Source organism: Simochromis diagramma, unplaced genomic scaffold (assembly GCF_900408965.1).
Source record: "Simochromis diagramma unplaced genomic scaffold, fSimDia1.1 OVJJ01000123.1, whole genome shotgun sequence".
Taxonomy (NCBI): Eukaryota; Metazoa; Chordata; class Actinopteri; order Cichliformes; family Cichlidae; genus Simochromis; species Simochromis diagramma.
The window spans coordinates 2,427,441-2,498,753 of NW_024386778.1; the positions used below are offsets into that span (position 1 = coordinate 2,427,441).

General features: G+C 40.3%; 4 protein-coding genes across 7 annotated transcripts in view; 1 reads left to right on the top strand and 3 right to left on the bottom strand.

Moving 5' to 3' along the window:
- acer3 (alkaline ceramidase 3) overlaps positions 1-4,966 on the bottom strand; it is a 7,266-nt gene extending 2,300 nt beyond the window's left edge. The window contains exons 1-6 of the mRNA XM_040011640.1: positions 4,830-4,966; positions 2,762-2,872; positions 2,550-2,602; positions 2,365-2,417; positions 2,038-2,119; positions 1,904-1,939 (exon numbers count right to left, since the gene is read on the bottom strand). Coding sequence (XP_039867574.1) covers positions 1,904-1,939; positions 2,038-2,119; positions 2,365-2,417; positions 2,550-2,602; positions 2,762-2,872; positions 4,830-4,932 — 438 coding nt within the window. The 5' untranslated portion in view covers positions 4,933-4,966. The remainder of the gene's footprint in view (positions 1-1,903; positions 1,940-2,037; positions 2,120-2,364; positions 2,418-2,549; positions 2,603-2,761; positions 2,873-4,829) is intronic.
- Positions 4,967-6,047: 1,081 nt separating this feature from the next.
- Positions 6,048-9,949, bottom strand: serpinh1a (serpin peptidase inhibitor, clade H (heat shock protein 47), member 1a). The gene is made up of 5 exons (XM_040011628.1): positions 9,757-9,949; positions 8,290-8,913; positions 8,104-8,202; positions 6,989-7,221; positions 6,048-6,908 (listed from the first exon to the last, which is right to left on the bottom strand). Exons 2-5 carry the CDS (start codon positions 8,885-8,887, stop codon positions 6,606-6,608), a joined length of 1,233 nt encoding a protein of 410 aa, XP_039867562.1. The 5' UTR covers positions 8,888-8,913; positions 9,757-9,949; the 3' UTR covers positions 6,048-6,605.
- Positions 9,950-13,376: 3,427 nt separating this feature from the next.
- Positions 13,377-44,981, top strand: gdpd5a (glycerophosphodiester phosphodiesterase domain containing 5a). Of its 4 annotated transcripts, XM_040011675.1 has the most exons (18): positions 13,377-13,686; positions 20,013-20,115; positions 20,191-20,364; positions 31,118-31,221; positions 31,585-31,678; positions 31,758-31,817; positions 31,908-32,006; positions 32,841-32,934; positions 33,208-33,353; positions 37,844-37,926; positions 38,181-38,331; positions 38,613-38,843; positions 39,142-39,287; positions 40,164-40,311; positions 40,664-40,746; positions 42,150-42,164; positions 43,600-43,712; positions 44,447-44,981. In XM_040011675.1, exons 3-18 carry the CDS (start codon positions 20,248-20,250, stop codon positions 44,536-44,538), a joined length of 1,776 nt encoding a protein of 591 aa, XP_039867609.1. In that variant the 5' UTR covers positions 13,377-13,686; positions 20,013-20,115; positions 20,191-20,247; the 3' UTR covers positions 44,539-44,981. The 4 variants fall into 4 exon arrangements, with proteins under 4 accessions (XP_039867609.1, XP_039867600.1, XP_039867617.1 ...); XM_040011666.1 differs by lacking the exon at positions 20,013-20,115; XM_040011683.1 differs by lacking the exon at positions 20,013-20,115 and having other exon boundaries at positions 38,613-38,834.
- A 1,859-nt stretch (positions 44,982-46,840) lies between these two features.
- samsn1b (SAM domain, SH3 domain and nuclear localisation signals 1b) lies at positions 46,841-58,787 on the bottom strand. The gene is made up of 14 exons (XM_040011653.1): positions 56,394-58,787; positions 56,188-56,231; positions 56,058-56,098; positions 55,861-55,941; positions 55,459-55,532; positions 53,259-53,376; positions 52,790-53,175; positions 50,387-50,464; positions 50,139-50,264; positions 48,600-48,732; positions 48,202-48,353; positions 47,714-47,902; positions 47,456-47,606; positions 46,841-47,135 (listed from the first exon to the last, which is right to left on the bottom strand). The coding sequence occupies exons 1-14, from the start codon at positions 56,508-56,510 to the stop codon at positions 46,945-46,947; spliced, it is 1,881 nt and encodes a 626-aa protein (XP_039867587.1). The 5' UTR covers positions 56,511-58,787; the 3' UTR covers positions 46,841-46,944.
- Positions 58,788-71,313: the final 12,526 nt, after the last annotated feature.

A 71,313-nucleotide genomic window follows, 5' to 3' on the forward strand; every position in this document is an offset into this window, starting at 1 on the left:
ATAATCGAAAAAGAACATGCAGCCAGAAAGATTTCTAATACTAAATCTAGCCAAGCCCAATAATCATATTCAAGTTCTGTTTCATGTTGGCTTTAGCTGAGCTGTGAAAAGCATGGACACATTTATTAAAAGGTTTAACGCTGCACTAGCTTTGTGCAGGGATCGACCCTCCGCTCTAACTCTGAGCAACAGCTGCTCACCAGAAGGCAGAAAAAGCCAGTCGGAAACAGAAGTCTGTAAATGTGTCACACACCCAATCATAAAAAGGTAATTTTAGCATTTTTCATTAATTTAACTGAAAAACAAATGGGAACAACTTCTGTGTTTCCAACAGTCTGCTAGTAACACAGTGCCTAAAGATACAATTTAAAACAGGTTCTTTAGGTGTCAGGTGTCTTTTTATACTTGAATGATCATAGGTCATTTTTTGTTAAGCTGATAAAGAAACATTTCCCTGAAAATGGTCAGGGACAACAAGTCGGTGACAAAGTTAAACTTTGAAAGACCTTCACAAAGCCTGGAGAACTATTACTGAAGAACAGTTCAAAAAGTTATACGTCTGGTTCCTTGAAAGCAAAATATAAAGAAATTAAGGGTGGCTCAAGACTTTTAGACAGAACTGTAACTAACAGGTAATTGAGGCCCATAATTCAGGACTCACTAATCCCTGTTAGACTGTGTTGTGTTTGACCTGTAGAATTATTGACTTGGCTCTTTTTTAACAACAGATAAAAAGAAACAATATTGTAGCAAATTAGAATATAACTAAAGAAAGGAACCAGTATATACAGCTAGGTCCATAAGTATTTGGACAATTCTAATTCTATTTTTTCTAGTTGGAGGTTATACAGAGCTCTGTATACCCTCCACAGTGGAATTTAAAAGCAAAACAGCCTAATGTGATTCAAGTGCAAACATTTAACTTTAACTCTAAGGCTCAAAAATATATTGACAACTGGCTAGCAAGCTGTATCAGGTAAAGATATAAGAATTTAGTTGATTTAAAGTGTTCAAGTGTTTTCACTGGAATGGTTAATATGAGGTCAAAAGAAATGCTGATGCAAGTGAAAGAGGCCAGCATCAGGCTGGAAATACTAAATAAACCAGACAGATAGGAAAAGCTTATGGTCCACAGCATACTACATCATCTGTTACATTTGGTGGAGGCTGTGTATGGCTGCCAGTGGAACTGGGCCAGTAGCAGGCCTGGGTTAATTACCATTTATTATTATTACTATTACTAGCAATAGCGGTAGTTGTAGCAATAGTATATCACTGTCAAATTTTTGAGTAAGATTTAAAAATAAAGCAAACATTCTTCAGCTGAGCAGCACACAACTGTTAACTAAACTGACATCATGTTTCTGTGCATGTTTATGGATGTGTTGGCTCACCATGCTAGAACAGAGGGAGTGTTATCACAACCACTACAGACCAGTGTGATTAGTAAACAAATACAGCTCCAAGGACTAAACAAAGGCCACTTTGTCACATTTTCCTTATTGCTGTAACACAGCACATTACCTGAGACTATAATAGGTACAGACAAACACTAACAGCAGCCCTACATAATTGGCTATGCTTATCTTTAATGGTTTTTAGGGTTAGGCGTATTAGATTTATCTCCTTCCTGGCAACAAGTGTTTGACGTGTTTAATGCCACAGTTAAAGGTTTGGTTCTGTTTCAGGGCTCTGGATCATTTTTCTTAATGGTACACTTGAAATTCCTCTGCTTTGGTGTGAAATGCTGCCATACATTTAACACCCACAATGCACCAAGCTGAGTTTGCATGCCGCATTGGCAAGCTCAGTGTTTACACAGGCCAAAGTAGACCTAAGGCACCCTAATTGCAAACAATGAGCAACATGAGTCAGGTGAACATAATGCAAAACACTCCCTTACCTGGTGAAACACTGGCTCCTTCCACTGCAAATATACCTACACAAGTAACAGTCAACAGGGACAGGACGATCGTTAATGCTTTCTTCCTGAGTTCAGTTTCAGAGTAAACTGGTAATGAAAACATGTATACTCACCACAGTGACTGAGACACTGAAGATAAATAATATTGCAATAGGAAATAAACTGACACCCTTCTCCTGCTTGAAACACTCATATCTGAAAAACAAATTAATATTTATCTTTTATATTGAGCTTGATAAGAAGAGAACCAAAGGGCAAAGGGCAAATATAAGCTGAGCTAAAATGAAAGTGAAATCTAGAAACAAATCTTCAAAAACAGGCTGGTTTTTTTAAGGCATCAAGTTATCAGTAAAGGATTCACTGGTTCATTTTACAGTGATACTGGATTTGTTCTCAGGTGAGCGCTGCAACAATTGATCCGAAAAGATGAAGACACTTACATACAGTAGACAAAAACGCAGGTACTGTAAATCATAGGCAACTCATCCAGTAACTGCAAATGACGAGACAGAAAAGAAACACACATTACTACATCACTGTACAAGCAAGCATTTGGTCAAGTAGCAAATGCTCATGAGTTCAGTTTATGCCCGCTTTTGCTGACATGTTCAGATTTGCAGCCCACCTGCATCTCATACAGCAGCGTCATGTGGAAGCACCAGGAACCAACACCAACAGCTTGGGTGTGGGGGAAGAGTACACACAAGACACAAAAATTCAAAGTTAGGACATTCGGCCGGAGGCGTTTGCTGTAAATACTGAGCCACTGCTCTCAATAACTGTCACAAGCATGTTCTCGCAACAATCACAGTATTAATGCAGAGCCAGTGCACCAACCTGCCAGTCCGAGAAAAGAGCAGATGTAGCGGGACTCGAGGCCGTCACGAAATGTCTGGATGGCCCCGTAAATGGGAGGGAGAATCATGATCAGGTTGCTGACAGTGTTCCCTGTCAGCAAAGACAGCACAGATAAATGAAAGTCGGGTGACATGACCTTTAAGATAACTGCACATCTCTGAAAAGCTCAGAGAAAAGGTGACATGGCCGCAACGAGTATTATGCATGGTATCGCATTACCACGGTTGCAGCATAAAATCCAAAGGGTGCACAGCTATAAAATCTCTATTATACGATATAGAAGCAATAGCACTAGGATTCGTTTATTTAAACTGTACAAATATGCAAATAGTTTGAATTTAGACTGATCTGGGTTTTTGCTTCTTAGCTAGTCAAAACTGAAACTACCCGACCCCTTTACTGACAAATTAATATGACACCTATACACTCAATCCTGAAATCACATTTTTCACATAGCATGTTACAATCTTGTGTTTTAGATCCTAATTTTATAGGCTGTGTTTTCCCCACTATGTTTTACAGTGTGGCACAGACAGATGAGGGCGACCTGTAGTAGGGTTGTAGTGGTCAGTTCTGATTCAAATGATTCAACCAATTACGCCGAGCAAAACTACGCTTGATATACAAATGTGTCCTCTGACTGAACCGGTGTCACTGTTCAGGCAGAGAACCTCCCTCCCCCCATAGGTCATTAACGTGTGCATGGAGCACTGCTTGCACATCATCTAGTCCACAGCGAACCTCACAAAACAGAGCTCAACTCTGAACACAACCTTGCACTTTCTGGGTGTGGCTATGTATGCACTGAGGCGTGGAAAACAATCAGACTTACCAGGACATTGCATTGTTTGAAAACTAACTTACTAGGATCTCCAGAAACCAGCATGCCTTTATCTGCAGATTTCTGATTAAAGCCACCAAAATATGCAGATTTTGGTTACTGATAAAAATTACCCATACCAGAAGTGCAGTCTACTATAAAGGACACACAAAACTATAGCAGAAAACCTGCAGCTAGGCAGATGTGTGTCAGACAGAGGAAGACAGATGACAAAGGAGTCCAAACTGCAACGCTTAAGTTCACTTTGAGCCAACTTTGGATCAACTGTTGCACCATACAGTAACTCTGAACACCGCTGACAACAGCAAGTGAACCTTTTCCCTTCAAAGGAAAAGTACTGTAACAGTTACAATGTATTACAATGAACTTGCTGGACACATGGATTTTGCACTGTGTCACACATGACGACAGTCATTTGTATCACTTTATGTTACAAACTGTCGCCATGAACTATTAATAGGCTGGGTAAACATTTTTGTTTGCTGCACAGGAATGGGTCATTCTTCTGTTCGCTTGTTTGGCTAGAGTAAATTATTTCGAAGAGTTTTACTGTCTCCTTAATGAAGGTTCAAGCCTTTGTCCTGTCATTTCTGCTGATACAACAGCTTTTTGATAAGACTGATGGAAACAGCGGTTTAATCTAAGATTACGGTTCCAGAGGAACAGGTTTTTTATCGGTGGACAAGGCAGAGAGGCGCCCTGATAATGTGAAGGGAATGTTTTATCAAGTTTCCAGTGGTGTCCCTGACTGACTAACGTACTGTCTTACAGGAAGAACACGTTCAACAGCGGACTTGTAACACAAATGGCTGGCAACGTGAAATAATATGAAGTGAGCCGTTTGTGCTGAGCTGCTTTGCATACAGGTTTAAAGGTTGTTCGATACGTGTAGCGAGTGCTGGCTAGCGTTACGATGCACAGAACAGGTTGACAATATATCCGCTGTAAACAGCGTATCTTTTTCCTCATTTACTTAGAGCTCCGGTAGCCGTACAGATTAACGTTTACACTACACGGAGAAAATCGTGTTATTAGCCGAGATAACACAATAATAGATATGCACTAAATTACAGTTACACCAGTTCTTCCTATGTTTACCTTAGAGGGGCGAAGTACTACGACTCTCCCAGTCTAAAGCCTCATTAAACGAACCCCGAAATTCACCGTTTTTAGAGTAAATGATGGTACGGGCAGATTTTTACTTACAGAATTCCGCGATGTAAAAGGACACGACATAATTTTCCTCACACCAGTCCAGTGTTGAGGTCGGCCGCCCCCAGTATCCTTGCCTGTCTATCGAGGGAGCCATGATGAAAGAGGAGGAGGCTGTAGGCGCTAACGGATTTGTAGTCCCATCATAGTGCACGAGCGCTCCGCGAGCCCTCCTCCACGCGCGATGGAGAGGGCGATAGCGAGAGCCAGTTGAGCTGCTGCTAAAAAAAACACACGAAAATACACACTACAAATACACAAAAGTGAAAGCACACCCTGAAGGTATTAAAAACGAAGGTTTCATGTAACGTATAAGTGCACATTTCGTGTATATTTTATATATTTTCTTTGTAAATATGTAAACATCATAGTACTTTTTAGACTTGTAACCTAAAAAATATTGCAATGGCAAAATGCTATTGCTGGTTCACTCCATAAATATACACAATCCCACCATTCTACTACCAAAACAAGGTTAGGGTTGGCATGGTGGGCTGTTCTCTTCCCGTACACATTAAAGTGTGGACTATGTTAAGTCATAGCAACAATAAACAGTATCAAGACGTTATTACTACGTCAGCAACAATTAGACAGAAATGTGTCACACAGCTCAAGCAAAGAGGAACCACTGAACGATACAGTCTGAACAAATCAGTAACACAATGTAAACAGTGTGTACAGTGACGATAAAACAATAGGCGGGGCGGGGACTGATACTTCCACTGTTATATAAATCTCTAGCTGTGTGTTTCTATATGAAAGGCAGAGCAATTAACCACCCGTTCACCATTGACTTTAAGTAAGCTACAGTGCAATTCATGCTAAAGAACTGTGTTCACTATATTAAAAATGGCATGCACACACTGCAACAGAAAGGAAACACATGTCTTTTGTCTAATTGTTATTTTTCCTTGTGCATGTGTCATAAATACAGATGGCCTTTAGGTGGTGTGTTGAGCTGTGCTGTGCTGTTGACAATGACAGTGTTTATCTTTAGTATTGATTCTTGCATGCTTTCTTAGGTCCTACTTACTTACCTAACCGATTTTCTAGCCAATCAAATGATGGATCATCCATTAATTTTATGTTTTGGAGCAGTTGTTATTAGGAAATTGCTGATGTGACGATAACCATGTCCTGGAGCAGCAGCCACATGTTTAGGTCACAAAGTAAAGGGCAGCATCCTAAAATAAGGATAAAACCTGCTAGTTCTTTTTTTATATACTTTTATTGCAAAAACCGGACATTTAAAACAGCTCAATCATATTTTGCATTGCTAAACCATGTGCGCACAAATCGAACTGCATTCAGGGTGACTCCAAACAAAGACAAGTGGACACAAAAAGGTAAGGAAGCTTGTAGGATGTGCACATTTTACATAATTTTTTAAGACTTAATGACACCAGAAACCTTTTTCGTGCACAAATTCTGATGTTACTGCTACTTTATTAAAACAAAGTGTGCTTTAACAAAAACTTTAATATGTCATACTTAATGTAAGTATTCAGTCCATAATGTGACATGCCAACATACAAACAAACACACACACACACTGAAATATTAACAACTGTCCCAAATTCAAAGATGTGCACATCGCCTCATACAGTAATTACAAGACAAATGTTTAAGTTGTGTATTATGGAATGTTGTTGCCATGTGACATAAAAGAGTGCTCTTACATAGTATCAGATGTACTCTTCATTTCTCAACATGCTGCAGTATAAAATCTACACTCATGATAACAGCCAAACATCTAACTTACACACATGGTTACAGTTCATCTCTCATCTTTTCACCCTTTGGTCGGACCATCCTGCCAATGAACAAGATGGAGCTTGTTTTCTGGTCCTTTACTAGGAAAATAAAGGGGTGGTCAGCGTAGAACAGTTTAGGGTTTTTCAGCTTGTCTGTGCCAAAGATACTGGTATCAATTTCATTTCCATCAGTGTCCCATTCCAAAGCAGAGGCGTGGAACACACTTGACAAGTAGAGGTCCTTCTTCCCAGAGATGTTGGAAAAGTCAGCTTTAGATTTGTCCACAGCCTCGGTCAGGCCCAGCTCCTGGAGGTGTTTCTGAGGAGTAACATGAAATGTTTATAGTGACAATGTAAAAGAGTGTTCTGTGGTAAGGCACAAACTCTTAAATTGTTTACCTGCAGATCATGACTGACTTCCATGCTGACTTTGGGCAGAGACACAGCTATAGCTGTCTCCTGTAGCAAACCAATCCATTTATCCACCTGCTTCTTGGTCAGCATCTTTTCCAGTCTATCCAAAGGTTCCACATGGTAGGGCATGAAGAATACCACAGTGGACTTCTTATGAGATAGAGGCATGCTCAGGATAGATAACTTATTGTCTTTGTCATCATAGAAGCCAAAGAGACCTGATGAAACAAATTAATTACAAATATCATCAATCTGTCCATGCACTTTAGAGAGTCTCTTATAATTTCTGCTGGTTACAGTTTTCAAAAAAAGAAAGTGTTACATTTATTACTCATATTTAGTTTTGCATAATGTTGGATATTGAACTGGTAAATGCACAGCTGTTAACCACAGTTTTTACAAACTCCCTAGATAATATATACTGGAAATTGTTTCTGTATAAATGGGAAGAAATAATCATACTGTGCCCGGCATTTGTAACTACTCAAACCATTTACTAGTGAGTTGAAAATTCAGCGAGTTATGATCTTTTTTTTTTTATTGTGAATCAAGTTCCTACCTACAGATACAGTATGATAATAATATCTCCCGAGACATTATTACAGTTATTTGGACTTATCTCTCTAGTAAACAATAGTGAGAAATATCATTTTACTCATAAATATCTATGTTTAATTAACATGTGTTGTGATCTTAAGGTGGTTGTAGTATCAGTAATAGTAGCACCTATAAATACTTTCACATTTTTCGAAAAAGACTGATTTTATAGGTCACTGCACTTATGTTTTAGCTGAATTTGGCATAAAGACTAAACAGAAAGCTAGCTTAGCTATGCTAGCTAAAAATCCTTCTACCGGAAGTTTTGTGGCAGAGACTTGATGTCTCTATTCAAGGCAATGAGTCCCTAGTCACTCCCTCATTCACTAGTGAAACATGCACATGTAAAGAGTGGAGTTATATTGTTTGTGGGTTTGCGGGTGCTACTTTTTCAAGCCCTGTGATCCTCTGGAGCAGTAACTTTTCAATTTTCCCAAAATGTTCTACCATTCCTAGTCTCAAACTGTGTTTCTGAACAAGCTGATAGGAATGTCTTCAGCTACCGGTGCGATGCATCATCTGTACTGAAACAGTGTAGCTATGTGACACCATGAATCCACGGTTATCCACCATCTTATGATGGAACTGCTCATCCCAGTGACCTGAGAGAAAAAACATTCAGTTAATTTTAGGTGTCTTTTAGGGAACAGTATAGAATACTACATGTATACACAGCCTTATCCACTCACATTTGAAAAACATGGCACTGATGATCATCGCCCCATCAGTCTTTTCTACATTCTTGGTCACCTCAGGCAGTTTGCCATCAGTAGACTTGGCTGCCCATTCGTTGATGGAGTTCACAGCATTCTTCTTGTCTCGGAAATTGATCTTTGAGTGCTCACAATTATAGTGCTTTTTGCTGCTTTTGACAAAGTCTTCCACAAAAGTGACAGAGCTGGGTCCATACAGGCGGTTGCTAATCTTCCAGGTGATATTGCGAGTCTTTGGGTCGCTCAACTCTATGAGCAGCTCAGCCAAACTGGGGTGGAGATGCTCATCTTTAACTTTAGCTACATTCAGGATGGTTTTTACCTGAGAAGCAGTGGAGGCCTTTCCCCCAAGAGCCACAAGACCCAGAGAGGAGGCCACGACAACAGGGGAAATGATAATGTTCTCTACATTTTTGTCTTTTACCATGCTCTGGTAGACACTGAAAGCCAAATTGGCAGTGCTGTCAGCCAGGATGGTGGCATGGTTACTCAACACTTTGTCTTTTGATGTGGAGGTTGCTGCCGAGGCTGCAGTTGTCAGAAGGACGAGAGATACGAGGTTTGTTGCCCACATGGTGTAATGTTACTAAAAGACAAAACCTAAGAGAAGACATGAAGACAAACAGTACATACTTAGGGTTTACTCTTGAGATTTAGAAGATGCAAGCTGTGGTAGGCTAGTAGTGTGGTTTAGCCCATGCCATTTAAAGCAGCTCTCTCTGTGCAAACCTCAAGCAATGACTTGTATAACAGCCACGTAGGCAGCTTCAGGGTGCACTGTGTCTAAGCCAAAACATTGGTCAGCAAGATCTGAGTTGTTCATGACTTGGGAGTGGGAAAAAACTTAACATACATAACATTCTCTAATGGAGGACTAAGTCTGGTTGATGCTCATTGGTTACTTGTGGTGAGGGAAAAGTGGCCACTCACTGACGCATGACACACCCCTACAGCTAAAGATGCGTTTTTTAGAGCAGTTCATGTACATAGAGCGAACGTGTACTTTAGGGAGGACAGGCTTTATGCATATCACCACTTAGAGATGTAGTTCAGAGATGTTTACATCAGTCTAATTGAGCAGGTCACAAGCAGTTCATTTTTCTGGACATGTGACTTAGTATGAATGACACTGGCATTTAAAACATGTAGATAAAAGAAGGAGAAGCGTCCCTTGTTACAAATTAAATCAGGTCAAAAGGTGTAGCCAACCCCCTGAAAGTCTGGACTGTCATGCAGTTCTAGTTATGTGCAGCAAACAGTTGCTTTGCTTTTGCACTACTTGGAGGAACTACATGGCTGTAAAGGGATCTTTAACCATGTTAAAGATAGACAGACTTTTTGGCCTCTTTTCACATGCCTGGACATTTCCCACCAGTTGATGGACGCCCTCTACTCTCTCCCTCCCTCTCCATGCTTCCTGTGCTCCGAGCACATTCATCTTACCTTATTGGGTCCTTTGAATAACTCGGCAGGTTTATCGTCAAGCTGCTTACAAAAAGATCCCCCCAGCACTGACCTGACCGGTATTAAGTGAAAGTATCTGATGGCAAAGACAGAAGTGTATGAGACGATTTCCCAGGCCCCAGAGCATGAAAATCTCTGCCCTGGAATCAGATTTCCAGGCCAGTCCCGCCCATGTGGATGAGTGGGTGAAGAATCCTCACCCTCCCAGGTCCTAAAGCCTAAAACTTTATTTCACGGAGAGTAATCAAACAGTTAACACTTAAATACTCAACTTACCATCTCATGACCTTTACTAAAGTTACTCCCCATGACTAACTGTATAAGACCTCCCAATCATTAACAAAATCTGCATAATGTATGTTGTACTTTCAGTAACAGAGAGGCGTCTGGCTGAAGAAACCAGTATGCATAAATATAGTCCTGTTTATGTGGTAGCTTCATTACTGTTCTTCTTCACGATAAAACGACATGCCTGCCAGCGCAGGTGTTTTTGCCATAGTGGCAATTAACTGTCTTTATAATTATCTGAGTATTTGCCCCCCCCTCAACTTTTTTTCTCTCTCTTCCTCATCCTGTTGTTTCCTCCTCTGTTGCATGATTTGAAAGCCGCACAGACCACTGGGCAGCGGAATGTGGAGAACACCACTGAATACAACAGGAAGTTCTGTGAAGCAGTACAACTGCAACTAAAATCAACATTAACTAGATATAACTGCAGGGTACATATTACACAATAAGAAGACTGACTGTCCAGAAAGTAGTTTGGCAGGCGTTTGCACTTTAGTATTGCTGTAAGTGGTGAACTCTGTACACAATACCGTCAGATTAAATCTGCAGAGATGGTCTGATTTTCAGAACAAGCTTCACTAAATACCATATCTGATTCTTTCTGATAGCCGTGTCAGTACTCAAAACAGTATTTAGGCCCCATACTGTCTGAGTAGCTTTTTCCCCCATGAATCCTTCCTTCTTCCTCGTGTCATGTGTACTCTCACACTCCCACTTCTGTGTTTAGAAGTGGATCAGACAGCAGGAAGTTACAGAAGCAGTGGAAGCACGTCCGGTATAACACTCTCCTTGTGCTTTTACAGCACTCTGTTCTTTCTTGTTCTTTCAATATGAATGGTTTGCAGAGAGACGCGGTCATATCAATAGGTAGATCACTCTCATTAAAACATTGCTATTTTAAATACATAAGCTGAGAAAGTCCTTGCAACTATCATTTTTATTACCATTCAAATAAGACAGGATAACAGTAACTGTATCTTTCTCGTGTTTGAGAGACTCTCTTGTTACAGCTGTTGAAATAATAATGTAATAATAATAATAATAACGACAAAACTCTGAGTTGGCAGAGTTGTACACCAGATGCTGTTACTGATGCAAACCTAAAGGGGATTTGTGTCTCTGACTTGAATCAAACCAGTGACCTTCCGCTTGTGGATTGAATGTGTTACGACTAATGGCGGCAGAAAGATTTCAAATTGACAGTCCTTGTACTTTCCATGGCCGATAGAGGCCAACAAAGAGCTAGTTATAGATAGGAGATGAAAATAAATCCTCTTATTAAGTGTTCCTGCTGTCACTGCCACTACAACCACTTACTCAGCACAGTTTTGTTAATTCATTTCTATACACAAAAACGTGTAGTAGGTTTTCTTTTGTGTGTGTTCGTGTGTGTGTGTGTGTTTTAAGCATCACAAATATCAGGCTTTACAAAATCCCTCTCATGGCATTTGTTCACATTCCAATAAAGTTCTTGTCGTCCTCAACATTTGGTTAAAAACGCTGCACCTGAGCGTGCATTTCATGTGCAAAGAAGTTCTAGCTGAGGTACCTTCATTGCCACTGCTAAATTGCCAAGGATTAAAGGGATCTTATGTAATTGTCCAAAGCCAAGGGTTAATCTCTGACTGCTGGGCCTGGAATAGCCAGATCTCTTACAAGACTTTACTCATCTCCTCTCCCGCTTTGCCAGGTGTTGAGGTAAGGCACTGCTGCCATAGTCCTCTGTGGCCGTGTACATAATTATGTTCATATTACAACAATCGTTTCAATTGTTTGAACAGTCTGAAAGGAGAATGGAGAGAGGAGCCGAGCACTGGTGTGTTTCATTCCATGCTTCTCTTTATGCTGAGAGCCTTTTCTGAACACTTAAACTTACAAAAGGCTTTAAAAGGAACTGAATGATGTGAGAAATGTAATGCAGATGAAAATGTTGTGTTACTTTCTAGTTTTTGCTGATAACTCATTTTATCAGTTAGTTTTACAGTCAGTCTTAGCAGGAATTTTACAAATGGTAAAACAGCAGGGATGGGGAAAAATGGTACAATTACAAGAATGATTATGACTCCCTACTTCTGCACCTGCATGTCATCCTTTGAGCCTGAGATCTGGCGGCCGCCCGACCCTGACCCTGCTGTCTGGTAAATTCCAGGAAACGTGGACATTTCCATGAGCCTGATGTCACGCTTCCCTCCTTGGCAACCTCAGCACCCTCCCCTGCAGAGGTTTAATTAAGTCATTTCTCTTACTATGAGCTCTTATCTTGAGCCTCCTTTCCTGAGATCTCCACCCACACTTTAAATGTGCAAATGTCCCTCAACTCCCTGAGAAATGTGGGATGATTCCTCTTTGTCCGATGATCTCTCCCAGTAACCAAATGTGTGCATCTTGGTTGATTCAAGATACCTTGTCGTCCCCTTCTGCATCTCCCTCTGCCCTCAGCAAATTCTAATGTGTTACATTTTGCTTTGTTTTTGTGTGCAGAGAAGAAGTAAAGATGCACATTTGTAGCCACACATTTTGAACAATAATCCTAAAGCTTGTAGTCTTAAAGTCCTCTGAAATTATTGAAGAGAATATTTTTACATAGTTTGATTTTTGCATCATTACAAAGTATTTCTTGTCATATTTATGGAAAGTCTGCATTAAAAGAAAACTCAATCTGAAGCCTTCTCAGCTTGGAACGAAGGACTATTTGGATAGTTTTCAGTTTAAATTTTGAGAGAAATAAAAAATTAAATTCATTACTGTGGGTTTAAAAATCTCAGATTTATTTCATTTGTAAAATGTAAATTCCAAAGGTGTTTTATATATAAGACATACACTATATATTTATATTACGTATAAGGTATTATTTCAGTAAACCCTCTTGAATTAAAACCGAAAACCTGAACTTTATTCGCATCTTGATTGTTTCATTTAAAATCCACAGCAGTGATGCACAGAGGGAAAACTACAGACACTGTAAAACTTTGTCCAACAGATTATGGATCTAATTGTTGTTCAGATAAGAGGATTTTTATATCCAGCACATTTGGCTTTTAGCATTAGCATTTTGGGCTATCAGTTGCCCAAAAATGTGCAGCAAATTTCTCACTGGGATCCACTGACCGGGATCTCCAGACCCACTCAGAGTGAAAGTGCTGCTCAGGTCCACTTACCCGACAGAGAGAGAGAAGTTACCCCACTGCAAGAAATATCCCACATTTCAACAGGTGCTGCCGTGCATTGGTCAGGTGTAAAAACTGCGGAGACAGGATGTTTCTTGCAGTGTGGGCCACAGTTCCGCCCACGAGTGTCACAGGGATTACAGTTAGTATTCACTCTGCTATGAACGCTAATGTAGGTGCATCTGTATCCAAGCAGAGGCAAGCCTTCCATTTATTACAAGGGTTGTTTTTTCCCCTCTCCTTTCCCCATTAGCTCTCTTGTCCGGATATAAAACACACTGATGCCGCTGCGTCTCTCACACTGCCACTCAAAGTAACCTGAAAGTCTTGTGTGGATCCATAAACCGCGAAGAGACGGCGTTATGTCAGCATCCATGGAAATACTGACTAACTAACAGAGGGACTGAGACTTTTCCAGCAGTGCCAGTGAAAAACAGCCTGTAGTGAAGACGAGGTGAGTGTTTGTGCGCTTTATGGGATTATTGTCGTGTAAGCCAAGTGACTGCTCCTCAGAACTGTCACTTGCATCGCTTTGTTTCTGTTGTGTGATCAGTTGGTGACACTAAATTGAGTGATCTGTCCCGTTTGTCCCCCACAAATAATCTATTTTTCCAATACATGCTTATGTTAATTTCGTATAATTTCGACATAGGCACAGATTAATGGCAGATGAGGCAGCTAAAGATGAACATACAGTCTGTGCGTGATATTAATCGAGTAAACTGTAATGAATTGACAGGCCAGAGCCAAAAGTCCACAGGTGAATACTTTCAAACTATTTGGATAACTGAATAATTACTTTCTTTTTTTGAATGCTGATCCCAGCGTCCCAGTTATGGCACATTACTTTAATAGAACTGGAAGTATTATAGCCTTTTAAAGACTTTCATGGACAAAATGATTAAATGATCTGAACGTCAGATTAATAAACAGTGAAAATAATAGATTCATGTCTAACTGACATTGAATTAGGTATGAAACATTGAATTGTGTTGTTGTGCTGTCTTTACCTTCCAATATAAGGCGACTTTAGAATGTGAGGCGACTGTTGTTGTGATTTGGGGCTACATACATACAACTGAATTGAATTGAATTCTTGAAAGCCATTGGACCAGGTTTAGTAAATGTTGTGAGACTGTAAATTACAAAACTGTTATGCTAATTTTTCCCAAGTGAAGCTTTAAACTTACAACATCATCATCTATCGAACTTCATAAACTTTAATTGCACCTGTTTCTTTCTCTTTGTGCTTCCAAATGTGAGTGGAAGACATATCTGACCATCAGTTTTTATCTGTCGGTGTATCCTGGCCATCCTGCAGCATTACCTCCGTTATTTGTCACATTTAAATCACATTTAACAAATTAAAGACTGCCTCGTGAGACTAGCAGGTGCTGCTTGGATAGGAGAACTAGATCTCACTCTAAAAGATGTTCCAAGTTTTTCTGATCACCTGATGATCAGAGCTCACTTTATATAAAGCTCACTGGTTACCAGAGAGGCTTTGTTTCTAGCCCTTGCCCCACTCCTCCTCCTTTTGAGTGCATAACATGTATGTGACACTAATGGAAATTCTATTTTGGGCAAAACCCACTGAAAGATTAGGGTATTATTAATGAATGCATATATAAATTTCATGAAGGAGTGAAGAATGGAAGCTTAAAAAAAGGAAACAGTGACCGAGATAAAGGGCTAATAATAGGCAGATATGGTAGAGGCTCTGTGGCAGTTGGTGGATTGAGATTTAGTGGATTATTGTATTGTTATTCAATGAGCTCATGTGTCCAACTCAACAGACAACCTGTGGCCTCACAGGCTTCCAGAAAGTAACCAAGCTACTTCTAGAAGCTGGCAACAAAGCAAAGAGAGGAGTAAAGTCCTCTCAGGTGAAGGGAATGTGCATGGGAGAAAATTCGCCCAAAGCCATCTGAAAGGCTGGAGAGAAGGAGAGCTGATGATAGAAGGACCCGGGTGCATTACAGATTTAAAATGAGACATTTTCAGGCTTGTGCTGTCCTGAAACAATGCACACACTGTGACACACAGTAATATGTAACAGAAGTTAAAAGAAACAAGAGAAGTTTCATTAATATTTAATAACATATTAGACCAGCGAGTCCAGCAGCACAGCACCTGCTGCTGTAAGTATCAGCAGGATGCAGCTGCTGTAATGAGCTAATACTGATGACTCATTACAGCCCATTTTCTATAGACAATGTCATAAACCACACTGCACTCCTAATTATCATTTAACTAGTGAAAATAACTAGTGAGTCAATGCAGTTTCATCAGAATTTACATTTACTAGTCAGGACTGTTGTTGTGTGCTTGTTCACACTGGTTTTACTCAAACTTTAGTCAAACTTTCACTGCAAACATTTAACTGAAGGAGTATTCAAAGCTGTATTTTGTTTCCCCTTGAACGATGGTTAAAGTCATTATTGCGGGACCTGTTGCCTGGCTCCGGACCTTTGAACGTTTCATATCTATTGAGATTACTGCTTTTATCTTGTGTCGTGTCACAAAACAGCAATTTTTAGGTTTAAAAAAATAGATGAATAGATAAATACATAAAATATAAAATGAAAAGTCTCAAAGTGTCAAGGCAAATGGTGAAACACCCCTGAAAACAGAGTAATAGCAGAATTCAGGTGAGGCTGCTCATCAGTGTTGGTCTCTGTTTTAAATCGAGTGAAAATGTGTTTCCACGTATGCCGTGTCAGAGTGAACTGCATGTGATATGCTGACAATTCTGTCTGTCATCAGGCTACTTTACTTTGGTTGCACCAACTCTACCTTTTGTTGGAGCTCTGTTAGGATATCTTTTGTTCTGCTGAGCATGGCATTTGTTCTTTGAAATGATTAGCTTGGTCAGAAATATCAGACCACAGTGCTTTAAGCCAGACATCAGCCCATAGACTCTTTATAAACGTTGGACTGTGACATGGGACGTTTTTTTATTACAGGTTTTGAAGCCTTGGTGTTATCAGCTTTTCTTTTTATTTGATAATTTTTTTTAAAAAGATGTTGGAGGGCTGAGTTATCACAAACGGCTCGTGACCTGAATTCACAAGATGAAGGTACCTGCTAATTAGTGCTAAGTAACAGACTAATCACTACTTTTGGTTACTTAACTTTTCCAAAGTGAACCCCTTTGATATATTATTTGTTATATAATTACATTAAAAATGTTCCAAACGGCACCAACACCACAAACTAAGTAGAGAGGCCCAGCGCGGTGACTTGAATTAGTGGAGACAGCTGTAAAAAAAAAAAAAAAAAAAAAAAAGCAGTATTGAATAACTGAGCTGTAAGTGGACATTAGAAGATGTGCAGTTTTTGTTGCTTTCACCGTGGCTTAGTTTTCTGTTCCCACATCACTGCTGCTTGTGTCAGAGCGCACGTACTGAGGCACCACTTCTTCTTGCCAGCAAAGTTTTATTTCCTTATGCCCCGTTTATGCCTATGTCACATACAGTATGTGGGTGAATATGAGAAGAGAAAGTATAGTAATTCTGTCCTTCAACCCTCAGAGGTCCAAGCCATCATGGGTGGAAACCCTAAACCATAAATAAAATGCAAGGAGTTACGGAAAATTTTTGAACGTCAGTTACAAATTATTATATAATTTTCCCCCATATTCCTGATAACTGTGAGAGGTGTCTGAATGGTGTCCAAAGCTATGAGGAAATATTTTCTCTCTAAAGGAGGGTGAACTCACTGAGAAACTGCACCCAGAATCTGACCGATGTAGGCCGTCCTTAGTTTACTTCATAATGACCACAGCTCTGTGATGATAGCACCATGGTGACGCAGACAGACAATAGGCTAACCTGGCTGGAATAAGCCCACTGTGATTTCAGCTCCAGTTGGCCCTTGTCTGAGGACAGGGTGAGATTATGAATGCTGGAAATCTGCCAGCGCAAGCCTTCTTCAGGCCTGGGAGTTTCCATGTAATAGCCAGGCAGCAATGAAAGGACAGAGATATGCGAACAATTTCCTCTTTAAATACTGTTTATAGTTTTAAATTAGCAGTAAATGGTAGACAAATATTCACACTTAAACACTGAGAAGCCCTGAATAGTGTACACAGCTCACAGTCCTTAGCATAAGACACTTTCATTACTCAACAAGTATAGTTTAATGGGGGGGGGGTATTATGCTGGCTCCAGCTCCACATACAGTTGCTGAGAAGTTTACACAGACTCATCATGGACATGAATGTCATGGTAATTTGCGGCTTTGTTGAACAGCTCTTTCCTGGAATGACTGTAAAGCATGAATCTATAATATAATCTCTAATCTAATCTCTAATTTCTCCACAACGCCTATTAACCTACTGATTAATAGTAGTTAATGCTCTTTGTCATCAATCTCTTTGTCATCATAAAAATAATTGGTTTTGGTCTTTTGAACTCATTGAACTGACCAATACTCAGAGCAAAGGGAAAGTCCAAGAAACTCAGTGAAGATCTACACAAGTTTGGAAGGTCTGATGGAGCCATTTCTAAATAATGGCTCCATCAGACAGACAATTATACATAAGTGCAAGACATTCAGATGTGCCATAGCTTTGCTAAGGCCTGGAAAAAGACCCAAACCATCTCCTCAGATGAGAAGCAATTAGTTTATGCATGCAATGGACCGGAAACTGTCTGAACACCAGTGTAACTGTCCACTGTGAACTCTGAGTTTTACGTTGCTATGTGTGCCAACCACGAAAGAAGCATCAGTATAATCTGGGACTGTTTTCTTGCCAGTGGTACTGGTGCTTTCTACAGAGGAGTCAGACAAAATGCACACACTTAGACACAACTGCGACACAACAGGACAATGATCCCAAACACACTTCAAAACTAGTTTTGAAATAGATAAAGAAGGCTAACATTAAGATTCTGGATTCTTCCTAAAGCCACTTAAACTCTGTTAAAAAGAGGACTGTGTTTAAAACTTAATTCCATCCCAGGAACCCCAGTTAAACGAACTCTACCAATTCTGCCAAGAAGACTGGTTAATTAACCTGGCAGAATTATGCCCAAAGCTTTTTGGTGGCTGTCAAAAGTACAATAAAAAAGTATGACTTGTTTGAAAGTAGTCTTCTAAAAAAATCTATGTTGAAATCAACTGATTACTAAAACAGCATAAAACTGCATTTATAAGGACTACAAAAAGGTCTGTAAAGCTCCATATTCAGATACATCGAAGTATTAAGGATTTAAATTATACATTTTGACCTGACCAGCGCACATGTCACCATTAGCTGTTCCACTATTAGCAATTACCAGTTAGCCACATTAGCCCCTTGTTATCGTTAAGCAGTTATCAGTGGGACATCTGGCTTGAGATTTATAGGCAGTGTGAGAATCTTGTAAGTCTTTTGCGAGGCCACTGATAAAGCTGAGGAATGCAGAGGGCTCTGCTCTACAGTCGCACTTTCTAGGAATCTTTTCTAAGACTGAAATGACTGAATTCGTTGTTTTATGAAGCAGGAGAATGACCTTATCCATTGGGCTGTACACCTTTTGAAGAATAGGGTCATTTGTAGGACCCAAATCCTGTATTATTTGGATATTTATTGAGTATTTGGTTTGAAGGTTTGGGCGTCAGATATTCACTTTATAGTTGCTCACTTGGAGACTTTGTTATTAGATTTAAGCACTTTTTATACCCCTTTATTGTTACAAAAAAGACTTACCGGTACTGCTTCACAACCACTTATTGCTCTCCTTGCACTGCAGAAGACATAATGTGGATTGCACAACACTGGACACTATATTCTTCATTTCCAGTTAATATTTGTACAGCTGCTGTTATTGTGTATATATTTATTTATTTATTCATACATTCTTATATAGTTCTATATTGTGTATTTTGTTGTACAGTTATTTTATTTTCAACTTTAATTTATATATTTTATCTTATTCTTTCTCAGTTAAATTTACCCTTCATTCTAATTTGTGTTGTACAGTTATTTCCTTTTTAACCTTAATTTATATTTTATTCCTTCCTAGTTAAATTTACCCTTTTTAATTTTTCATATTTATTTCCTATCTTATTCATAGCCTTTTCCTTTTTTGTTTTCTTTAGGTCACGAGCAGTTGTCCAAGCATTTCACTGCATATCGTACTGTGTATGACTGTGTACGTGACAAATAAAATTTGAATTTGAATTTGAATTTGAATTTGAAATGTATATTTCTCTTTCTGTCTGCTGTGACAAACCATCTGAAGACATTTCATTCTCTAGAGCACCAATGTTAGGTGTTTTATAAACCTAAAGGGCCTAAGATCACATGCTTAGAACATAAACCTATTCCCAGGATCCAGGTTTAATTATAGATAGAATTGACACACCTTAGGTTACCTGATTCATTATAGTAAATGGAGGTTATTCCATGGAGAAACCATCTGAAAATTCTAATTAAAAAACCCCGGAAAAATGCGACAAAGAGACCAACTCCTCGAGAGCCTTAAAAAACAGTGCTTTCTATGGCAGCATTTTTAGCTAGCACCAAAGCAGAAAGATGTTCTCTGAACCAGACGTGAGTTGAGTGCAACACGCTGTCTCCTTCTGACTCTTTTTTTACAGATGTTCAAGGGCTCAGACTATACCACACAGACATGTGGTACCAGCCTTCTCAGTTCTATTTGCCACTCTTAAACAACCATAAATCCTCACATGTGTAAAGACTGACTCAGCAACTGTAATTCATGCACCATATTATTATGGCTGTTTGAGACAAGGCTTACTATTGACTGGTGTATTGACGGTCTCTCACAGGTGTTGTGACTCCAAACAGGGTGCAGGGCTGTCAACATCTTCTTGTTGTTTTGTGAAAATATACCTCAGCGACATGACATGACACGGCATGTTGCTGAAAAGGGTAATTACATATGTGAAGTCTGAGCTAATGTTCGAAGGCTTGTTTTGTTTAGTAACAGTTCTTATTCTTCTTCAGGTTCCCAGTCCTGTGTGGGATGTTAACAGACTGGTGTCACGTTAAGGCTGAAGGAGCATGGTGAAACACCAACCCTTACAGGTCTATGAGAAGCAAGTCTTTGTCTCCTTTGTCACTGGGATCTATGGTTGCCGCTGGAAGCGATACCAGCGTTCCCAGGATGAAAGCTCCAGGGTAAGAATATAGCTCTAACCATAAAGTATGGATGCTATAATAATAGTTAGAACATTGCAAATGCTGTCTTCGAAGTGTGCTATCAACAACATGACCTTTGTGCAAACAGTGTTGCCAACTTAGCGACTTTGTCGCTATATTTAGCGAGTTTTCAGACCCCCTTAGCGACTTTTTTTCTAAAAAGCGACTAGCGACAAATCTGGCGACTTTTCCTGGTGTTATTGGAGACTTGTTTATGACGACTTTTTGACGTGAAAACGCGTATCGCTCTTACTCTCAACAAGCAGCGGTGCTGCTGTGGGCACCTCACCCGTGCCAAAGCGCTCACGGGCGGAGGATAGTCCTCCCCCAGCTGCTATCAGAGCAGGAGACGTTCACACCTGTGCGTCCAAACTGCAAATGAATCGCGCATGAGCGAAGCTGCTGCTCCTGCACTGACTGTAACGCAGCCAGTTCTTCTTTTACTGTTATGCTGTTTTGTGGATCACAAGGTTTAAAACTACTTATAAACACACACTCTCACACACAAAGTAACTCCACCAGAGTGCCAGTTTCGGGTCACTTTTGCCGGTCCAGGCCTGGATAAAGGAGCAGGGTTAGAATTGTGACATTAAAAAACAATAATTGCTAAAAGAAATTTAATTTGTAGTTCTAAATAAATTCTAACTGCATTTAGGACGTTTTTTACTCACTTTATGTCTCTTCCACGATGTTATTTCGCTCTACAACAGCGTAGGTTACAATTCCATTAGCATGACCAATTATGCAAATTAGGCGATGACGTCATTTGGCGACTTCTAGCGACTTTTAGGACAGCCAATAGCGATTTTCCTTACTGAGGAGTTGGCAACACTGTGTGCAAACCTTTATGTAACCTTATTCTAATATGCCAATTATCACATAACAGACTGGTAATGACATAACACAGTCCTGCCTAGGCTGCACTGACACTGAGCACACCTCAGGCATAAATGAACTATTTTCAATGTTGTGGTTTCTAAGGCCAGATAAGTAGATCAGGCTGTCAAAAAGGTGACTACACAACGGGAGCCTAATATGTAATGTTCATCTAGGGTCCTGTTGTATTTATACCCTTATCACCCTTTATCTTTAGGCATTAGTCATTGTTAAAAAACAATATAATTTTTGACAACTTTACAGGCAATGTAATTCTTTTTTGAAATTCCAGGAAGTTCTTTGAATATGAAGTTCAAATCATGGTTTGTACATACAAACCACATACGTACAAATACATAATGTGTATTTTCCATAAATGTGCAAAAGCACACTGATGGAAGCAGTATAGAGCTTTTATGCAGAGTGAATAGCATCTGCTGAAGATCTTTCAGACTCAGTGACTCTTATATCTTGTATGGATGAATTATCAAGTGCATTATACTGTACAATCCATACACTCTCATCCAAAGTATGGTGTATGTCGAATTAGTTGCCACTTAAAATGATAATAATTATTCATTGTTATATATTACTAAAAACTAACACAATCTTAAACTAGCATGTATTCTTATTTGTCTCACTGGGATCTTCCTGCTCAGTGTGTCAAACGGGAGTTTGTTTGTACCTTTGGACACCAGGCTCAGTGAATTAGAGACCCAGGTCTACACCGCTGCAAATAATCCTGTAACTAGCCTGACCCAGTAGCCATTGTAGCCAAAACCAGTAGCTTTGTCCCGGTTAGCTGTCCCTCAGCGTGTCGTCCAGAGTGAGGAGGCGTATTCCATGGAATCGTTTACATTTCCACTCAGTTTTGTCAGGTTTGGCTGTGTGGCAGGCAAGAGTAGGACCCAAATGCAGAACTCATAAAGGGAAGAAATGAACCCAAAGCAGCAGCTTTATTTGTTGTGTAAACCAGCGGTCCCCAACCTTTTTTGCACCACGGACCGGTTTATGCCCGACAATATTTTCACGGACCGGCCTTTAAGGTGTCGCGGATAAATACAACAAAATAAAACTAGTACCGGTACCGAAAAAAAGAAGATTTATTCATAACACACGTGAAAAGACCCAGGAAAACCGAGTTAACGATAAAAACGATAACAAAATAACGCTGAAAACCGATAAAACCCCTGAAAACCATACATTTCACACCTGAGCCTCAATTCTCGCGGCCCGGTACCAAACGACTCACGGACCGGTACCGGTCCGAGGCCCGGGGGTTGGGGACCGCTGGTGTAAACGAACTACAAAGTACAAAGAAACACTAAAAGAAGCAAACAAAAGATAAAATAGAAACAAAGACTCTTCCAACTAAGGAGCTTATGACTTGATGTAAACGAGAGACCATGAACCACTCCCTTTAACACACAGCTAATGTCGAGGACTTGAGAACAAGCAAGACAAGACAGTGGACTAAATACACATAACGAGGGGATGGGAAACAGGAGGGAAACACAGCTGAAACGAATCCGATGTAACGAGACAGTGAGGAAGCAACACTGGATACGCTGAACACAGGACAAGAAACTATCAAAATTAAACAAGAAACATGAGACACACATTCATGAGACATTGACTGAATCCAGGGAACAGAAACAAGAACCTAAGAGAACCTAAAATGTCCAAAAACTAGAAAACATGGGGTCACAGATAAATGGTAAATGGCCTGTATTTGTATAGCGCTTTACTAGTCCCTAAGGACCCCAAAGCACTTTACACATCCAGTCATCCACCCATTCACACACACATTCACACACTGGTGATGGCAGCTACAGCTACCTGGGGCGCACTGACAGAGACGAGGCTGCTGGACACTGGCACCATCGGCCCCTGACCACCACCAGTAGGCAACAGGTGAAGTGTCTTGCCCAAGGACACAACGACCGAGACTGTCCAAGCCGGGGCTCAAACCGGCAACCTTCCGATTACAAAGCGAACTCCCAACTCTTGAGCCACGATCGCCCCCAAACTAAGATCCAGCGCCATGACAGGCTTACTTGTTAAACTGCAACAGGCTTTTGTGGGGTTTTCCATGATCCACTGAGTATGTCTCATTCACTCATCTCTTTTAACTTTCTATATTTATTCAACAGGACTGTGTTGAATCATTAGCAATGAGTAAACTGTGGCTGTCTCTCCCATAGTTTGCCTTTCATTTGCTCTCATCTTGGTCCCCTCACCTCGAAAAGGTCATTTCAGATGGGTGCACCTCTCTGAGCCTGATTTTGCCAGAGGTTTCTTTCTGTTAGAAAGCATTTTTTTCTCCCAGCTGTGACCAAGTGCTTGCTCACAGGGAGTTGTGTGATTGTTGGAATTTCCATCTAATATTGTAACAGCTTTACAATTCAATTACAATTACAGTTTTTTATTCCTAAAGGTTGAAGATAAATCTATTAGTCATTCCACTTTTTTCAGTTGAATTCCTAAGAGACTTCTAGACCAAGCCCTAGTAACTGGGGAAAACAATCTTCACTGCAAAGCAAGTGATAGAATCAGTGCAGTGTTGGAATGTGAAGAGCAGAGTCAGACACCCAGCTGTATTGGATACCCACTGGGCAGCCACAGCTCCTGCTGCTGGATGTCGTCTTTATCACAAAGAGCCAGTGGCTCACCCATAAATTAGTCTATTTACTGAATGTGTGAGCCGGGCACTGATGATGTGCTGAGCAAGAGGATAAAAAACAAGCCCACAGCTGCCTCTCTCCCCACTCTGTCTCATTTACAAAGCTTCATGTAGTGACACACACTGTGCTTGAATATAACTAGAGAAGTTTGAATTTATTAAGTTTAAGGCTGTCTGCTTAGTCTGCTACACACGCTTTGATTGTATTTTGTTGGTAGACAGTCTTTCGATTCATGAACTTCTGTTTTGTTTAGTTTTTTTACTCTGGGTTCTCTGAGTTTTACAATTTGACATGATTAAATAGAATAGAATAGAATTCAACTTTATTGTCATTGCACATGCACAGGTACAGGGCAACGAAATGCAGTTTGCATCCATCCAGAAGTGCTTTAGTGATATAGATATATTACAATATATATTAGCAATAATATAGATATGTGAGTATATTACAGAAATGGGTCTATTATGGTATGTTATAATGTACACGGTATGAAGTATGTTGTGAATATTCTATAACTATAAGTATGTACAGGCTGTAGTGAGTACAAGCTATGTACAGGATATGAACAGGATATAAATATGAAAAACTATACAGAATATGAAATAAATAACTTTACAGAATCTGAGATATACAGCTATACAGAAATGGGAACTATGCAAGTTGTAAACAGTTGTAGGATTAAAGATTATCGAATGTACAGAATGATTATTATTAGGTGATTATTAAAGGTGTGTGAAGCAAAAATGTAATAGTAGGTATTAAATCATATTGGTGGAGTCTTTCTGTTCTCATTAGCCTCAGAAGGCCTGTGTTTCAGTGTAAAAGCTCTCATACCTGCCCATTAACATACAGCAAGGTTTGTTAAAAAGTAGAACAGTTAACATATTAATAATAATGGATTGCATTTATATAGTGCTTTTTGGGACCCCTCAAAGCGCTTTACAATACCACTATTAATTCACACACTGGTGGAGGCAGCTACAGTTGTAGCCACAGCTGCCCTGGGGCAGACTGACAGAGGCGAGGCTGCCATATCGCGCCATCGGCCCCTCTGGCCATCATCAGTAGGCGGTAGGTGAAGTGTGTTGCCCAAGGACACAACGACCGAGACTGTCTGAGACGGGGCTTGAACTGGCAACCTTCCGATTAGAAGACGAACACCCAACTCTTGAGCCACGATCGCCCGAACATTTAGCTAATGAACCTGAGACCAAACCACATCTATAATGAGAATAAATATTAGGTCTACCCTGCCCAGACAGCCACATACAAATAAACATAGCTATGTATCTGGTAGCTGAAAATGATGGTGCTGGATGATAAAAATCAAAAACCTTATCTGAGTTAATCTGGCTGACATCCCATTAAGGATAATTTTTCAGCCTGTTAGCTATTTTAAGCTCCATCTGTGGAAGTCTCATTATGTCCTCTTGCACTTCTGCCTCTATAGCGGACGCTGAAACTCCTCCACGGTTTATCCTTCAGTTTGATTTAATGTTGCCTTTCATGTCGGAAACGGGACGTTTAGGCTACAGACTGTTTGGTAGCTGAATGGATGTCCACGTGAAATTTGTGTCAGTTTGTAAGAGAAGAATTGTACAAATTTAAGGTTCATGGTGAAATTACAGAGCACGCAGAGTAAGTGATCAGAGCTGGAACAATCTACCAAAATCATGCACACCAGATGGTGTCTGGACTTGGCTGAAAAGCTGATATTGAATGGTAGCTTTTAATTGAGCAAGGTCAGTGGTATGTTTACAGTTTGCTATACTGTCTTTGGCCAAAAGAGTTCTTGACTTTTGATCAGAATAATAAATTATAATAGTTTATATAATTTGCTTACTGTTTCTTTTTGTTTGCTCACTTTTTCACATTTTACCAAAAATCGTTGACTCCTCAGAATGAAACAACTGCTTTAAATTGAGGGGAAAAAATAAAACCTGTTCTTTATTTGTATACAAATTGTTCAGTTTTCCTTTTTTTTTTTTTTTTTAATTTTTTTGAGGGTATATGTGTCCTTGCATTGTCAGTGACCATGTTCAGCTCATACTGGTCTGATATAGACCAGTCTGTAGTGTATATCAATACCTTCTCCAACTTTCAACTGTAAGAGGTTCAGAGATTATTACATGGGTGTGCAGGTAAAGACCAAATGGCCGCACTAATGAATGTGTTGAGCCATCAGTGAAAAGCCTGTGAAAGGTTTTAGCCAGGAGAAGAGAGGCCATCCATCAGTGAAAATCTTCTTGGCCACAAAAACATGACAGCAAGACGGAAATATCACAACAGCCAGAGGATCTTTTTAGTTTGTGTAGCAGCTACCGGGATCTTAAAGTTCCCTACTAGACCCCCACCATTTGTCTTACTGTATGAGTGCGAGACATGTTAAAATCCAGTGGCACCAAGGCATCATACAATAAAATAATGTGATTAATACATAAGTAAAAGAAATTCCTATACATGCCCCTTCCTGATTTCTTATGTTTTAACATGTTTGTTACACTTACATGTTTCCAATTTCAAATGTTAACACGGATGTTCAGAGTAAATACAGATTGTAGTTTTTTAAATGATGATTTCATTTAGTTTGGGGAAACAGCTCTCCAACTTTACCTCATGTAGAAAAAGTCATTTCCTTCTAAACCTAATAAGTGGTTTTGTCATCTAGCAAGAACTGCAATCAAGCATTTGCAATAACTAATAAAAAAAGCACTTGTGACAATTGTGTTGGTGACAGCTTTTGTTATAATATCAATAATATTCATATGAATATGGGATACTGTTACATGTTTGCATAGACTTTTGTGGAATATGGAGACACTCCTGGCATTATATGAGCAAAGTGAGACTCATTTTTTAGGGTTTGTGGAGATGAGTGTGAAGATCCAAACAATCCCTGTCAGTGATGGAGAAGCTTTGATGAAAATATTTGGTAAAAAGTTCACCAGCATGAAGGAAATGAAGTTTCAAACTTTCCTTAGGAGGAGCCCAGCACGCCTGCTTAAAGAAAAGTAAGTGTGGCGATGTGGATGCTTGCAGCGACTGCTGTATAGAGGCCATCCTGCTACACATGAAACACATCAGAGTCATAATTGTTATTTTAGTCACGTGTTTGTTTATTATCCTTATTGTTTTATCTGGGACTGTTTGCAGACATCTCAGAGAGAGGAGACACCAGCATCTGAACAGAGACTCAAACCAGCAACCTGCAGCTCCCTGCTTGGCTGCTCCAGTTTTCTCCTCAATCATGTTGCCCACCAGTGATTTCTAGCTGCCCACCCACACAGCAGGCTAGAATATGCGCTGAGCCTCAGCACCCAATACTTGGACATGTTTTCTTTATTAAATAAAGACCCCAAAAAGTAAACAGCTGTTATTGCTAGGCAACGGGAGCAGCATTTGGTGATACAGCACCTGACATTCCTGACCATGTGGGCGGAGCATGCATGAAATGGAATGTTCAGTAGAACTGTGCAACACAAGCACTTAGTTACAGCATGTTTCATTGTATCCAGACACAGCTAGAGACACATCTACAGCAGCATCTCTGTGCAGGACAAACGACAGTTGACGAAGAAAACATCGAAAACTTCACTTCACTCCTCTACAATACGTTGGCTCCTTTGTTTAAAAGGCCAAAATGAATCGAGGGAGAACGAGAAGAGGATCGGCGAGTGCTTCACCTCACAATTCAGTACAGCTGATTAACCTGCAAGAAGAACTTCAAATGATACAGGTTGAAAATGTCAAATTAAAAGAAGAGGCAGAAAATTCAAGAGGAGAAGCTAAAAATTCAAAGTTTGAAACTGAAGTAGTATTACAGGAATTACTGCATGTGGGTCTCAAACTTAAAGGAGAGAAAATGGGAAAACAACAGGCAGAAAATGAGAATGAAAACATGAAGAAAGAACTGTTGGAAGCTCAAAAAGCATTGGAGGAAGAGAAAAGCACAGCACAAGAAGCCAAAAATAAATATCAAACTGCAAAGGAGGAGGCAGGAAATGTGATACAAGAATTACAGGAGGTGCAGGAAGCTTTTGAAGAGGAAAAAAAGAAAATGCAGTTGGCAGCACAAGAAGCTGCAAATGTAACGGCTGAAGCTGAAACACTAAGAAAGGAATTACTGCATGTAAAGCAACAACTTGAAGAGGAGAAAAAATGTAAACATGAGGCAGAAAATGAGATTGAAAATTTGAAGAAAGAATTGTTGGAAGCTCAAAAAGTGTTGGAGGAAGAGAAAATTAAAATACAGGAAGCAAAGAAAGAAATGGAAGATACAAAGAGTTACACTCAAAACATGAAGAAGGAACTGATGAAAGTGCAAGAAGAACTTGCAGAAGAGAAAATTGAGGTGAAGGCATTCAAGAAAGAAATGACGGTGACCAAGAAAGACTGCAAAGACGCACTTAAAGAAATGCGAAAGCACAAAAAGGAAGCTAAAGAGCTCCTCAAACACAAAGTGAAACTGGCCAAACAGCAGCTGAAAGACAAATTTAAAGATGCCGAGGAGCAGCTCAACAAAACCTTAAACGAACTGAAGGCAAAAGAAAAGCAAGCTGAGGACAGGAGGGGATTCTGGAGCAGACTGTTGAGAAAGAACTGACCCAGCAGCATCAAGTTTGAGGAGCTCAATAGTTTCTTCCTCCTTCCTCCTCTCTCCACCTTTCTTTCACCCCATCCTTCTTCTTGTGACGTTTGTTTGTTTTTTAAAAACTCTAATCCAAATACATGTACTGAAATACAAAAATAAAATTGCCATAACTTGACCTCATGTTGCCTGCTTCTTTTCTTGTGTGTCTGTGGATGTAAAACAGTAACACACTTTCTGCTCTGTGTCTTTAATTGTAAATAAATGCTATTGTTTTCATTTTAAAATGCAGTGCAAAAAACTTCTGCTCTAAATCTTTTTTTTTTTTTTTTTAGCAAAAAGCTTTTTTTTTGCCTGTTGTGGAAGTTTTCCATTTAAATAAAGCCTGCAGACGAGCGGTGATCGGTAGCTAACATTCTTTAACTGGCTGCGTTGCAACGTTTAGGTAACACTCCCATGACCGCACTGCCACTTCCACAAGAACTGCTTCTCGATTTCCTTCCTTAACCCTTTCGTTTGGAGCTGATCTGACCCACTCAGATCAATACTTTGATTCCATTCAATCGATAAGCGATAGCTCTCACTCCACCTAGTTTGTATGTTGTTGTACATTTAGGTTTCCCAATATGAATTACCTTAAAAACAGAGGTTTGTGGTGTGGTGAAGTCAAGTGGAGTAAGAAGATCAGGACCTATAAGCACTGTCAGTGGATGGGTACCAGCAGTGCTAAATGGAGACTTGGAGGGATCTTTGAAAGCCATATATCACTCAGGAGAAAGCACCATGTGCTGGACAGCTAGACTTCAAAGTAAATTGAAACTGCACAATGAGAATGACGTGTTAAAGGTTACAAAGTGAAAACAACAACCAGGCTTTGGAAGAGTGGATGAAAAGAAATATGTTTAATAGAAGCTATATAACAAAGAAGGTCTCTCTATTTCAGTTATTCAGTTCAGTTAAGTTTTGTTTTCATATAAATAAAACAGAACAAATCAAGAAATTCCATCATCTTCATTACTTTGTCCATTAACTTTACATAAAATACTGTTATATGTTGTCTGTTGTACACTGATGGTACACTTGGCTTAGGCCCTTACCTAGGGCAATTTTGCCACGCTTGTCTCTATTACCATTTTCATTACCAAGGACTTTTCTCAGCCGGAGATTACTTCAGCTGCTGGTCACAACCCTTTTCTGACCCCATGGGTGACCCCTTAATCCTACCAACAGCGGGTGGTAGATTAAGGAACTAGAACCCAGCAAATATATGGTTGTTTTTTATTGAGGTGAGGACTGGATATTGCTTTGGATGCTGTATTTTTGTAAAGAGATCATTTTGACTCCATAACAATGACTCATAGCTTGGACTGCGTTTCCACGGGAGCACGAGGTAAATGTGACGTTGGCTCAGTGTCATATAGTTCTTTATTATATGCTCACTACTTTAAGATCCCGGTAGCTGCTACACAAACTAAAAAGATCCTCTGGCTGTTGTGATATTTCTGCCTTGCTGTCATGTTTTTGTGGCCAAGAAGATTTTCACTGATGGATGGCCTCTCTTCCCCTGGCTAAAACCTTTCACAGGCTTTTCACTGATGGCTCAACACATTCATTAGTGCGGCCATTTGGTCTTTACCTGCACACCCATGTAATAATCTCTGAACCTCTTACATAAGCCACTGGAAATGGTGAGTCCAGGCACGGTGTGATGCAAAGCTGATCAGTGCTCAATAGGATCTGTTGACTGGCCTATCATACTCTACACCTCCCCTTATATGGAATTAGCTCCTTAGCCTGTTAACTAGTGGAGGGAAGAGTCCTTGACTGGCTGCTCAGGCTCTCCTCTCTGTTTTTGCCCCACATGCCCCAGCAAGCATGTAGATTAAGATTAGGCTTAAAACTTTCCTTTCTGATAAAGCTTACAGTTAGTGCTGGATCAGGTGACCCTGAACCATCACTTAGTTACACTGCAATATGCCTTGGCTGCTGGGGGCTTCCCATGATGAGTGTGTCTTCTTCATTCACCTCTTTTTACTCTTTATGTGTTCATAAACCATTTGCATTTAATCTCTGGCTCTCGTCCACGGTGTGTCTTTGTCCTGTCTCCCTCCCCTCACCCTCAATCGGTCACAGCAGATGACTGCCCCACGCTGAGCTTGGTTCTGCCACATGTTCTTCCCGTTAAAGGGGGGTTTTTCCTACTACTGTGGAAACCCTGAAATATTTGGGTCTACTTATGTCTTTAACCACTGCAGTTTCCAAATGGGCCATTAGTTAGTTTAAGATCTATTCAGGTTCACAAAAAGGTGTGCAAAAAATGCAAAAGATTGAAAATTAATAATAATAAAAAAGAAGTATCTTTTGGAGTTGCATATATGGCGACTGGATGAACATGATTTCGTCTAAGCAAGACTTTGATAGTTAGAAAGAAAAACATCTGTCAATTTTAACTCTTTGGATTTATTTGTGTAGCACTTTTCAAAACCAATGTTACAAATGTTTCCCAGAAACAATGAATAAAAGAACAAATTGAAGGGAAATTATGTCACATAGTCCACAATCAGCTGTTTGTGTCCTCTTCCAGTGGGAGTGTACGTGGTTCGTCATCCTGTGCAGCTCCTTTCTTCTGCTTCTCTTTTGGGGTTACTTCTGGTTGATGGCTCGAAATGATTTTAATGACTTCAATTGGTGAGTCGTATTTTTCATTATATTACTTTCGCTGAAAAGCTGTTTAAGACTTGCATGTTTGGTAATGGTTGATCAAGGACAGCAGAGTGGTGACCTTACCACAGTGGGGTGGCAGCAAGCCCCTTCAGCATGTGTATTTTAAATAAATACCACGAACAAATAGGTTGATGCATGCAGGTAAGTAAATCCCACAGTCTTTCAGTGATGAGGAGTGTCCACGTGGACACTTTCAAGGATGAGGATGTACACATCCTGGACAGGGAGCATCATGAGTGTCACGATGTCATGTGCAATTAAGGCAAATTACTCTATTTGACAAAACTGAATTAGTCATACCACCAACATTCGTTCTGTTCATTCCAGGCTGGTGTACAACCGTTCTGGAGAATGGAGAGATGAGACAATGCCCATCCTCGCTTCCACCACCGTGGGATTCAGCTACGTCACATTCTTATTGGTAACACTCGCAAATGTTAGCAGACTTGTTCATTGATCAGTTAAGACATACAACTTAACGAATCTTACTCTTTTTGCAGATCTTAGCACTTTTCCACATATCTTTGGGCCAGCAGCTGAATCTCTATTGGGTTCACAAGGTACGGTGTGAAAAAACAATCCTGCCATTGATTTGCTCCTCTGATGCTTTCAAAGCAAAGTCAGGTTCATCAGGTGTCTGTTCTCCACAGATGGGGGTGCTGGCTACACTGCTCACAACTATCTCTGGTGTCATTTTTGTCGATGACTTATGGGGAGACGAGTGGGACATTCTGCTTGCGTCACTGCAGGTTCGTCTACAGTTAACAACACTGTACTAAAAGTTGAATATATTCTCTATTTTTCCGATCCAATTGGCTAAAATTATATATTTAATGCTCCATGAAAATAATTCAATTGTACAAAAAACTGAGTTGAACTGCTTCAGCATATATTATTTGGAATTTATACTGGGATGGTGAGGTCTGCATTTTCAAAAACATTATTGCAAAAAAAGAATTTCCAAATAAAAAATCTCTGCACTGGATTCATGTTTCAAGCTCTGCCAGGTCTACAGGCAAGTGGTGTTAGGGTGAGGTGGGTCAAATATGGCCAAATATGCAAATATGCTCAATTAATTCTATGCAGTTTTCTGGATCAGATAGATAACTTTCATTACAAAAATATAAACATGTAGGTTTCATAAACATCTTCTCAATTGTTCTCTGATCGGTGACTTTGAGGCATTGATATGATGTCAAGTGTGTTACAGATGTCCTGTCCAAGTGTTTAGAATCCATATCAACTCCTCCCCTACTATTTGTTATTTAGTTAGTCCCCCTGAGCCTGGTTCTGTCAGAGGTTTCTTTCCTGTTAAAAGGGAGTTTTTCCTTCCCACTGTTGCCAAGTGTTTGCTCGTAAGTGTTCATTTGATTGTTGGTGTTTTCTCTCTATGATTGTAGGGCCTTCACCTTACAATACAAAGTTATTTGTTCTATGGAACGTAACATTTGATATATTCTCCTGTTCAATCATTATACTGTGTGTGTATTTATCATAACAATATGGCAAAGCTTTGCTCTGATGCTGTGTAATGACTACCCATCTTTTAAGGCCAGCATTTCACATTTACGCTTTGTTATCAGTACACAGCACCTTTCCTGCATCTTGGCGCCCTGGTAACAGTGACAGCTATCAGCTGGCTGGTAGCTGGATATGTTGTCCGCAGAGAGAAATCCAGTAAGTGCTGCCTTGTGTTTCAAGTAAATATCATGTTGGGGATTGCTTTTGATGTTCCTATTTGAAACGTAAAGTTGCATTCAGTATTATTTGTCTGTACACGTATGTCTAATTTACCCTGCTTTAGTGGATTGTTTTTCCTTATTCAAGCACCTGCCTGCACTCTTTCCACCCATCAAAGCACACAAAGCTAACTATTGTTTGTTATTAGGAGTAGATGGAATGAGCTAAAGTTGCATTATGACACTAACAACCCTTTTTGCACTCTCTTAGATATCCAGGTGATGGTGTTGTTTATCTACATTGTAGTCCTCCTTGCTCTCTGTTTGGCACCGCTCACATTCACCTGCCCCTGCATCATGGACCGTCATAGCCTCAAACCGCGACCAAGCGTCATTGGCCGAAGAGGAGCTCCTATGGTAAGTTGGGGCTTTGCCAGACTTTACTACCTGATCCACTTAATTGTTCAAATCGGCTCTTTGTGGGAGAGGCGTGGCTGCCAGGAGTACCAAGTGTTCGGTTTTTGCTGGGTTCCACAAAGCTGTTTGGGTAATAACAAAGAAAGGAAAAAACAGAAAGAAGAAGATGCAAGAATTTTTCTGTACACTCTGTACAACAAATGCGGTGTATAGCTACAGAACACAAGCGATAGTGTCAGGCTCAGTGTGAGAGTGTGTCAGCAACATACTGTCATTTCACAGCTGGGCAGGTAGATAAGAGATGCACAGAGACGTTCAGAGCTGTGTTTGCTTTCCTTCTCGAGGCACACACAATTTATGGAACTAAACTATGATGTGTTGTGCAGGTGTCATAGAAAAACCAAGGCAATGTTGCTGAAATACCATTTGCACACATCTGTTTGAAACAGCCTTAACAATTCATAATTCACAGGACTGTTTACAGACTAAATAATGTATCAGTTTTGCAAGGTGTATGTCTGAGCCTGTCATCATTTATATAGAAACAAAATACAGTAAAAACGTTAGTGTGTGATTCAGGTTTAGCTCAACTACACCACATACTGTACTGTACATCTCAGTGTTATTATCTCCATCACGTTTGTGTGTGTGCGTGTCATTCTGTCTGTAAACATGATAGCTTGAAAAGCTTTGAATGAATACTGGTAAAACTTTGAGTTGGGTCATGGTAACAATCCATTCAAACTTGGCTTAGATCCTCCAAGGTCTTCAATGTCAACTTGATGATTTATTGGTCAAAAATTTACAAAAAGCCTTAGAACTATTATTAAACTATGATTTGGTTTGTGCTCATGGAGCGCTATAATTTGTTCTGTTATTTGTATTTCATACTTAAATCTTTTAGTGTTTTTGCAAATGAGTTTATGTCGCACTCTAAGGACCTGACATCTGGGGTCCCACAGGGTTCATGTTGGAGTCAAATTGTTGAATGTTGTCATTGTGTTTCTTAAATTTGTAAAGTCTTAGTGCGAGCAGCGGGATCAAAGACCTTCCTTTGTCTCTGACCACCTCTCCAGCTACTCTGGAGCTGGGGGAGGCTGAAGAGGCTTCATTATAGGCACATCCTATATGAAAGATCTGTTTCTTGTGTTGTAAGCTTCCTGTTGTTATGATCCTTTTGGTGAGCAGGAGGTCACACCTATGACACACACATTCTCACATACACACACACGTTCTTGCACATGCATACAGGTGCTTACACATACACACACATACTGCCTTATCTTTTAGAACCATAGGGGGGTTTTATGAGGGGAGGTGCTTGTGTTGTGCAAACTGTAACTGTCATGGGAATAAAAGGCTACGAGGAGGGCTGCTCTTGGAAGAAGTTGGTTTGGAGACAGGTGAGGAGCGTTGAGCCCCAAGAGCTTGGTTCCGACCAGTCTTCCATCGCTAGCAAGTAAAAGACCGGTTGAAGATGTTCTGTCTTGTTTTTGTCCTTCACGAGAATAAGTCTCTAAACTAGCAGAGCCTGTGGAAGCGTAGACCCAACAGTTCAGTTCTGGGACCTTTTTCTCCTGTACATTTTACCCCTAGGACTTACCATTAGGCAATTCCCTAATGCAGGGGTGGGCAACTCCAGGCCCCGAGGGCCAGTGTCCTGCAGGTTTTAGATCGCACCCTGGGTCAACACACCTGAATCAAATGATTAGTTCGTTACCAGGCCTCTGGAGAACTGCAGGAGCTAATTTAGCCATTTAAATCAGCTGTGTTGGTTCAAGGACACATCTAAAACCTGCAGGGACACCAGCCCTCGAGGCCTGGAGTTGCCCACCCCTGCCCTAATGTGTCTTATCACTTCTATGCTGTTGATATTCAGCTTTACTGCTCTTTTAAGCCGATGGAAGTCCATAAACTGTCTTCTTGAATAAAATGTTTAGCTTCCATTAAACAGTGGCTTGGAGACAACTACTTGCAGTTGAACTCTGAGAAGTCAGAAACATTAATTATTGCCCCTGACAGCCAGATATCTATAATCAAACAGCATCTTGGTTCTCTTGGATCATCTGTTCACCTGAGCCTCAGGTATCTCGGTGTTGTTTTTGATTCTGCCATGTCTCTAGAGCAATACTCTCAACAGTTAATTGGGAACTGCCGTTTTCAGCTTAGAAATATCTCCAAACTGGAAACTTTTTTGTCTAAATCTGAGTTAGAAATGATTATTCACGCTTTTATTTCTTCTCGTTTAGATTATTGTAACAGTCTTTTTCTTTGCCAGTCAGTCCAGAATGCTCCTGCAAGGCTTTTAATAAAGACACGAAAAAGAGAGCACATTACACCAGTGTTACGCTCATTACACTGGCTTCCAGTACATTTTAGAATTCATTTTCACTTAATACAGACCTTTAAAGCTTTGAATTGTGACGCTCCTGTCTATATTTCTGATGTTTTAGAACCTCACGCTCCCTCTCGCAGCCTAAGATCATCTAATCAAAGGCTGTTGGTCGTCCCCCGAACATGTTTTTTTTTTTTTTTTTTTTTTTTTTTTTAAATGACATCAGAAACAGCAGTATGCGACATTACGTGATGGCAGAGCTTCAGTTCATCCTTTGTCATTTTTTTTTTTTTTTTTTTTTTTTCCTTTTTTTTTTTTTTTTTTTTTTTTAATAAATAGGACAGGGGGAATGAATGAGAGAAAGAGAGGGAGGGAAAGAGAGAAAACCAAAGGGGAGAAGAGACGGTGAGAAGGGGGGGGAAGAGAGAGAAAAAAAAAAAACCAAAAAAAAAAAAAAACCAAAAAAAAAAACCAAACAAACTCCTGGGTCACCTGTATGGAGAAAGAAAAAACAAACAAAAAACAAACAAACAGAGGAGACAGCAAACAACAAAGAGCAACATAATAATAAAGAAAACAAAGCACCATCACAATAAACTAGCTAGTCATAGATATCAATAGTTACTAAATAATAAACGATATTGTGCAGCACGCAAGATAGACAGCGCACAATGTGCTTTGAGGCAGCAGCCAAGAAAGCTGTAGTCCGCGTCTGTGAATACCCGTGTGTACACCTGTGTGCAGACCTGTGTGGATCAGCATGCTTGCATTCCAAAGGTTTCTCCATGTAACGATCTGCTAGGGAGTGTGGGGAGCCACAGCCCCGTCCTCCAGGGCATGAAGCAGGTATGGAGGAGATCAAGACTCCAGACATCCAGAGGCCCCCAGAACACAAGAGACCAAGGAAGACCAACAGAGGGGCAGCCGCGCCACTGTCCCAGTAAGAGCTGAGGAGAGTCCCAGATGAGGGCTCACTCAGCAGCCGCGGAGCAGAAGCCAGGGGGAGTTGCAGTGACGCGCCCGTGAGCTCCGCCGGCAGCCAGCTGTGCCTGAGTGACCGAGCCCCAGGCCGAGAGGCCGGGGCCACCCCACCTCCGGAGTGGCCCGAGCGAGCCCCAGGCTCCAGGCCCCGATAAGCGGCCGCCAAGGAGTGAGCCGGTGTGTACCCAGACGCCCACCCCCAGACACAAAGAACCACCAACGCACCGACACCTGAGGGAGTCCGCCACTGGCAGGGGAAGTGGTGGTGGGTGGAGATAGGCCTCCAAACCTTGGAGGGCCTGAGATGTCCCCAGAGAGGTGGCGTCTGATACCCAACCTGACATATAGACACAGACATACAGGCACACACAGACACAAACATCCATTCCCACCCTCATGCTCTCATAGGCACTTACTCCACACTCAACCAACATGGAGACAGACATAAAGAGACGCTGTACACACAATCACACTCCCCAAGCGTACTCTACAAACCGGGTCTAGGTACCCTTGCCCCTGGAGGGGGGAATTGCACCCAGACCCAGGTGGTGTTACCCTTTTCCCTGCGGTGGGGAGAGGCAGACCACCCCGACTCCGCAGCAGCAGGGAGGCCCCACACCCCAGACCGCAGTCGGACGGCCAACTCCTCCTCCTAGCCCCCCCGCTCCAGCAGGCCGCAGAGAATGGGGGTGGGAGAAGACTCCCCCGAACATGTTTTAAAACCAGAGGTAACAGATCTTTTAGAGCGGTGGCCCCCAGGTTGTGGAATTCTCTCCCTCCATCTTTACGTTGCCTGGATTGTATTTATTCTTTTAAGCATCATCTTAAGACTTATTTATTTAGACTAGCTTTTAATTAGATTTGTGCTGTTTTATGTTTATGTTTTATGTTATTGTGAAGCACTTTGTGGTTTTTATCCTGTGAAGAAAAAGTATTATCTCTACATATGAGAAAAATGTGAGAAAGTTGTGATATTAACATTTAAACATAGGATTGTGAAAATAATGAGCTGCTTGGCTCATAAAGAATGTTTGATGACTAGATTTGAAGGGAAGGAAGCCTTTTGCACAAGTCGAACATAATGTTCTTATAATTCTATTATTTCCTCTTGGTGTGTGTTTTGTGCACACATCAAGTGACTGACAGTAGTCTTTCTGTGATCTCTTTGCTCTAGCTGGCTCCAGAGAACACCGTGGTGTCCTTTAACAGAGCCCTGCAGCATGGTGCCAGCTCCTTGGAGGCTGATGTCACCATAAGGTTATAAATCACACATTCACTTTTGTTTGCATTTAATGCATGTAGCTGAAGGTCCACATATGGATCCCATTTGACACGCAGGTTGTGTGGTAGAAATAATTACAGTTAATGGGAAATTACGAGAGAAATGTGTGATTCAGATCTGTTGCCCTTCAGTGTTTGGTGATTATTAACACATTTCGCTGCTGCTTTTTCATTTAAACTATGTTATGTTTAGTTTTCCTATAAATTTTAAAGTGCTTTACTTCTTCCAGTGTCGATGGGGTTCCCTTCCTCATGCGAGACCACACTCTGAGGCGGACCACAGATGCCACTAAGGTGTTTCCAGCCAGACAGTATGAAGATGCCTCCTTTTTCAACTGGACAGAGATACGCTCTCTCAATGCAGGCCAGTGGTTTTTGGAGGTACTAAAATCCACTTCATCTAAAGCCACCTCAAGTCCATCTGCTCTAAAATAAATTTTCCCCTCAAATAGCAAAACTGTGTGTCTCATTTTCCTTTTAGAATTTAAGGGATTAAGATCTAAAATCTGCAGACGCTTTAAAAATTTTCTAGAACATTTTATCAAACATAATTTAATGCCGATTTCAAACTGCTACAATAAGCTGCATATAATGTGGAAAGATAAACAAATATGCTCCACCTCAGTGTCTACCTCGCTCTTGTTTCTTTCCTCTGCTTGTAGAGTGACCCCTACTGGACAGCAGCATCACTGACAGCGAAGGAGCGGAGCAGAATAGGCAACCAGACGGTTTGCAGTCTGGTGGAAATGCTTCGTCTGGCAGCCAAGGCCAACAGCTCCGCGCTGCTCAACATTCACAAACCTCCACCAGAGCACCCACGCCACCGCAGCTGGTTCATGGACACGCTGCGGGCTGTGCAGAAAGCGGGGATTCCCCTGAAGAGGGTGAGGACTGTAGGTCCCTCCACAATAATCCTTAAATGAATTTAGCTGTTGCCTGTAGTAGTGTTCCCCCTTTAAACACAGTAAATATTAAATATTATAAATATTCCAATAAGGAAATGATTCTGTGAATTGTTGTGACAAATCTTTCGTCCTCAGCAAGTGTGACAAATATTTTAATTGTTTTCCTTAAATACTGTATACCAGTGTATGACAGCTTACGATATTATAATAAGCACCTTCACGCAAAGCAATTAAAACTACATTTTATCTGATCTGAGTCTTTCCATCTGATATGTGTTTGTCCCAGGTGACGTGGACCCCCGACACAGACAGGGGGAGGGTGCGAGGGCTTCACCAGACCACAAGTGAGAAGCTGTCAGTGGAAGCGATAAGGCAGAGAGGAATTACAAGTCTGACCCTCCACTACAGCAAGGCCAGCCACAAAGAGCTACAGTAAGAGCAAGCAGCTGCTACTAAGCAAAGGAAAAAAGGCTCAGAAGAACCCTAAAGAAATGTCAAAGGAGGCGTTTTTGTTATTTTAAGCAAAATAAAAAAACAACAACAATTTACAAACCTAATTGTTTGCTTACAGTTAACACTAAAGGGAATATCTTCTGACTGGTTTTGGATTTAAAAAGCTCACTATTTCTGCTCGAGGTTAGCTGCTTCAAGTGACATTTATCAGTACCAAGCTCAGGGCTCCAGGGCTGGAGAATTACACCAAAAATGACCTAAAAGTGATAAAATCTGAACTTCCTCTAGTGGTTAACGTTAAGCTGGCTCCAAAGGTGAGTCAGTCCTCAGAGACTCTCATGTCAAACGGTCTATTTTTACATCATTAAAAAGTGGTAGAGTTAGTGCCCCGTTCATTGACAGCTGTAGCAGTGTTGCAGTCTACTGGGTGCTGTGTCTTCTCCACATTAAACAGGAGAGTTAAACTGCCAACTACCTTTGCTCTACAATGTTAAACTTGGAGGATGGATTCTACACAGCACCTAAGAAAAGAAAAGACAGTTTTCATTGAATTAGCAAAAACTTGTTTTATAAAAACAGGACAGTCTGGTCAATGAGCTACAATACCCAAGTAAGCCCAGCACACTTCTAATTGCAGAATTACACTGTTATGGTCCTTGAACACAAGCTCTACCCTCCTCTGGGACCTCTGTTGCAGCTTTAGATGAAACAAAGTCAGCTTCATGCTGCACACAATATTTTCCAGTGGCTGCAGAATGATAAGAGGTGAATGTTGACAAGGGAGTAAAGAGGTGAAATGAAGTGGACCTCTCTTTCTCTCTTTTCAGTGCTGACTTGTATTTTTCTTTCCCCCAGGGAGTACCTGGCCAATAATGTGAGTGTGACTGTCTACCCGGTGAATGAGCCCTGGCTCTACTCCATTCTGTGGTGTAGTGGGGTGCCTTCTGTGTCTTCTGATGCCCCCCATGTCCTCCGAAAGGTGCCTTATCCCATCTGGCTCATGGTAAACAGCTCTCCGTTCTTTCAATAGATGCAACACACACACGCACAGTGCACAAGCAAACAAGGTCACACATCGAGATGAAAGGACAGCAGGAGAGCGGACAGAGACTGACGATGGCCCAGCAAGACTTGAGGGCTAAGGCGCAGAGAAATATGAGCCCAGCAGCGGGCTTTAGGTGCACTGTGACATTATAGAACAAAAGGACCCTGGCAAAAAAGTCTGAGAAAATCTAAGACAAGGGCACAGATCTGAAGAAAACTGCAGCCTTACTCACTGCTCTAGAAGACATCAGTGTTTATGGGGACCTCTGATGGCAATGAGCAGAAACTACTCTTCTTCTCCTGTCTTGCAGAGCCAGAGCGCTTACAACTTCATCTGGATGACTTCAGATCTAGTGTCCGTCGCCATAGTCATAGGGGTTTTCTTTTTTCAGAAGTAAGTACAACACATACATGTAATGAACAGGGACTTTAAACACAGTATAACGCAATAATAATTTAATGAATACCAGCCAAGTGACTCATGCATGCTCCATAATACATGAGATACCAGCCTAAGAATGGTTCTTTACAAAGACATAGATGTCTGGGTGATGACAGCAGATGATTTACGGGACAAGAAATATTACTGCTATCCTGTCAGTCCTATAAATGAATGATTGAAACAATTGGGTGGGAAAGGAGTACAGAATTCCCAATACAGCGGTCCCTCGCTATAACGCGGTTCACCTTTCGCAGCCTTGCTGTTTCGCGGATATTTTTTTTGTGCAATTTTCCATGTTTGTTTTTTTTTCTTACAGCGCATTGTGTTCTGCGTCCTGATTGGCTGTAGACCATTGTCAATCAATCTCGTGCCGTGTCTCCTGTACAGTACAGAATGTCAGCTTGTCCAATTTACATACATCTGCAATCGCTAGCAGTGTGACTCTGTGCTGTACTGTATGCTTGTACGTTTTCTCCCATCAAACACAACGACGCCGACGAAACGTTTTGCACCGTCAGAGGCTCCTGCGGTGCCTTTGGTTTCATTCTATAATACTGGACTTATGTTTCTACAAGGTTTGAACTTTGAGAGTTTAAACAAAAGAGAAAAGTGTATAAAGTGTGTAGTGAGAGGTTTTCCAGCCTTAAAGCATCTATAATAATTGTAAAAAATAAAGTTGACTACTTCGCGGATTTCACCTATAGCAGGTTATTTTTAGGATGTAACTCCCGCGATAAACGAGGGACCGCTGTACTGAATTATTTTAATAATAGTATTATTTTATTTTAAGGTCACTATCTAAAATGACTCATGGTTGTTAAAAATTATACAGCTTTTTTTGGTTTTTCTGCCCCCAAAATGGAGATTAATACAATTTTATTTGCAGTGCAGAGTTTGAAATGAAACTAAAGAGGCATTAGTAGAGGGCCCTGAGAAAACATACATTTGGGTAAACTGGATATGTGACATCATTAGATCAGTGTTGTGTGTGGGAGTATAGTTGTTCATAATAATCACTTCATTTACTTTTCAGTTTTGAAATGTAAAATTCAAACCTCTGAACGATTCGGTGTGTCTAAATGTTTGTCGGTGTTGTGAATGCATTCACCGTGTTAACATCAGCCGGGTTGAGCCGTGGCTTTGTCTGGTCTGCTGCTTCGACACTGACTGTTCATTCTACTCTTTCTTTTCTTTCTTTTTTCTCCTTGTCCTCTGGGTATTTCCATGTTTCTTCTCCTTTCTACAACCTCTCCCTGTCTTACTGTCCTCTCTTTCTCCTCTGACATTCTTTCTTTGTCCTGTGCTCTACCTGATCTGCATGCAACCTTCCTCTGCTGCCCTCTGGCATCTGTCAGCTATCATATGATCAGGTAATTGCTATGTCTGCCTTGGCCTTTGTTTCTGCCTCCTTGTCTGTCCTCCTTGTGCTTTTTGTGCCCAACACCCCAAAGCTGGTCCCCTTCCTATCTTTCACTGCACTGCCTTGCCTTTTACACTGGGGGAAGTAATTATTTGATCCCCTGCTAGATTTGTACATTTGCTCACTTGCAAAGAAATACAGTCTTTAATTTTGTAGTAGTTTCATTTTAACGGAGAGAGAGAGAATAGCAATCAAAAACAGAAAGTTATAAATGGATTTGCATATCACTGAGTGAAACATCCTACAACGCATCTGGAGCTTTGGCTCGCACTGACTGGCTGTGTGCACATGTGTGCACACGTCCTTCCCTCAGCCACAACACTAAGAGGGGTCATGATGAGTCTTTCCAGCATCAAAAACAAGTCCAAGGCAAGTGACTAAAGAAGAAGCGCATTACGGTCATGGGGTGGCTTCAGTCTCCAACTACAATAAACTTACTGCTTTTGCTTGCCAACAAGGGTTTCTCAGCCAAATACTAAGTGTTGTTTTGCTCGGGGATAAAATACTTAATAGAGTCAGTGACATGCAGGTCAATTTATAACTTTTATGTGGGTTTTTTTCTTGATTGTTGTTTGATATTCTGTCTCTCTCAATTAAAAAAAACTGCCATAAAAATTAGAAACTGTTCATTTCTTTAAAAGTTGATTCTGTTCATCTGGATGTAGAGCTTTCAGTGAGAGAAACGCTTATCACTCATGCGAGTGACTGACTGAAGAAGACATTCGGATGAGAGTGGGATTTCTTTACCTGGATGATCGAGCACAGACCAACACAAGTGCATTTCTTTGTAACTGAGCGAACTTACAAATTCAGCAGGGCTTCAATAATTATTCTAAGTGTATATGTTATGTGTAAAAATATTACTGAATTAAAGGATGTCTTGATCAGTGTTGGTCAAGTTACTTGAAAAAAGTAATCAGTAACTAATTACTGATTACTTCCCTTAAAAAGTAATCCCGTTACTTTACTGATTACATATTTTCAAAAGTAATTAATTACTTAGTTACTAACACGATTTACAACCTGAATAGGTAATAAAGCAATAGATCTTTCAGCCCAATTCTACTTTTTCTGTATAATCCATCACACAAAATGTAATCAATGGAAAAGTCTCTTTTTAAAACTTGTTTTATTAGTTTTAACCTTTTAACTTATTTTCTGCACATTCCAGCACATAAAATAAAATATTTTTTTTGTGTTTACACTCACTCTTTCAGTAATCTAATTACCATTTTTGCAATAGTAATCCCTTACTTTACTCATTACTTGAAAAAATTAATCGGATTACAGTAATGCGTTACTGCCCATCTCTGGTCTTGATAACAGCTGCAGTTGCTGCCTTTCATGCGATGTAAGAATCTATCTGTGTGTGTGTGCTGTAACAGGTGGAGGATGAGCGGGATGCAAAACTATAACCCAGAACACATCATGCTGAGCGCTGTAGCGCGAAGGTCCAGTCGTGACGTCAACATCATGAAGGAGAAGCTCATATTCTCAGGTGAAGCTTAGATAGCAGTCGCACATCATCACAACTTATCGAGTCAGTTCCTGTGGGAGGCACACACTGTTTTTATTATAGCCCGTAGAGATTTGTTTATAATGCGAAAACACACCTTCAATAGCAAGGCAAGAGCAGCAGCAAAAGAATGAGCTGTAACTCTGTTTGTCTGGGTTTAAGTGGGCTATGTTTTTGTAAGCTGTTCGTTTAATTTTCATAGAAGCCCAAGAATGAACTTCAGAGTTTTTGTATTGTAGCCTTTGAACCTGGTGGATTTAAAAAAAAACAAAAAAAAACACTTTTTGTTTGTGGATACTGTTGTTGGTGTTAATTTGGCCCATATTTACCAAAAGTCTTTGGATATGTGATGACCTAAACTTAATTCTAGGCCAGGGGTGGGGAACTCCAGGCCTCAAGAGCCGGTGTCCTGCAGGTTTTAGATGTGTCTTTGATCCAACACAGCTGATTTAAATGGCTAAATGACCTCCTCAACATGTCTTGAAGTTCTCCAGAGGCCTGGTAATGAACTACTCATTTGATTCAGGTGTGTTGACCCAGGGTGAGATCTAAAACCTGCAGGACACCAGCCTTTGAGGCCTGGAGTTTGCCACCCCTAGTACACCTATTAAGTACAAATCCAGCTAACGCGGTTTGCCAATGCGTGTTCATGCTGTGGCCTGACTGAAGGTGACTTTGCAGTGTGTATGAATCCTGTTTGTTGTTGTTATTTCCAGAGCTTAACAATGGGCTCAGCAGTACAGAGGAACTTTCTCTGTATCCCGAGAATGGCTATGTCAGATACTCTCATGGAGGCCTCAGTCGCTGACCAGAACAGCCACAGCTGCAAACTTGAGTTTGACGTCAGAGATCTGACACGTCTTCTTTCATCAGGGTACTGATCTGCTGAGCACATATCACGTTTAAGTCCTGACAATTAAAAGTTTTCCATTTATGGCCTGTTGCTTACTTTTCTTAATCTTCCATCATAATTGTCCACTGGGTAGTGATTTCTCCATGATGACAAACTTGGGAGTGTTTTAATATCATGTATTTGGGGGTTTTCTCAGTTGTTCTATGTACTATTACCAGTTTCAGCCAAATTCTTCTGATATGGTTAGCCATTAACATTTATGTTCTAAGAAGATATTTGTTTGACTTAAATTACCGTATTTTCCGGACCATACGGCGCACCGGATTATAAGGCGCATTAAGCGAAACAAAACAGTCAGATAAGTCAAACTTTACTCATTCTTCTTGCTTCCTCCACTTCCGTACCATTGATTCGTTAATGTTGAATTCTCTGTGTTGTGGATGGATTATCTCAGTTGTTCTCCTGACGGAAGTTTGGTCCGTTTACAGCATCCTGCCATGCCATTGCATTTGTCTCTAACCATCAGGAACCCTCACGTTAACTTTTATCGAGTGGAAAAAAGTTAGCGTTCATCCTCCAGCTTCACTGTGTTTATGTTATGCTAACATAGCTGTGTCGCTAGCGATCACGTAGCACATCATTATATACCAGCTAGCCCAACGTCAGTAACCCTACAAACGTCACTGCTGTTTAGTTTTCTGTCTTCATTTATGTTGGAAGTGATAGCAGAGCTGTACGTTTAATTTTCAGAAATCTCTCAGTCAGATCATGCTATATCATGTTTAGGTGGAAACTAGCAAGCTAACTGCCTGGATGTTAAACTTAATTGTTACACCTGGTAAAGCAGCAACGCTGATCATTTTATTAAAGATGAAAGAATTTAGACAGTTTTTAACTCTCAGTGATGCCGCAGTGATCGTTTGACTTTGAGACCTGAAATGGACGGAGTTTAGGACCCAGATTACTCCGCGAGGCTCCTGACTACGGTAGCCGTAATGTTCCAACAATCCATCAAGCGTTGCGGCTTCGTAGCTTAGCAAAGTCGTACTAAAACATTTTTTGACAGATTTTTGAGCGCTGTGCAGCACATAAAATCAGTTCGAGGGTTAGTAAGCACAACCAGAATTCATACATAAGGTGCACCAGATCACTGTGGATTTTTGTGAAAATTAAAGGATTTTAAGTGCGCCTTATTGTGCAGAAAGTACGGTATTTAAAATCTGTTTACAAAAGTTAAAATAGAACACGAGTTTATCATTGGCTGATATGTGCCTGTGGGGTTAATTAATGGGCAAAAGCTCTCAAAACATTATGGTACCAGAGTTAGAAAGGAATTCTTATTTTATTTATTTGTTTAATTTTAGCCAGTTATGTCAAAATTGTTTTTTTTAAAAAAAGAAAAGATTTGAAAAAAAAAATCCCTGATTAGTCTCACTCATACTTATAAAGCTGTACAGCTGGATTGTTCCACGACACTTACCTTACTCTGGTTTTATAAGAGGACACAGACTGGAGAGTGGTCTTTACATGTTTCTATTGTAATTCCCCCTCTGAGAGGACTCGGACTTATTTGAAATTGTATATTTTATCCTTGTGTGACAGACAGAATAAGGCACATGTGGAAACCTGTTTCCTTGCTAATCCAATCTGCCTCTGCCTCTTCTGTTACGCCATGATTGGTTTTTTTTCTAGACGTATCAAGTATTATAACTTTCACATGGCTGCCTTTTTGTTAGAATATTTTCATCTTAGTTTTATAATAGGGCAAAATGTTGAAGTGACAACTACAGATTTAGCTACAGGTGAGTTGACTGTTCAATAAAAGTGAGAAATTCTTGAAAAATGATCTGTTTTGTGGATTCTTCTTGAGTGAGACAACAAACTTCCATTCGTGTGTTTTGGGTGCTTGACTGCAACTTTTATTTTTATATGATAGTCATTACGTTAATATCGTGTGATAATTCTGGATTTGTTTTCTGCTGCCTACTGGTTAGAGTTACCAGTATAGGAGGAAGGCACATTTTACATGCATATATACACTTACCAGGCTAAATTTCACATAGTTGTTTACCTTGATTCACAGACCAATAGCCGCTCAGTTTGTTCGTTTTTGCCATTTGCACATTTCATGGAGTGTTTCTCTCTGATTCTGAGTCATTTCCATAAAAATGGTAACTATGGTGAAAAAAATTAAATGGTTTATAAAATGTCTTACTTTAGAAATCAAGCCAACACATAGCGGAGGTATTAGGTCAGAGTGTGCCTTTTATTGTATGTTTCCATGTTTCACAGCTGTGGGAAAAACAAGTCAACAGCAACAGAAGAAATAAAACAAGCATGTCAAGGAATAGTTTTCTCTTATTAAGCCGTCATGTTGGCTGGTAAAGCATGGTCAGAGAGAAAATGAAGGTCTGCTTCCTCTGTGATGCTGTCAGGGCTGTCAGATGGCATGGGGCAACCAGAGTCTCTGGGGCAGTTACTCACATCTGCCTTCATGTTCTCAGTGGAGCTCTCGGCCTTTTGATCAGCTTCATTCTCCAACTGACAATCAGCTGCAAAGTAGAGAAGACTGCTTGGTCGCACGTACTGCTGCAGAGCTCAATTGACGAGCAGTCGGTAATCATTCAGTCACTTTTATTTCTGTGAATTAGGATCGAACAGGTTATCTGTCTCCTTTATTCTTAGAGCTACTACTCAAAGACCTGTTGTCTTTAATCTCTTTAACTTTGGTACCTTTCCAGTCTCGTCTAGGAAAGGATTAATGTGTCTTGTTCTTTTTCCTTTCTGGATCCAAACATCCCAGCATATTTCTTTGTGGTTCTATTATAGCACATCTGTCCTTCAATGACCTTGTCTGGGGTTCATTACTCACAGCGCAGTTGCTGCAGGGAGTTGACAGCAGCGAGCAGACGCTGCCTGTGCTCTGGATCAGTCACATTCAGCTCCATCAGATGATTCTCCCTCAGCCTCATCAAGTCGTCTACAGTTTGGTAACCACCCAGCTGCAAACATGTGTAATATTCCTGAAAAAGAAAAAATGGTACCGTTCAGAAGAAAGCTGAAGGAACAGCTTCCTGTTGGAAGGATGGTTGGGTTACCACTGAAATCAGTTCAAATAAGAGCAAAATACCTCAAGACTGAGACGCTTCAGCACTTCCTGGACAGTTGATTTGTGTCTCACTCTGTGGATTTGTGTTTCCAAGTTCTCCTTCCTCAGTATGTCCACGTAGATGAACTTGAAATTTCCTATTCTCCCATTCAGCATGCCTGTCCATATTCCCATGGGAGGCTTGGTTATGATGTCAATGACATCTCCCACCTGAGTAAAATCATTCCATTTTATTACATTTCTTAATAGATAATAGTACGTATAGAACATTGATAAAGATTCAAACTTTAATCTCAAAGATATGGGAGCAAAGTACACGTTTTGGGCCAATCATTGTTGAGATATTTCAGAAAGGACCAAGGTGATAAAACTGTAGCCAGCATGGCTCAAAATCCAGCAGAGATTGCCCTAAAATTAGCATCTGAATATCAGTCATAACTTAAATCCACAAATATCAAAGATAATATAGTAATATAATAATTTTCCATTTGCTTGCCGTACTTGTTTACCTTGAGTTTGAGGGACTCGGTGTCGTATGGACTTGGCACATACTCTGTATGGACTCTGGCTCTGCCACAAAACTGTCTTGTGCATAGCAGATCGTCCTCTAGCTTCAGACTGTTTCTGTTACTGGAATAGTCTGACCCACTGGTGACTCCACCTACGAAACAGAACACAAGAGGCTTCAGCAAAGGGCAGCAGAATTAAAATGCTCATCCACATTTCAGTAACACAGCAGCACAAGTGTGAGATGGGGATTCTGTTTTTGATATGTCAGCGGTCAGTGTAGCTGGACAAATTAGTGCATTAGAAGAGGGGTAATAGGATACTCAGAACACAAGGATTGCATAATTCATTGGGTTGTGGTGTGAAGGATGCGCTTGGGTCTGTGCCCAGAGGTGCTTACTTGAGGAGCTTTGTCTGCTGTTGAGGCTGTAGAGGCTTTCCAGAGAGATACTGGACCTATGGTGCGCTTTAGTAATTGGTCTCCCATGGTCAGCATCCGTCTTCTCTGCTTCACCTTTCTGCATGTCTCTGCTCTGCACAGTAAAAACATTCATTCGTGTTGTTATCTCCTATGCAGTATATGCTTTTGGTTCTCTGTCATGTTCTCTGTCGATTTTGTGCCACAGGAATTTTAGGATAAATAAAAGACAAAGCTAACCAAGCAGAAAGCTGAGTCAGGGCCCTAGGCTGCTGTGTTTGATTCTTCATGTGACTGAACAGCTCAGTATCCCAGACACGCCAGCTCCTCTGGCAAGCAAAATACCTAATCCTGCAAACACTGCTTTGCTTTTTATAGCAGAAGTCCAGGAGCTGTGCGGTGAGTTTAATCCCCAACTTCCTGTGCTCAGCTTTTAACATCCTGCTTCTCTTAGTCTGAAATCTAAATGAGTTTGGCTAAACTGTATACTGCACATCATCTTTAAGTGATTTCTTTAAACTGCACTTTTTACAGGGTGCAATGGTTGTACTGCATACATGTCAAAATGATTAAAAAAACAACAAGAATTGGGTACACAAGTGTACATTTTGGGGGATTTTATCTTAATACACAGGGTCAAAAATACATATCCATACAACCCCACTAATAGTCAGTTAGTGACCTTTAGCAAGTTCCACCAGATGCTTTTGGTAGCCATCAACAAGCGTCTGAAATAATTTGGCTGGATATTTGAGGTTGTGGTCGGGGCTTGGGGAAAGTCATTGCAGAAGTTCAACTTTAGCCTTTAACCAGTTCTGATGTGAGTTTGGGATCACTGTCTGTTAGAAAACCCAGTTGTGTCAAGTTTCAACCATGTAGCTGCAATTTGTGGTGAAGTTGAAAAATTTTGAGGTACTCCTTGTCCTTTATTATTTCATTTACTTTGTGCATTATACCTGTACTACTGGCAGCCAAACACAGCATAATGCTTGACAGTGGGGACAAAGCCTCATCTTTACATCTCCAAACATACGTCTTATAAGTATCTGGCTCCCAACATGTGCAAATCTACAATTCTCTTTTTTAGATCTTCACTGATTTTCTTGGACTTTCACACTGTTCTGAGTTTTGGTCAGTTAAATAAGTGCTGTGAAGGTAATCCTAAAGAAACTACCTATAAGTACTGATCACTATGCATTCATCGTTTGTCTATGATCAATGCAAAGAAAAATTCTGGGGTGCTAACAAGAATTTAAGTTCCCTCAGAAGGCTAACCTGGCCCAGCATTGTCCAATCATACTGAGCTGAAAATGTTAGTAATGCTAGCTGATGATAGGATGTCATTTAATGCATTTAAACAGGAAAATTATTTTCATATTGGAGTGTGAAGATGTGTTTCACAGCTGAGCCTGGATAACTAGATCATTTTGGTCCCTCTCCTACTATTGTTTGTTATTATATTTACATGAAGCCATGAACAAATTTCTGCATTAACACAACATTTGCAGATGCATGACATACAGAGATGATAGTTTGTGTTCCCTCTGGTGAGGCCTCGATGTGTTTCCTGTCACTCTGAGATAGATGTTCCAGCTCTGTCCTGCGCACTCTCGATGTGGTCAGCTCACCGTTCTGCTCCCGCGTTCGCTTGAATAACAAAGCACACTGTAAACAGAAGGATCCAACACAGCTCCTGAAAATAAACATTTAAGAAAGTTTGAATCCGTAGATGAACGAGCTGGCAGGACGAGGAGGCTGGGCTCTCTTACCAGACAACTTTCATTATCCTGTGGTTTCATTAAAGGCGAGAGCTGTCTTAAGGCTTCAAATCTCTCAAATCTGGTCAACTGTTTGAATAAAAGACAGATTAAAATGTGTGTTTTCTGGTGGGCAACATGAACACCAACAATATAAAACCTGTGTTCTGTATTAGGCTAAACCCTGGAAGCTACACAGCTTGCAGAAATGCTATTTTTGTTGTGGTTGGAGTTTCTTAAATATACATTTTACAAGTTATTAATTACATGTGCTTATTTTTGATCAGCTGCATATATTTCCTAAAGTGTCACTGAAGCTGGTGAAGCATGAAGCAAAGCATCCTTTCTTATACAGGTTGCCCATTAGCATCAGCTTAGCAGTAATTCAATGCTGCTCTCAGAAATCTGTTACAGTGTGTGTTGGCTAATTTCCCAACAAGGACGTAAACTGAGCCCTCGCTGTCATGCACTGAGTGGTTGGATAAGCACCTCTTAATACCACATACAGGAAACAAGTATAGTAAGGCAGATGTTTCTGAAAAGTAAATATCTGCCTCTCCTAACCGTCCTGCTGCTTCATCAGTACTGCTCTCTGAACTATGTGCTCTGATGTATGATGTTGAGTCTGATTTCAGTCAGTAATTTGGCCACATTGGCAAAATTATATTGCTGTAGTCACTCTAACTACAGCACTACGAGAGTCACTCTAACACTCTAACCACTTGATAATTTAAATGTAGGCTGAAGCCACTGAACAAGATTTGTGGTTACTGTCACAGCCTGAGGTGCTGTGTGGTAGACTTTAAAAATCATTCATTACTAGTTTCTTGATTGCATCACGATCTCGAGTCTTCAATGAATGTGTCATGTGTGTCATTATAGATTTTTGGTGTTGGCACAGAGGGAACTGAAAGATATCTGAGAGTGTTTGTAAGTCTGGATGCAAGTTGAAGCTGTTCAAAAAACTACACTAAGTTGCCAAATTATACGGACAAATTAAGTCTACACAGTCTATGTCTAAAACGAGCACAGGCTAATATGTTGCAGTATTAGAATAGATTAGGTTTACTTAAATGACAACAGACTGTATAAACTGCAGAGTGATAATATTATTTTGATATTGTGAAATTAAGCGTTTCAGTGTACACTACTGATAAAATTGTATGTAATGCTACTATCACATCAATCACAACATGCACATTAACAACAACAAAAATGAATTGTGGAAATCAAAATAGCAGCAAGATTTGCAGGTTTAGGCTTCAGTGGGAGTCAAATGGCAAATCTACCATGCAGTGCAGCTTTTTCCTGGTTACAAACTTAATGTGTAAACATTACATTCTGAACCAGCCACTTTCAACACTGTGTGGAATCCCTTCATAGAAACAGTCCATTATTAATTTATTTTAAAATTATGATGTTTTGAAGAGCTAACAAAACATTAATGATAACTGAGGCTGGAAATTAAAACCAGTGCTTAAAAACCTCCTGATTTCATTAAAACAATGATGAAACACAAGTGCTAAGCGCTAATTTCAGTTACAGTTCAGTTAGCTTAAATGTTCCCAAAAGAGCCCTGAAGCACATTTAGAACGGCGAGCCCTGCAAAGCACAGAGCAATGATACTTGGGAGAGCTGGGAGGAGGAAGTAGGTATCTTGGATTGGTTTGCTCATTCAAACAGAAAGCTTCATTGGCTGACAGGAAGACATAACTCCATCAATGTATCTTGATGCATGCTCAATCATCCAGGTAAGGACATCACAATTATGGGGATTTGGGGGGTTTCCAAAAATATAAAAAAGAGATTTAAATTCATAATCATTTGGGGAAAATTACATTTGATAAAAAAAATTCTGCCAGTCTGGTAAATACTTGTACCACTGTAAGCTACTAGTTAGTTTAGCATAAAGTAATGGAACAGGGAAACTGCTATAATATACCATATGCTCCCAAATAATCTGGTATAAGGACTTTAAAACACAACTTGTTGTTATTTTTATGGGTTTATTTAAAAAAAAAACATTATGCTTTAAGTTAACAATTATTAATAAAGTTAATGATGCACCAATGTTCTCAGCTAACGAGTTGCCAGGAAGTAAATAAGCCGACCTTCTAAAGTGTTGCATTGAATTGGATAAATTACTCTAGACTTTCCTAAAGAGCTTTTGGTCAAGTTTCAAGTCTTATTAAATGCAAGTTGATGTTCATTGTGTAAATTATGGTCTGGATATGATAGTATATAATTTAGGACATGGCATTTGACTACGAGCCGTAATATCCTGGCCCATATCACAGATACTCCCAATCAAATGTTGTTAGTTCCTGATTTACAGCTTTGTTTTCTCTCATTTGCTTAGAAGCTATTGATAAAGTTTCACTGATGGATGGTAATAATGACAAGGTTATAACTTACAGTGTTTTGGTAGAGATGCAAATCTGTGATGGAGCGGATCATTTGGGGAGGAGACAGACCCGACTGTTTTCTATCCAGCTCTGTCCAGTGTACGAGGGTCTCAAAACGATCCCATTCTGTGGTCTGTGGCAGCTCACAAAGTCCATGTCGAGGTTGGTAGCAAGTCTGAGAGAAGAAAGTCTGTGGATAGTCAAAAGGGCTCCACAGGTAATTTCCAACCCTTGTGCTCCAAGCTTCATCCTCCTCTGGATCTTTATGGAGATTCCTGGCGTGTTGCTGTAACAGCTGCTGTGGCAGCGGAGCAGTTTTGGAGAGCCTCCTCTCAGTCTTCCTCCTCCGGCCGATGCAGGTTAGGACTGAGTTGTTGTTGCTCACAATTTCTGCATCTGCTACATGAGATCACCAGATATTGCATGTATTATAAACAGATTCATTGAAAAACTGGAAAGCATCCTCACGAGTAGCTCACCGTTACTCTTAGATGTGCTCTTTCCCTTTCCACTTCTTGCTTGCACAAAATTTTGTAATTTCCTTAGTCTTGCTGTAGTTTTTATTGATTCCGATGCATCAGCTGATGTCTTACTCTCCTAGATTAAAGCAAATAAAAACAAATGCATACATTCAGTGCAGTGTACAAATATTCAACACCAACCACGTCTCCAGAACAGAGAGAACAACACTAAATACTAGAGTAATAGGGTCTTTAGTTTTATGAAGTCTTCCACCTTACTGCCAGTAAAGTATAATACTTTCTATGTTTAACAACGATTTACTTCATGCTAAATGACTGCTGCCGAATCTATTCATGTTAATTTTCGAATCATACTAAGAAGATTAAAATCTGTGGCCCACATTGTAATTTGTTTCAGTACAGCTTTGATTTGAATTCACTATATACAGTTTAGTCAACTATATTTATAGCACATATAGGTAATATATATGATATCTCTACACTGGATCAATGGGTCCCACCTGCCTGGCTTTGCTGACAGCCTCAGGATTTTCTCAGCTGTTCCCCAGCACTATGATTATAAGACACGACAGCGTGGCTGGTAGTGTTTCTAGTTTGTAGAAACACTACCAGCTGCATCGTGGAATATGTCTAGAAACCTACTGTACCATAAACCACTACTGTTCCTCCAAATGAAAGCGACATCTGTGTTAAAGCATCTTTTTTGCATTGAATTGCATCTCATTCCCACAAACAACTACAGGGCTTGAGATCATTCCAGTGATCTTGGTATGCTCATTTTATACCGCAGCCAAACTGCTGCTTCCTCACATCTGCCCAAAACAGTCAGAATTGGTCAGACTAGTGTGCAGGTGTGACTGCACCAACTGCATGTCCCGCTTCCAGGTTTTCAATTTTTGCAAACTGTGATATTTTGACTCGCTACTGCTTATGTGAACGTGAGATCTAACTGAGGCTCATTCATTAGACTTTGTCCCATTAAACCTCTGGGTGACACTTTTTAATAACCTTTATAAATATGTGTATATTTTTTACTGGTACTAATTACACAAAATGTAAGGTATTATTTGGATGATATTGTAAATGTACAACTGGTTTATAAAGATGACTGGTTGGGGGTCATCTGCCTGAGCCTGGTTCTGCCGGAGGTTTCTTCCTGTTCAAAGGGAGTGTTTCCTTCCTTCTGTCACCAGGTACGTGCTCATAGGTGGGGATCTTTATTATAAGGTGTTACAATCTTCTGGATTAATTAAATCTAAAGACTACTTTGTCATGTTGCAGTTACAGTCACTTAAAGCACTGAAGGGACAAAAACTCCATAGGTTGGTAACCACTGGAACAACTGCTAAAGTAAAAGACCCGAGCATTTCCTGCCTACGTTCCAGTTACATCATTCAAAAAGTGTAACCGTGGTGTACACAGGTCTCTTTTGATGCATATGCTGCCTCATTGTGTATTTGTTTTTTCTGTGATGTTAGCAATGTTCCATGCTCCACTACTTTATCAGCAGCTGGCATGAAATGCGGTAAACGGTATCAAATTCAGGTGTTCTAAAGATCTCGGGGAAGATATAAAAGGTCCTTATAAAGGAGATTAAAGATTAAAGAGCAGATTACAGTGGACTCTGTATCTGATTTGGTTGACATACATTTGACCTCTCAGAGATTTTTTTGAGATGTTGAGTTCTTACCTCCATCCGAACCTACGAAGCGTATCTTTTGTTATAATTTAATTATTATCTGACAGATGTATTATATTCTTATATCTTTATTGCTACTTTACACTGTTTTTATCGAATCCCCCTTTTTCCTTGGTTACATAAGCAGAGCGTGGATGGTGAGCAAGGATAAACATGCACAATCGTTTTGCTCACATGCACACATGGCAAGTGCACAAACATCCAGGAATGCCAGGTATTTGTAAGCCTGTCTGGCACTCGCATCCATGTGGGTACAGGATTACGAGACCTTTAACTCTGCCATCTGCACAGCTTTGCAAATAACTATCATTTGTGGTGCTAAAGTGATTGCCTCCTTATCAGAAGACGAGTGTGAGAGTCCCTATTATACAACGTACTGCCCTGTGTGCTCTGGCTCCATTTCAAAATGTAATCATTATAGAGAGACTACAGAGTTGTGTTTTCATGGCTTTTGTCTTATACTCATCATAAATGTGCTGTAAAGTGATGTGGTTGTACCTGAGTCTGTGTCCTGTCAGACCTCACATCCTTCACTTTGTCTTCTGTTGTCAGTTTGCTGCTGTCACACATCTCTGCAGGATCAATCCACATATTGCATAATAATTTATTCACCTTAATTTGTATGAAGTCCAACAATCAAGTGTGTAATGCAGTTTAACAAATTGCTTTTCATCATACATATCGAAGAGGAGCTGATTCTCCTTACTTTGCTATTTTACCCCAGCTATTGCTGCCATTGGTAAATTCTCCTGTAATGCATCAACTGTTTGGTAAACTTCACTGGACTTTGGTTTCTGCTAAGTGCTTTGTTTTAGGCGATGTACGTACACACACACACACACACACACACACACACACACACATATATATATATACATATTTTTTTTTCTTTTTTTGTACCTTTTTCTTGGACTTTCATTTGATGAAACAAGTCCTTCTTGTCACCACATGACAACCAGCAGGTATGATGAATGTCTGTTTCTGCAACACACGGGGTGGAGAGGGAAGAAGCTGTCACATTGTAGCCATATAGAAAGGTACAGCTACGATTAGAAATAGAAATGTGAACATCTGAGACGTGATCCTTTTGCACCAACCTAACATTTCATTGTCCAAGGCTGATTTTGGCACGCATGATCTAAAATCACAAGTAAATAATTACTGCCTGAATGAAATTGAAAATTGAGATAAACTCAAGATGATAATAAAAATATATGTAAAACTCACCTTTTGCTCTCTCTTTTAAACTTCATCTTTCCCAGGGGTCGGTTCTTGGTAAAACAAAGAACACAACTTTTAGTAAGCAAATGTGCACAAAAATTGTGAACACACTTATTCCATGTGTTTTGCATTGTGTGTTTATAAGTTAAATGTAACAGTGAACGTTTGAGTATTTGATTACGTCTATAAAAGCTCAGAGGCAGCAGACTTACAGAAGTAATTGAAGGATCTGAGCCGCCCCAGTCAGCATTGCGCCTCAGAAGAACAGGACTGCAGTGGTACTTGGGCAGGACTTCCTTGAGCTTTTGGTTGTTTGCTGGTTCATACATGCTTTCTGTGGAGCCCTCCTAAACAGAAAGCCAGCACGCATGTATACGGCAGCCGTTGTTAAGTACTGTAGTATTTGACCCACCTAAGAACTTTAATAATAATCAGGACAAGTTGATAATCAGTCACAAAGCTAACAAATAGAGACAGACAACCATTCCCACTCACAGTCAGTTTAGAATCACCAGTTACCCTGTCTCAGTCATTGTCTTTGGTTTGTAGGAGGAAACCGGAAACCCAGAGAGAGAGAATACAGGCCCCAGGCGGGATTTGAACCTTTTTTGTGTACACAGGTTAGCACGGGGCTTCCTCTTTTTGCTACAGGCTATGCAAAAACCACTCGTATTAATTCAAACAAAATTCAGTCGTGGATACAAATGTTGGTGGCCGTTAAGTTACGTACGGGCTCACTTAAAAAATAAAAATAAATAAATGGGGAACACGACATTACATTCCCAGAGAGATGATGAAATGAAAATATTATATTGGAAAACCAAAAAACATATAGATGTTAACAGCTGCTCCCTGTGTGCTGATGTCTGTTTCGTTCAGACTGACCCACCCATTAAGGCAACAATAGGATATATGCAGACATATACGCACTAATCATTCAGTATAATAAGATGATACAACATTTGAAAAAAGTCATCTATAGATAGAGTTACTGCCCCCTCGGTGTGTGAGATCAGCTACACCATATAATGTTCCCACTCATGAAGGTTTCACTTCCAACAACAAATAAAATTTGACACATGATGATTTCCCAGCTCCTTAATATTAATATTTATTTTATATGAAACATCAAGACCAACTATAAGCTCATCTGTTGATATGATAATCAATTCTCTAACGCTGTTGTAATAATGGAATCATTTATCCAACAAAATGCACAAAATGCAGGAAATAGAAGGATAGTAAAGAAGAAAAAGACTGCATCAAAGAAATCGGAACGAATCTTGGAGGAAAGTTGTTTGCTGTATTGTCTCATCCCGCAGAGAGACCTGTCAACGATGATAACATCAGCAGTGTCTCCCATAAGAGTACCATGACTTTCCTCTGTTCACCAGTTCCTTTAAGTGACTCCTCACAGGCTAACCTCAAGTTTAGAGCAGTTCAAAAGATGAATCTTACCAGTGTGAAGCAGAACAGGTTCATGGCTGATGGTCTGGGTCGAAGACAACGAAACCAAGTGGAGACAGGCTTAGCCTCCGGGTCACGTAAGCGCACTTTCACGCGCCATCCTCCATCTCAAACCCACACAAGCACCCTACCACACCCCCGTGATGCAAAGGCTCACGCAGCCCCTGTGCTGTCTCCAGCCTGTGGCCTATTCCTAGAGTCAAATCCCTCACCTAATCCAATAGATGCAGTGAGCCGTTGCTGTCCAACGCTGGCCTCAGAAAGCATCAGGACACCTGTAGCAAGAAGACAATAAACCACACAGGCTGCCTTTGTTTTGCTCGTGTCTAAAATGTTTATGATAATGACTTCATGGAGATTATGTAATCGCTGAGTGAGGTTAAACTTCCAGTGACCTTTTTTACTCAGTTAAAAAGTGTTTTGGATGTAATTCAGGGAGAATATCAGGATTTATCGCATTATCAAATGTGTCTTTATGTCTGCACACATGCTGAAGTCAAGCATGCTTTACACAGATGGTAATCACTTAGGTAATACTTTAACCTTTTGTTAAGTACGCAGCTACAATTTTATTTTGATTTTATTGTACTCTGTTTATTAGACAATGAGAAACTACTTACTGTCATAGACATCAGAAATATGGCATTTTTTATGGAAGCGCACATGTGCAATACTGGGAGCTGTGTGTCTGTGAAATTTCAGTCCAGTTTGTTGTCATTTGTCCATCAGAGATTTTTAATATGCTACTTATGTAACAATACATAAATAAGCAAATAAATACAGCAGCTTTTGGTAAAACCAAACAACAGCTTTGCTTTTTGTCACAATCAGCAGGAGCTGATTCTTTGTGGAGAGAATACTAGACTCAAATGCAGACCAAAAACAGGGCGTGAAACGTGACTAGAACAAAAAGTGAGCCGTTTGTTGTGGCTGATAACAAGAGTACATAAACAAAGCAAAGGCGAGCGGGGCGAAAATTAAACTAGAACCTAAACTGGAAAAACTCAAGTATGATAACTGTGACAAAAACATGAACATGATTCATAACAGGTGCATGCGGGAAACTATGAGAATAGACATGAACATGACCTGAACAGAATCATGAATTACCTGAAACTTGACATGATATGAAGGGAAGAACACAGACAACCTGACAAAGGCTACGTTCACACTGCAGGCGAAAGCGCATCAAATCCGATTTTTTTGACCCTATGCGACCCATCTATCCGATCATGGTCTGACAGTGTGAACGGCACAAATCCGATATTTTCAAATCCGATCTGGGTCACTTTCGTATGTGGTACTGAATCCGATACATATCCGATGTTTTAGAAAGCGACTGCTGTTTGATGGTCATGTCGTATTAAATCTGTCTTTTACGTCACTGACACAAGACAGATGCCAATTATCAGCGCCGGAGAAGCGCCCGATAAGACATCGTGAACACTTCCTGGTCATCCCGTGTAGATGTCAGTAAAACTGTTGGGAAGACAACGTTGTAGAAACGTGAACATTTTATTTGTACTGTATAATCTGCAGATTCTGACAGAAATCTGCAGCTATCCTTTGAAGCACTGCTCCTCTAAAACAGCAATAAGGATCATTATTAGGTTATTTACATTATTATGTAAATAACAAAATAGCTTAAAGCAAAAATTGGGAAAAGTGAAGTCCAAAGTCTTTATATTAAGGCCATCAGTCAAACAATACTGTTTGCTCTGGGTCTAAACAGAGCGCGTTGTGTGTGACGTCTTCTTTTGCACATGCGGCCGCTTTGAGCGTTCACACTAGAGAGTGTTTGCTGTCGCATTTTATTTGTAGTGTGAACGAGCAGACAAAAAAATCGGATTTGATCAAAAAATCGGAATTGAGCATCAAGACCTGCAGTGTGAACGTAGCCTAAGACTGAATGAAACACACAGACTCAATACACACAGGGGAAGTGGAAACATGTGGGGAAACAGCTGAAACAAATGAAACAAATGATGGGATGAGTCACAGGGGAAGAGTAAAACTTGAACAAAGAAGCACAAGACTTTCAAAATAAAACAGGAAACATGGAGAGACGTAGACATGACAACACAGGCTTGACAACATAAAATGAGTGGACGAGAAATACATAACAACTAGCACAGAAGGCCTGGGTGAAACAGACTAAATTAAAATTCAAATAATAATAATCCCAAACTCCACATTATCTTCAAAATATAACAAAAGAGATCAAAACCAACTGAAATCACGGGGTCACAGACTTTGACACTTTTCTTTCCTCTTGCATTTGCTTCCTGTCACTACATTTTTTTTATTGTTTTGAAAAGTATTTTATTTCTTTTTCCCGGGTTACTTTTGTACTTTGTTGTTTCATTGTATGTCCTTAACTAACATTATTAGTATAACTTTTCCAGTTTGTCTTTCTGTCTGTGCCATCACCTGGTGACCTGGTGAAAAGAAATATTAGTGAAAGTGGTGTTTCTTACCAGGCTGTTGAAAAATGCACTACTTCCCCTCTGAATATCAAAAAACACTCAGTCCTCTTTTGCTAATCTATCATCTGGTGGGCACTCGCTCACTGCTCTCAGCTAACAGTTCTTTTTTTTCAAAGACCCCCAAAACTGACAAATATCACTGCAGCCCTTCTTCTTTCTCACAGTGTCACTGAATGAAATCAGTCTATAATAAAACAGCTTGGACCTTAATAAAACCCAAACAGGCCTAATGCTGTTCACTGCAAATTAAATAGCTGCAAAGCATATTACACAATTATGTGATAAATCAAAGGTACTGCTCTCTTCACAAATTAAACACTAGACTAAGTCATTTTCCAGATAATTGAGCTATGATACGGAATATAAGTGAGGGTTCATTAAAGATTTTTTTTTTCACTTTCTTAATACATTTGGAAGAAATGGAATAGACAGACACATCAGGCCTGGATTACACCTACACACACAAACAGGTGAACCCAGGTGCATGAAAACACCATCACATAGGAGAAAGACCTAACTGATTTATTATTGATTTCTACTGAAAGGGCTGTGGATTGCCAGCAGACAAGAGGAAACCACACGTGATGACTTGGCTGATGACTGAGAACTGGGAAAGGCAAGTGTGTGCAGAGATAGAATGTGAAGGCAGAAGTTTGAGAGAGATGCTGATGCTGAAGAAGTGCAGCATAACAGAGTGGAGCAGGGCAAGCTGGCAGCAATCAGAAATGGAGACTGATGGAGAGACTACAGTCTGGCAGCATGTTTGAATACAGACAAGTTGTTCCAGTATAGAGTGTGTTTACTGCCTGGACCTTGGAGATATAAATCTGTAGGAATGGCCTCACGCAAAACAGTGCCACCGTAAACAACAGTGCTGATGCATATTTACAGTCATATACAGGGAGTGCAGAATTATTAGGCAAATGAGTATTTTGTCCACATCATCCTCTTCATGCATGTTGTCTTACTCCAAGCTGTATAGGCTCGAAAGCCTACTACCAATTAAGCATATTAGGTGATGTGCATCTCTGTAATGAGAAGGGGTGTGGTCTAATGACATCAACACCCTATATCAGGTGTGCATAATTATTAGGCAACGTCCTTTCCTTTGGCAAAATGGGTCAAAAGAAGGAGTTGACAGGCTCAGAAAAGTCAAAAATAGTGAGAGATCTTGCAGAGGGATGCAGCAGTCTCAAAATTGCAAAGCTTCTGAAGCGTGATCATCGAACAATCAAGCGTTTCATTCAAAATAGTCAACAGGGTCGCAAGAAGCGTGTGGAAAAACCAAGGCGCCAAATAACTGCCCATGAACTGAGAAAAGTCAAGCGTGCAGCTGCCAAGATGCCACTTGCCACCAGTTTGGCCATATTTCAGAGCTGCAACATCACTGGAGTGCCCAAAAGCACAAGGTGTGCAATACTCAGAGACATGGCCAAGGTAAGAAAGGCTGAAAGACGACCACCACTGAACAAGACACACAAGCTGAAACGTCAAGACTGGGCCAAGAAATATCTCAAGACTGGTTTTTCTAAGGTTTTATGGACTGATGAAATGAGAGTGAGTCTTGATGGGCCAGATGGATGGGCCCGTGGCTGGATTGGTAAAGGGCAGAGAGCTCCAGTCTGACTCAGACGCCAGCAAGGTGGAGGTGGAGTACTGGTTTGGGCTGGTATCATCAAAGATGAGCTTGTGGGGCCTTTTCGGGTTGAGGATGGAGTCAAGCTCAACTCCCAGTCCTACTGCCAGTTTCTGGAAGACACCTTCTTCAAGCAGTGGTACAGGAAGAAGTCTGCATCCTTCAAGAAAAACATGATTTTCATGCAGGACAATGCTCCATCACACGCGTCCAAGTACTCCACAGCGTGGCTGGCAAGAAAGGGTATAAAAGAAGAAAAACTAATGACATGGCCTCCTTGTTCACCTGATCTGAACCCCATTGAGAACCTGTGGTCCATCATCAAATGTGAGATTTACAAGGAGGGAAAACAGTACACCTCTCTGAACAGTGTCTGGGAGGCTGTGGTTGCTGCTGCACGCAATGTTGATGGTGAACAGATCAAAACACTGACAGAATCCATGGATGGCAGGCTTTTGAGTGTCCTTGCAAAGAAAGGTGGCTATATTGGTCACTGATTTGTTTTTGTTTTGTTTTTGAATGTCAGAAATGTATATTTGTGAATGTGGAGATGTTATATTGGTGTCACTGGTAAAAATAAATAATTGAAATGGGTATATATTTGTTTTTTGTTAAGTTGCCTAATAATTATGCACAGTAATAGTCCCCCTAAAATAGCTAAAACTAAAAACAAACTAAAACTACTTCCACAAACATTCAGCTTTGATATTAATGAGTTTTTTGGGTTCATTGAGAACATGGTTGTTGTTCAATAATAACATTATTCCTCAAAAATACAACTTGCCTAATAATTCTGCACTCCCTGTACAGTATTAAACATAACGGTAAAGTATGTAAAGAATAATAATGTGTTCTTGTAGCCACAGAGTTAGGAAACCTGGGTCGTCGCCCCAGAGTTTCGAGTTTTCATTATTGTTGAACTGTGATTTGGGCATTATTTATCATTTCTAGTCTTTTGGTTTCTTTTCTGCCTTCTGGTTTCTGTCTGTGTTCCTTAGTTGCTCTGTCTCCCCTGTCTGCTGTATCCCCTTGTCAAGTCCGCGTCTCTGTGTTCTGTTTCCTGTTTTACTTTGAAAGTCTGTGTCCTATGTTAAAGTATCTGGTTTTGCCTCCCTTGTCTTGTTAGGCCTGATTTGTCCCATTTGTGTTTCCCTCCTGTCTCTCATTCCCTGACTGCTCCCTCTGTGTATTGAAGCCCTGTGTTTTCCTCTGTCCGTGTTGCGATCTACCCTCATCCTATGCTGTGTGTTCTGTCTGCCTGTGTAAGTTTATTTGTATTCTCAGTTTGGTTATATTTGAGTTCAGCAAAAGAAAAGAAAGAAGGTGTCGCACTGGCCCAGTGCAGACCTCAATCCAATTAAAATGCTGTGGCAGGATCTTAAGAGAGCTGTAAATAAACGAATGCCTGAAAATAACATAGAAAAAAATAAATATGAATAGATAAAGTCATACAGAAAGGGATTACTCCAAGTTGCTGGTAAAGGTGGTTTTACGTGTTACTGAATCATTGGGTATACACTTTGTTTTTCACAGGACTGTATCAACCAGCCAGGAATATGTATTTTTTTTCTACAACACTACTACTTTTACTTTTCTAAAAATATTTCTGTGATTTTGAATGGAACAGGGCTCCATTTAACAGAACAGAAATACAAAAAAGGTGAAAACGAATGAATTAGAAATGTCGAAGAGAAAGAAAATCAGGAGGAAAAAAAGCATAATTTCAGTAGTTTATCATACTGTATGAGACGGGGGAGCTTCACTGGCATGAACCTATTTTCATAACTGTGCCACTTGCAAAATAACTATGCTTCACTCTGACAAATCCCATAAATCCTTAAATATAAACCTCTTATTCCTGTCACTCCTTCTCATCTATTCTGAGGATAAACATCGTTTCAGATCTTGAGGTTGGTCTCATTCTCTGCAGGTGGCTGTCCCATGGAATTAGCTTCTAACAATGACGTTGTTACAATTACTACTGATGTCTGGATTTAAAGCCCCGTCCCCCGTTGCTCCACGGTACAGTTGTCTGCGACTTCTCCTACCCTGCTGTCTTTTTGTCTCTCATCCAGAGATAAAGAAGAGCTTTCATGTTGCTGTGATCGGGGCTGGGCTGAAAATTAGGTCAGAAAATGAGGACAATATTTCTCTGCTAATAAGAAACAACGATGCTACTCACAGTTTGTTCTCTTTTCAGAAAGAATACTGAAGAATCTTGTAGAACATTTACATTTTAAAACCATTTATTTTATACAGATAGTAAGGCAAATCAGATCAGTGTGATTCTTTTAGTTACAGTTCACAGACTGCAATAATGGCTTTTCCTGATGCCCAGCATCATCTTCTTTCACACCAAGCCTCTGCATGTCCTCCTTCACTACATCCATGAATCTTCTCTGTAGTCTTCCTGTTTTCCTCCTGTCTCGTGTCTCCATACTCAGCATCTTTTTTCCAATATATTGACTTTCTCTTCTCTGCACATGTCCAAACCACCTCAGCCTCGCCTCTCTAACTCTTTCTCCAAACTGCTCAACCTGAGCTGTCCCTCTGAAGTACTAGTTTCTAATCTTGCCCATCTCTGTCACTCTCAATGAAGAGCAGAACATGTTCAGGTCAGCGTCCTGTCTTTTTTGTCAGCACCACCGTCTCCAAACCTTCTCCTTCACCAGCGTTAAAATCGTCTGCCCTCACTACATCTTTATTGTTACTGCTGTTTAACTGTATAACTGTTTCCCTCTTATTTACACACCTGTATTGTGTCCTGCTTTTAATGAAGCTTATGTGTAAGCTGGGTGTTCCTGGATTTTTTTTCTGTTATTATATTCTTCACATTACTTCAACTTTCCCACACTCATTGCTCTAGTGCAATAATTGCCTTGCCCACCTTCTCCAAGCCAATCAGCATCCATTCTGCATGGTTTAAATCTCAGTGCTCTTTCCTCATTCTGCCATTCAGGCTCTCGCAAACTGTTTATAATATCACGGTCCCGTGTCTCTCTGGCTGGCCCACACTGGCAGCAGGGTTTGTTTGTGTTTTTCTCTCTCCCCCTGTCGCCTGGGCGGAACTCGTTATGGGTTCCTGCCTTTGGCCTACACACCTGAGAAGGATGAGGTTCACCTGTACCTCATTTGCCTGCCACTATTTAAAGGGAAGAAGCACGGTACTCATCGCTGGATCACGTTAATGAAAGCCTGATTAGAAACCATCAAAAATGAATGCCTAATCCTAACCATATTATCTACCATAACCTAACCATAACCTAGTTGTACCCCTAAAACTAAAATCACATTTTGAGCCTCAAAAAAGCCTTCAAACTTATGGGGACGGCATTTTGTCCCCATAAGTATAATACCATGCCAATTTTCTGTCCTCACAAAGATGTCTAAACATGTACACACACACACACACACACACACACACACACACACACACACACACACACACAGATATAGTCCTCACTTTTTCCTTGCTGTTGTAAGGGTCAGCTCAGTGAGCATGAAAGCTGTTTTCCATCCTACTTCACACTCACCCAGTTGAACACACTCACACCTGGGAGCACCCATTCAGCAACAATCTGGTTTCTGTAGCATGCGCAGATTACAACATGTGCCTTGCACCTGGATTCGGATGCTTGCTACAGAACATCTGCCACAGGCAGAAGGACATTTGGTGTAGAAATCGTGGTTTAGAGTCTTGAACTTAAACTGTGTCACTGATCTATTTTGCTGCATTCAGCTTTTATGCTCCTTATATCTGGAACAAACTCCCAGAAAGCCTCAGATCAGCTGAAACACTCAGTTTATTTAAATCCAGGTTGAAGACTCACCTGTTCTCAGCTGCATTTAAATAAAGCACCAAATCTGCACTTAAGCTTAAATTTCAAAACTTACATTTTAACTACTGATTTTATCTATTGTTCTGATTTTATCTGTTTTGATTTTTGATTTTATATACTGTTTTGTATGTTTGTTTGTTTGTTTGTTAGTTCGTTTGTTTGCTTGTTTTAATCAATTTTAAATCATGCCTTTTATTTGTTTTTGTTTCTAATGTCTCTGTAAAGCACTTTGAATCACCTTGTTGTTGAATTGTGCTATACAAATAAACTTGCCTTGCCTTGCTTTTTTATTCTCTTCTCTTTCTCCTGACTTACCAGCCAGCTGAGGCAGATGACTGCCCCTCTCAGATTCTGCTAGAGCTCCTGTTAAAAAGAAGTCTGGAATTTCTTCCTCTCCATTGTCACCAAGTGTTTGTTCAAAGGGGCTCATCTAATGTTGAAGTTCTCTTGGTGATGTTGCAGAGTCTCAGTACTCTGAGATCAGATCAGATAAGCCGTGTTGAACTTTGTACTTTGCCTCTCTGACCTGTGACCAGGTGAAACATTTGCTGTTTCATGAAATAAAATAGATGACATAAAAGTCGCAGGACTGCAAGAATCCTCTATCAGAGAAGACTGTCCCCAAACTCCAGCAACTAATCAGTTCCCAGATGTTTATGGCCACAGTGGTAAACACAGTTTTCTGAGGTGAGCTGCTGCCATCAAATTCAAAGTTTTAAAATTTGCTAGTTTTGACATCGGATGTGTTTTCTGTGTTCTATTACAAAAAAAAAAAAAAAAAAAAGACTTATAAGATTTGCAAATCATTACATTCTGGGTTTTTTTCTTTTTGTTTGTTTGTTTTTTCAGTGTCCCAAAGTTTTGGAATTGAGTCAGTAAACAAAATAGAATCACAAAGTTTACTGAGTACAGCGACGTAAATGAGCACCTCTCCAAATGTCTGATGAATCGTTGGTGTAACTGAAATTAAATTGTATCGTATCAAAACCAAATATTACTGCATAATAGAGATTTTCTATCTGATTGCTAAAAATCTGTATTTACAAACAAACATTTTTTTAATCTTCATGACTTTTTCATTTGACCTTTATATCAGATTTATTACCTCCAGAAAGGCGGTTATGTTTGTACACATGTTATTCTTTCTGTCTGTAAAAATGATAACGTAAAAAGTTTAGAATAAATTCCGAGAAAACCTCGTAAGGGTGTAGAGTGGGATCATGTTAACAATCAATTAAAATCTGGCGTATAGTAGCTTATAAAGATTTAAAATATCATGTAACATTTGACCTCTAACCTCTCCTTCAGGGCCAATAGATTGATCTGATTTAATAATCCTATATACAGCTATGTTAAAACTATGTCTCTTATAGCCATTGTTTGTATTGACAACATATAGGGGATGATATATGGGGATTCTAAATATCGCCTTACTTTGGACCTCTGACCTCTTCTTTGAGGTTGAAAAAGGTCAAACTTTCATAAAATGTCTTTTATCTTTAAAACTATGTTTAAAATTCTACTGCTTTTGTTTGTGTTGGCAACATTTAGAAAATGATGCTGGTATATGTGGGAATTTTAAATATCACATTTGACCTCTGATCTCATCTGCCTTTCTTTTCAAGCTGACACAAAATGTGTTCTGTCTTTAAAAAAGTATTGTCAAGAAAAAGAGAATGAGCTGTCTGGTTAGTTAGAAAGATACCGTAGTATAATATTATATAATGAGCTTGAAGTTATTCATGTTCAGGTATTTACAAAGCTATTATCCATTACCTACTCCTGCATAAAGTTTGTGTATTCAAAGCAAACATCTGTCACGCTACGCTTAACTGATTTGTACTGCACTATAAACTTATTAAAGTACATTTATAAAGAACAAAGAAAACAAAATCAAAGTTTACGAAATACAGTATTCTTCCCATAAACAGAAATACTGCCCAGAGAGTGAGAAACAACAACTTTTTTTAAGCTGTTCTTGTATAGTGTTACTATTTTTGCACAATGGTGTGAGCTATGATTTGTAATGCTTTGGTGTTGTTTTATATGGACTCTTATATGAATATTAAAGCCTAAACACATCAAAATGCAGCTTTTAGCCATTTTCATCTCATGTTGAATATTTGTGTATTGCCCTCTAGTGGAACAAGTTGGGAATGCAACTTCAAAAATTCCCAACCTCAGTAGCTTTAATCCTTGAATCTTCCAACCTAATAATCAGCAATGACAAAAATAGCCTTTGTTGTTTTTTTCTGTCCGGATGAGGCTCGAGCACAGATTTGAGATCAGCCTCTGGGTTTTAGAGCACAATCTATCAGCAGTTATAAGTGTTAAATGTAACATTTTAGCCATTATTGACTGTAGCTGAGTGAATAAGGAGCAGTTTGGTGTCTGGGTTTTCTTATAGCGAGAACAGAGAGATCTACATCTGAAAGCAGGGTCTAATTAACACGTTAAATCACCGCGATTCACATTTTCAGTCACTCTGCTGCAGCCTTCTTGTTTTGTGTCACCACATTAAACTCTCCTAGTAAAGTCATGTTCTGTAGAGCTCACTGGTACAGTGTGTAACAAAGCTGGCACCACCCTGGCTGTTTCATGTTGCTCCTGCAGGTGGCAGTATCACACCTACTCATTCCACTGCAGCTTTGAGCCCGTCTCAGCGAGATGGATCTCACAGCCTTATGCTGTTATAAGTGATGTTCAGAGAACATCTGAGGAGTGTATCTATCTACTTTATTGTCCACTATCTTAAACCTTTTACATGTTTTCTGAATTATTGAATAGCCTTGGTCTTGCAATAAGTTATGCAACCCACTAGAATCTTGTAAGAATGGCTGTCGAGGGATCTTATATTAACTGCATAAATTTTATCCAATGCAGCAACAGTTAATCCTGAAAGGTTTAATTAAACACTGTAATTCTTCTTTTGACAGATTAAATATAATGTGATCCATCAATTCCCATAATATACCTTCCACTGTGTGTAATTATTAAAGATTAAATCCCAGTTACACCTTCAGCCTAAACCTGCTGCTGTAGGTAAAGTTTGATCTCCACTTGCAAGAATAACACCGAGTTCAGTTCTCACTCACTCAGACATGTTCATCCAAACGGGGAATGGAGACCACAGCTCTGACCCGGCTCACAGCTTCTGGTTTTCCCGGCATTCCTGCGCCGACCTCTGACCCCAGGACGCATAGAATCGCAGCCCAGAGGCTACGACCTTGTGCTCTTTATTGTGACCTTTTGAACTTTCAACACCCCACAGCCAAAAAGCGAAACACTCTGTTCCCCTTGGAATAAATGACCTCTCATCCCCTTGCCTGGCAAAGGTATGCGAGTTTGCTGACCTCGCTCAACCTTTCATTAGCGCTTCCTTTTATTACGCCGCTTCCTCCCTGCTGCCTCATCAGCAGAGCGGGGGATGGCGGAAGGAGGGAGAGGTGGAGAGGGAGCAAAATGAGAAAGAGGAGGAAAGCAGAAGAACAGTGGCAAAAAAAAGAAAAAGTAATGCAGAGACAGCGAGAGGCAGAGAGGACGAGATAGGGATGCAAAATGAGAGCAGGAGATAGAGCCCAGCTATGACAGATTGGCAGCATCTGCTGGGTTGACTGAAATGTCACCTTTAAATGGCTTCCCTGTCCTTGATGCCGGACCTCCCTATCTGATCTCTATTCTCCTTGGGAGTTGTAGTTCTGATGACTTATATAGGACACAAAACAGATCTCTTACAAAATATAACCCCTGTTCAAGATAAGCTTTCGGCACAAGGCAAAACAATTTCTCCCGCCTCCCGTGGCGCTGCGAGTTCTGCAGAAATGGACCATTTGAATGTTAGGTCAAAGGTCGTTGTGTCACGTATGAATAAGATAATTGGATTTTGTGGTTTGCTGATACTCCAAGCTTACCCGGTGATGCAGCTATTCACCCCGACAACTGTAACTCATTTCCTGCCGTTTTGATCTCACATGATATAAAATCTGTTTTCCTGAGCACGGCTGCTACAGTAACACCTCTGCTCATACTGAGCCTATTTAGCTTAAATGTAGCTGAATGCAGCGGTCGCGTATGTGCTGTTAAACACAACAGTCTGAGCTTTACTTTAATGCTCCAAATATTAAAAAAATAACAAATATAAGAAAAAATCCCAACAAGCATACTTCATGTAAATATCATGCAGCTAAATCTGCCTCAAGGGGAGAGCGGCACATACACATCTGGAAGGTGGCACATCTTGTTAAGTGTCACTTGACATGAGAAGCAGCTGACATGTGTAAGAGAAATGTGCATGTGTGTGTGTGTGTGTGTGTGTGTGGGTGTGTTCACGGCATCACAGGGGGTGGGAGTCCATAGCATTTTGGGGCTAAGTCAGATCACGCTGACATTGTCTCCATGTGGTGGCTTGCCGCAGGGCACAGCAGTACCGTACTTGATGTCATTTCTATCTTAAATGTCACTCTCAGTAAGCCCATCACCATCTATTGGCTCGCGTCCCTGGGGCCACGTTCACCCATCAACCTTACAGTATTCGAGCAGAGGAGAGGGCAGCCAGAACTCCTCTCCGGCTCTCTTAAGATCGCTGTTTACTGCTCTTTTACATAATTCATCGTGTCACTGTAGGACAGTAAACTGAGAGATACACTGAGAAAAATATAATGAGGTACAGCAGACCTAAGACATCCATACAGTGTGAAATTAGGTGGACACTTGATGTTTGCTCACCACTCATACTGTTAGCCCTAAAGTGACCCTTGATCCAGAGTGACCCAGGGGTCATGCAGGGCCTTTATATGGTGACAGCAGGGCTAATTACCTACACTGTGCGTCTGTGAGAGCCATAAAAGCAGTTATGGCTGTAAGATGACAAAGCACTGTAAGCTGGTGTTCAGTTACACAAGCACTGAATGAAAGTGTGGTAGCGCTCTAACATATAATAATGCTGCTATACAAGTGAAAATAACATCTAAAGAACCATCCATCCATTCGCTGGAGCCTATCCCAGCTGTCATAGGGCGAGAGGCGGGGTACACCCTGGACAGGTCGCCAGTCTGTCGCAGGGCCAACACACAGGGACAGACAACCATTCACACCTAGGGGTAATTTGGATTATCCAATTAACCTATCCCCACAAGATGCATGTTTTTGGACTGTGGGAGGAAGCCGGAGTACCCGGAGGGAACCCACTCAAACACGGGGAGAACATGCAAACTCCACACAGAAAGACCCTGGCCTGATGGTGGAATTGAACTCAGGACCTTCTTGCTGTGCAGCAACAGTGCTAACCACCATGCCACCGTGCTGCCTAGCTAAAGAACCAGTAGAAGACAAACAGGAACCTTTTACATGTTTATGCTTTTATGAAGAAACCAAGTTGTAGTTTAAATCTACGCACATCTCATTAAATGTGCTGTATCTCATGAGGACTTTGAGGCGTCTAAATTCATTGAGAAATAAAATTCTTCATATATGCTCACATTCCTGGCATGTAGAGTTGACTGTTATATAACACAAACTTGTAGCCATAACAATAGACAGCTTCTAATATGGATGATACTGCAAAGAACAGCTGATTACATGTTTCTAAGGTCCCACCACTACCTTGTTCGTGATACTGATACAGCTCATATCTTATATTAATCAGTGTGGAATCTCGTGTGACAATTTTTCACTTTAATGTAATGTTGTACTTGGTAACAGATGG

What these genes read in the sequence shown, in the direction of transcription:
- serpinh1a (XM_040011628.1), bottom strand. Translation starts at nt 8,887, where the DNA reads ATGTGGGCAACAAACCTCGTATCTCTCGTCCTTCTGACAACTGCAGCC. An exon ending in CAGTGCCATGTTTTTCAAAT is followed by an intron (nt 8,203 to 8,289) that starts GTGAGTGGATAA and finishes TTTTTCTCTCAG; the next exon opens with GTCACTGGGATGAGCAGTTC. An exon ending in ACAGATGATGCATCGCACCG is followed by an intron (nt 7,222 to 8,103) that starts GTAGCTGAAGAC and finishes TTGTTTCATCAG; the next exon opens with GTCTCTTTGGCTTCTATGAT.
- gdpd5a (XM_040011675.1), top strand. Translation starts at nt 20,248, where the DNA reads ATGGTGAAACACCAACCCTTACAGGTCTATGAGAAGCAAGTCTTTGTC. An exon ending in TTCTGCTTGCGTCACTGCAG is followed by an intron (nt 32,007 to 32,840) that starts GTTCGTCTACAG and finishes CTTTGTTATCAG; the next exon opens with TACACAGCACCTTTCCTGCA. An exon ending in GGAGAAGCTCATATTCTCAG is followed by an intron (nt 43,713 to 44,446) that starts GTGAAGCTTAGA and finishes TGTTATTTCCAG; the next exon opens with AGCTTAACAATGGGCTCAGC.
- samsn1b (XM_040011653.1), bottom strand. Translation starts at nt 56,510, where the DNA reads ATGTATGAACCAGCAAACAACCAAAAGCTCAAGGAAGTCCTGCCCAAG. An exon ending in CAGCAGACAAAGCTCCTCAA is followed by an intron (nt 48,354 to 48,599) that starts GTAAGCACCTCT and finishes TCTGTTTCGTAG; the next exon opens with GTGGAGTCACCAGTGGGTCA. An exon ending in CTCCCTGCAGCAACTGCGCT is followed by an intron (nt 47,136 to 47,455) that starts GTGAGTAATGAA and finishes TCTACTTTGCAG; the next exon opens with CTGATTGTCAGTTGGAGAAT.